This window comes from Saccostrea echinata, unplaced genomic scaffold (genome assembly GCF_033153115.1).
Source record: "Saccostrea echinata isolate AGI-Se365-2 ecotype Australia unplaced genomic scaffold, CSIRO_AGI_Sech_v1 ptg000036l, whole genome shotgun sequence".
NCBI classification, from domain to species: Eukaryota; Metazoa; Mollusca; class Bivalvia; order Ostreida; family Ostreidae; genus Saccostrea; species Saccostrea echinata.
This window is the reverse complement of record NW_026889785.1, coordinates 2,979,400-3,049,889: the sequence shown is the minus strand read 5'-3', so window position 1 is coordinate 3,049,889 and position 70,490 is coordinate 2,979,400. Positions and strand designations below refer to the sequence as shown.

Sequence of the window (70,490 nt, the reverse complement as noted above, 5' to 3'; positions counted from 1 at the left end):
CCTTTCACAATTTCCACATTCATATTTCGACTGACTTTAATCTGGAAACTTAAGCAATGATTGATTTATATTTATTGAAATCGTTAAACTTCAGACGATTTTTAAAATTAAGTTACACGTGGATGTATAATCAAGTTACGTCTCTTTAATTAAGCAAAGGTGTTTCGTGAATGTATATTAGAGTTATGTCTTTTTCAGCAGTTTTTTTAACAGTTTAATATTTTCATCTGATCTCTTTAAATACATATATATTTTTTCTTTTCACTATAAAAACTTATAAATGTATAATGATTAATTGTGAAAACTGCAATTAATCTGTTTTTAATTGATTTCAAAGTGTTTTTCAAATTAACTTTTTTACTACTGTAAACCTTGGTTGCGTATGAAATATTTTAAAATATTTACATTTCCAATAAATTTCCCCTATAATTCTTTACAAATAAGAATACAGTTCATTTTCTCATGAACTACCATGCATGAGCATGAATATCTCCATTGTTACGTCATAATACCTTACTTGACGTCAAAACTATAGTGCAAACTGTTTTGCTTTAAAAATGACAGTTGAGTGGCGTTATTTGTGGCAAATCATCAGAAAAATAATGTAAATAACGCGCTTCATGATAAATATGCCGGCGTGAAGCGTTGTAGTTCATGTCCTCATGAATCTTCAAAAATTAAATTCATTTCTAAAATAAACGACAACTTAAGCAGGTTATATTATCCAATAAATAAATAAATATAATAAACTTTCCAACTAGCCCATAATTGAAAATCCAAAAGTCCCAAAGTAAATAGCTTTCAAAGCACAACCTGCTGGTACAACAGCACGGAACAAAACTGACCAACACCCCTAGAGAAATTTAAAAACCTGTTTATAGTCACCAGTCACATGATTGGTCTACACCAATCGCTCAACAGTGTTTTGGCCGGAAAATAATTAATTCAACAAAATTGTAAAAAAAAATTAACATAGACACTTTTAATAACTTTGTAATTTAATGTATTTGTAAAACTTTTATTTACCTACATGTAGCTTATAGTTATAAGTGCATAAAAATAAAAACACAATTTTAAAGTATATATGAAAAATTCTGATATGCTACACTACTTTACTATGTAAATAAAATAACATTGACAAATCAGAAATGGGACAGGGGGATCAGAACCCCATGACAAAATTTCCTAGATAGATCTGCTCATGATGGCATTATTAAAACTAAAATTAGAAAATGTATGATAAAAACTCCGTGAAAAATGAAAGAAATTTAACAATGATAAAGAAATTATCTCACAAATGAAATAATTCATTTCATGTGAATTATATAAGTTTGATATTAGACAAATAAAAAAAGATTAGAAATTATGGGTTAACATTTTAAATTACTCATCTGTTTTATATGATTTTACTTGCAACAATATTAAGTGTACTAAATTTTTCATGGCACTATTAAAGCGAATACGTGTTACTAAGTGTTCAAGCAATTTTTCAAACAAATTCAGGTATTATATCGATATTTAGGTAAACAGATAAGCATGTAAATATATGGAATAGTAATATGTTTAATTTTTTTTTTTAGAACATCAAGATATTGGTCCTTGAAAGTGGAGATAATCGACAAAATAAGTCGAAATTTTCCTCATCAGGAAAAACAATTAAGTATTTTTTCTCCGTCCTTGCGGACGGAGAAATAAAGACACTGTCAACCTTCAAGCAGAACTTGGCAGTAAAACTAGACAATGGAAAGAAGTACAAAATCATAAAATCATCTTACTCCGAAGAGTATGGTTACGAACTAAAGAATGACGCCATAGTATGTAATTTATTTATAAATGTATTTGACCGTATCTATGCATGTCTTAAGTAATAAACACAAACAAACATAAACAGCTGATATGAATTATAAATTTGCTATATCACTACATGATTCAATTAATATAGATCATGGAAACATCCTTTAATCTTGAGGACAACGACAAGAAAAAAAGTAGAGGGATTCTACAACCCTCCGTTAAAATCCATGAATGCTGCCTTCAGTTTGGCAAACAACATAAGATTTTCTTTGGGACCGGTGGATGTTTTAAAGGTATATATATATATATATATATATATATATATATATATATATATATATATATATTTATATATATATATATATATATATATATATATAAATAACACAATTCAAATATAGTTTATGAACATCACCCCATACCTTGTGTAAATGTCAAAGGAGAGACAATGAACTTAAGGAGGCTGGGGGGTCAACAAATTAACCACAAATTAACCACCAGATTTAACCTAATTTTTTAGATATGATATCTTAAGCTGTCAACTATCACTTGGCAAAGAAAAATTTCAAAAATTTTAGTTTTAAAATTTGATCATTTTCTATATCTTCATATGGAGCTCTTCTTCTAAAGGAGATCAATATAGTCTAAAAATGGCCACAACCCCCCAGCCTCTTTAAATGGTGCAGGCAATTGGAATTTTTTTTTGCAAAATTTATTCGTTAAATCAAACATTGTTTTCATTGTCAATAAAATCTGTAAAAGTACGATCATTTAAATATGGCAAAAATAATATTCAATAATGGCTGGATTTCATGCGGTAATCCCCCCCCCCCCCCACTTTCCAGTCACCAAACTTGACATTTCCACCACCCGCGTAAAACGTAATTCTTGCCATTAAAGACCGCCTCCTAAAATTTAACATCCTTGATCCCCGCCTGTAATAACATATTTTTTTAATTATTGCAGATTGGAGAGATGTCCTCAACATCAGTTAACAAAAGACGAGAAATCCAACTGGGATTTGGTGGCCGCACTGCCCTTCTAACCCTTTGGGGCGTAATTGCAGAGCGGCCTCAAATCTCAGTTGGGGGGACCTACAAGGTCACGTGTATAAAGGCCTCCAACGACTTTAACTTCCAAAGAAACTACAATTCTACATTATCAACAAAATTTGAGGTAATTCAAAATTATATTGGTTCTTAATTCAAGTACATGTACTTTTACTAATTGTTTTAACTTAATTTTATGATCATCATATAATTAAAAGTAAATATAATATTTCCACAGTGTATGGTTCTAGAATGTAAACTACAAATACATAACGTGCAAAATAATTTTAGATTGGTATGTACATTGTTGTTTATATAACTGCAGGCCGTGAGTGTAGAAGAATCCCTGGCAACCTTTGAAGGGGTCATAAACTCAGTTTCTTTTGAAAGGTATCAGTGTTTGATATTACTAATTGAAGATAGGGGTGCCTATTGTTTTTGGACTGTCTGTCTGTCGTTTCTCTCTGTCTTTTTGTATGTCTGCAATTTAACCTTGTGCATCATTTTGAGGTAAACAACATGAAGAATTCATTCATGGCATAAAATATAGGACATTCTTTTCGAAACGCTTAGTTTTAGATATATATTTTACCCTCTAGTGTAACATTATTTCCACAACACGTAATATAATTTTCCTCTGGGTTTAGGGCCCCCTCAGATAACTTGCTGGCGTATTTGATTGCTGAATATAAACTTATGTGTAAATACAATATACATATATATTGGGTTTATCTCTAGCATGCACGATAACAAAATTATATAAAACAACTGCCTCTTGATCAACGGGACTTCTAGTAATATTGTTTTGAAGTGCCTTTTCGAAGCGTCCACAGAAGCAAACAAAGCCGTCACGTCACTTGTACTGAAGTGTCCCCTTATTTCTAAATTAACGAAGACTGCCTGCATGCTCATGCTCATGCTACGCTAATGTAGACAAAGTTATAATGATGAAATCGAAAAGCAATATTGACCGATGAACAGACTTACCAATGTTTGCCTGCTACCCTCTCTTCTTCTTGCACTACTGACTTGATCAAGCCTGTGGACTTAAATATATATATATATATATATATATATATATATATATATATATATATATATATATATATATATATATATATAATGGGTATGTCACGTGATGAGACGTTCGGGATACCTGGGAACTCCGGGATTTTACGGTGTATTATCCGTTCGATAAGAGAGATAGTACTAACTTTCCAAGGAAATAATTCCAATTAATTCCTCCAGAGTTTAATAATGTGAACCATTACATAGTCACCTCATACTAATGTAAGATAATTTACGAATATTAAATTTTATTTTCTATTGCCAATTTTTTTTTTTTTTATTAATCACTGATAATAGTTTACCTAAACATTTATACTCAGTCCTTTAAACTTTAAAAATTGAGATATTTCTATCTCTTAGCATAAAATTCTTTTAATTGTTACAGAAATTTCAGATGAAGAACTTTTATAATCAACTAATTAATATTTTTTCTTTAAAGAACATTTTGAAAAACGATAACTCCTGTAGATGGATGCATTTTTATTTGACAAGCACAGAAAACAATATGATACATTCTGTTAAAAAAGCAAAGGCGTCGGGACCGGGGAGGTGGGCTGAGCCCCCCCCCCCTTTTTTTTTTGCAGAGATAGACAAAATATAGGCATTGAACATTGGGGTGTAGGTTTAGCCCCCCCCCCCCCACTTTTCAACAGGCACGTTGCAATGTACATGTAATGAAAGGATGGTAAGTGGAAGCGTTTGACAAAAAAAGGTACTGAAAGAAGTTCAATCAAACCCTCACCCCAACACCCACGAAATATGATTTCCTGGTTTGAACAATGTTCAATTATCTTTCTTCTTCTTTTTTTATTATTATTATTTTTTATTTATTTATTTATTTTTTTGCTTGTCAAGTTTTTTTTCAGGTTTTGTTGTTTTTTCTTTCAATAAACCAGCCCACTTTCAATTTGCTTCCAACGCCTATGAAAAGCAACGCTTTATTATGTTTTCTAATATGCTAATTTTAAATCTTATTAAAATTTCAATATGTATCAACTGTGTACTACACATAGAAGTGATAACTAACTTGCATTACCAGACATGTATGAAGAAAATAACAATTGATTTTAAACAAACTTGAAAATTAAAGCATTATTTTTCCAGCAACCTTATAGAAGTTGGAGAAGAATTGTATTCAATATCAAACCATCAACTGGAGGGGATATTTCCTCAAAAAACTTTTACATCAGGACTGTGCATTCAGGGTCGGAAGAGAAGAAATGAAGTAGTAGAAATGTAAGCATTTTTATATCGGTTGTATATGAAATTAAACAATTCATTCAACAATGTACATGTAATACGTAACGTAAAATTTCATTTTATATTATAATTTTAACACTTATTTTTTTTTTTATCTGAGGTTGATAAATGAATTTATTTAATTCATAAAAAATGCAATTAGTACAATTTATCTTAATTTCTATATTTTTTTCTTTTATTTCAGAGCAATAACAAAGAAATAAATTCTAGAAATAAAAGAATAAAATAACCGTCAAACATGGTTTTTGTTTTTATTTTATTCTCCAAATATACTGATTTTACTCGGTTTCAGGTTCATTTGTTAAGTGCTGCGATTAAGTCAATAAATAAAGTAACCAAGTAACATATTCTTACTAAGAGTCACTAAGAACATATCTTAAAAGAAAATTATCACTTTTGTACTGGATGTATTCAGACTCTGTTTTTTTAAATACATAGGTTTTTAATCCATATTCCCATTCATTTAGAATGCAGACTTATCCTCTGTTTTCGAATGGATATAATATAAAAAACAATTGCAATGTGAATATATGTTCAATGTCGAAGATTATGGTCGTTTCAATTTTTTTTTAATTTTCCTTTTTTACGTCTTCCAAGCATTTTCTGGTTTCTTTTTCATTTTTCATGGATAAGCAAGAATAGCTTGTTATCGCTACTCCTCTGAAACCATAAGCCGTAGAGGTACAGAACCTTCACCAACGCTTTCGACTAATTGAGAGGGCTTTTAAGTCTATTATTGCGAAAAGATTCGTCAAAACCTTTTACAAGTTAACGCCCCTGAAGTTTCTTGCTGTTTATACTTGCAAAAACAAAATTTAACGCATTCACGTAGAGACATGGGACCAACTGAAATGGATTCTTGCATTTTTGTTTTTGATATTTAGGTCAAGTTCAAAGGTCAAGGTCATCCAAAATACGAGAAATACAGAATATATGAAAAGGGGGGTTAAGCCAATATAAATGTATGAAATAAACTATTCCACGCTTTCATTATCTTGTTTTCTTCTTAAAATGCATATAGAACATTTATTTATTATAGCTGCATTAAATTTAAGCCACATGGAGGCTTGTTTCAATCAGGAATCTTCTTTCTGAACCTGCAACTATCTAATTTAATTTCTTTTTTTCATTTTCTTCTTTTTTTACAACCCAAATAACATGGAAACGCTTAAAAAGGTGGAAAGACCTCTAATTTTTCTGTGAACAATTAGTTTACTAGTAATATAGTGAAAATGCATTAATTCTTTGAAATTTTCTTCTCTGCTCCTGGATATTAAATAAACTAACTAAGTACATAGTTATGATGAGCAGGAGTGCCTCTTCCGAAATTGTGAATTTCATGGCCCCAGGGTCAGGGGTTCTGGTGTTAGGGCGGGGCTTTATTGATTATATAGTGGAAAGAAAATGCATTAATTCTTTGAAAATCTTCTTCTCTGCTCCTGGATATTAAATAAACTAAATAAGAACATAAGATATTATGAGCATGGCTGCCTTATCAGAAATTGTGAATTTCATCGCCCCTGGGTCAGGGGTTCTGGTGTTAGGGTGAGGCTCAATTGATATATATAGTGAAAATACATCATTTCTTTGAAAATCTTCTTCTCTCCTGAATATTAATTAATCTAAGTACATAGCTATGATGAGCATGGCTGCCTCCTCAGAAATTGTGAACTTTGTGGCCCCTGGGTGAAGGGTTCTGGTGTTAGGGCGGGGCTCTATTGATTATATAGGGAAAATGCATAAATTCTTTCAAAATCGTCTTCTCTGCTCTTTGGTATTATTCAAACAAAGAGAGTGCATGGTTATGATAAGGAAGAACGCCTCTCTCAAAATTGTGAAATTCATGGCCCCTGAGTCGGGTTCTGGTGAAAGGGGGGGGGGGGGCTCTTGATTATATAGTGAAAATGCATTTCTTTCAAAATATTTTTTCTACTACTGGTAATAAAGCAAAGAAACAAGTGTATAGTTATGATGAGCAAGGTGCTTCTTTCAGAATTGTGTGTTCATGGCCCCTGGGTAAGATGTACTGGTGTAAAGGGGGGAGGGCTTTATTTATTTAATTATATAGTGAAAATGCATTTCTTTTGAAAATCTTCTATGCTTCTGGGCATATTCGAGGCAAACAGAGTAAAAGTTTTAAGAGTCATTCTCCGTAAAAACCAAAGAATCCAAGGACGCCGTTCAAACAAATGACCCCGATATACGTAATTTTTTGTATTAAGAGTATACTCAGGTGTCTTACTGAGAAAACCACCTTAGTTTATGTTTTGGGGTGTCCGTTGCCATGGCAACCAGAACTGACAGAATTATGGTCATTTTGACAGTTTCTATTTCATGAAATAGAGCATTTTTAACCCCCATATTTCCTTTAAACACAAAAAATATGAACGCTTTCAATTATATAATTTGTTTTAAGCATTCCTATTTGATTAAAATAATTAGGATTTAAATCTATGGCCTGAAGTGTTTCAAGCTGATAGAAGGCTAAAAATATCAAATTTTGTGCTTTTTTTAAAATGCAGAAAAACCCATTTTACCCACTATTTAAATTATATTTATCTTTTAATTCCAAGATAGGTTTTCAAAACTTCTTATTTATTCTTAATATCTACACTATAGTCTGTCATTTCATATAGATTTCCAAAGTGTGTATTTTAGATAACTGGAGAAATATCAGAATGAAAATGTCCCCAAATCCCGAATTTCCTCAGATACAGATTAGAAAACTCTATTATACTTTTATGGTGGTATATTTTGTAGAGATTATTTTTCTCTTTTAAGAACATTTTTAATGTAAAATAACCTTAAGGTAGGATTAAATGATAAAAATGAATAAAAATGTATTATTTTAGGGGAGGATAACAACATACAAGTGGTTACCATAGCAACCATTCTTGGGAATATTCTCATTTCATGTTTTTTAACATAACAATTTATGGTTTTTTAAATTAATTTTAACAACACTAAAGCACATGCAACTCATGCTACTTACCAATTTTAAATATGAATTGTAGATAGACTTAGTGTAGATATAAAAGTAAAACACAGAATTTTCAAATTAACCTCCCCCCCCCCTTTTTTTTTTTTGTTTTAAATGAGAAAAAGACTGGGGATTGATGACTCAAATTTTATCTACTTAAGGTATCAAACTTATTTGTTACAAATTTAACTAAAATAGAGTGGATGAACAGTTAATTTATTGATTCATCAAGCCGTAAAGTTAAGGTCAAGAATGCAAAGTAAGCTGAAGAATAGTATTGCTTTTTCACATTTTCAGAAAGAATCTGGGGGGATAAGACGAGCCAAGTACTCATGTCCATTTTGCAGCTAAGCAAGTACATTTATTGGAAATATCCCAATTGTTTGAATTTACCTAGGGATTTCAATGTTTACAGTAGTTGTATAGTATGGCTTGGCTTATCCCCCAGTTTCTTTAAGCCCTAATAATGATAATACGAGACAAAGTCACTTTTGACATCAATTTCTTTCATTTTTTCTGTCAATTTTATGAAAATTCAACATGCAACTGATAATGCGTGATATAGGATAAAACTGTACATTCAATGAGATGAATGTTTTATACACCAATTATATTCCAGTATTTAAGAATGTACGTTATTGAAAGCTTTAAAAAAACATAGGTAATCAAAGATTACAAAGCTCACCTCGACGAATGTTATCTATAAGTAAGGCAAATTTCACATCATATTTCTTTTCTGGTTAGGGTACATCCCAAGATCAATATCCATGCAAGTTTGGTTTAAGTAGGACTTATAGTTACTTGGAAATAGACCTACGCAAAAAACTTTTAACCTGTTTACTAATCAAGAAAATTTTGGTCAGTTCCAACATCCAAAGCAAGTGTGGTAGTGTCCATCCCTAGATGCATCATCCATGCAAGTTTAATAATAACAGGCCATAATTTTATATAGCTAATTCAAAAAAAAAATTACCCTGGTCACTCATCTAGAAAACGTAAGTCAGATTCAGAATCCAAAGAAAGTCTGGAAGCGTTCATCCCTAGATACATCATCCATGCTAATTTAGTTAAAATATTGCTAAAATTCACTCATGTGGAAAATCTAGGCCTGATCCAGCATCCGAAGCAGGTTTGTTAGTGTACATCCCTAGATGCATCATATATGAAAGTTTGGTCCAGGTAGGGCTTATAGTCACTTGGGAATAAGACTGCTCCAAAATCTAAATCTGGTCTCACATGTGGAAAATCTAAATCAGATCCAGCATCTGAATTTAGTGTGGTAATGTCCATTCCTAGATGCATCATCCATGCAAGTTTGGTCCAGGTAGGGCTTATAGTTACTTGGGAATGGACCTGCTCAAAAACTTTAACCTGGTCACTCATCTGGAAAATCTAGGTCAGATCCAGCATCCGAAGCAGGTGTGGTAGTGTCCATCCCTAGATGCATCATCCATTCAAGTTTGGTCAAGGTAGGGCTTATAGTTACCTGGAAATGGACCTGCTCAAAAACTTTAACTGGGTCACTCATCTGGAAAATCTAGGTCAGATCCAGCATCCGAAGCAAGTGTGGTAGTGTCTATCCCTAGATGCATCATCCATGCAAGTTTGGTCCAGGTAGGGCTTATAGTTACTTGGGAATGGGACTTGCTCCTAAAACTTTAACTGGGACGCCGACGCTAACGCCGACGCCGGGGGTATAGCATAAGCTCATCTCGACTTCGTCGAGGTGAGCTAAAAATGGTTTGAAGCAAATTGAAAGCAGTGCATTATACGAAAATCAAATATGTATTAGCTTCTTCAAAATGTGGTCCATTACATACATGTACATTTTTGACACCTAGGAATGATTTTTAAACAAAATGAATGCAACAATTGCATAATATTAAAGTCAAGTGTTCAAAATACATGTATGAACCATTACATAGTTAACAAATATAATTCATCAAATGGTTTCAATCTGCATTTTCTATGAATACAGCATACCGCTTCAGTTACCAGGATGAAAACAATAAAACTTATTTTGTTCGATGAATTATTCATCAATGATCTTCACCCTAATTTTACTTATTTCTGTTTCTTTCTTGGCTTCCCAGTCATCATTTTCAGCCATCTTGTTTTTCTTGCTCATTCTAGAGAAGAAGGAGGTTATTTGCTGCACAGACAGAATCTCTTCATACGAAAAACGCCTTGTACCATCTGCCCTTCTTTCATACATCATAGATTCAGAAAGTAGAAAGGGGTCCTCCTTTTTTCCAGTTTGTAGTCCAGCATTGAATTTTTCGACCAAATATTCTCTCTGATTTTCATTAAATCTCTTTGAACATCTCTCTTCTTTCAGAGCCCATCCTATAGTTAAATCACTCTCTGTGGCTCGTATTTCTGTGTCTGCAGTCAAAGATAGTTTCAAATTTAGATGTTCAGAACTGGATATTTTCTTGACATATTTTGTTTTGGTAATATCAGATGTGGAGCTGGAACTCAGTTCAAATTCAAGGTTACATTTTTCAATTAGGAGGTGGTTGGACAAATCCTCAGTTGAACCAAAAGCTTTGACACATCCCTCATTTGTACATTGAAAGGTCTTTTCTGCTTCTGGAGTTGTGTTGGCTTTTGTAACAATATGAAAACCTATGTCTTCTGGTTTCTCTAAAATTGTTAGTGGCTGGAATTTAATTCTTGGAATGACAGCATTTGGGACTAATAAACCTACAATTAAAGTAGAATACATATATAATCTCAAAAAATAAACAAATGTGGAGGTTCATTGTATAAGGTCATCATTAAAATGGATTGTCTGCTTGTCTTCTCCTGACCAACTACCTAAAAATGGCCTGACTAAAAACTTCTTTTACACCTCCAGGAAACGATTTTCTTCTTATTCTTATCCCACCATCAACTATTTTTATTTTATCAATACCTTCAATTTTAAGATCAATATAGGAAACTCAGCACTGTGCTGATGTAAAAAAATTTTGGGGAAAAATAACGATATATGGGACAACAATAAATTCAAATCCAAGTCAATTGTTGCCACCTTTTAATCATGTGGGAGTTATTAGTGTGTTAATCATACAGAAACTTCATGGGATGCTAATAACAAGTCTATGTGATTTAAACAACAAGAGGCCCATGGGCCACATTGGTCACCTGAGCACTGTGGCTATGAGAAAAACAGATATCAGTTAAGTATTGAAAAGTTTAAATGCATAAGTGTTCCCGAACAAATCTGAATCTACACTACCTGAGGATGCTTCCATATAAATATGACCTATCATGGCTTTGCTGTTCTTGAGAAAAAGATTTTTCCAATATGTATTCCTATGTAAAACTTGAATCATCCACTGTGGCCCCGCCCTATCCCCGGGGGTCATGATTTGAAAAAACTTGAATCTACACTACCTGAGGATGTTTCCATGTAAGTTTCACCTTTCTTGGCCCAGTGGTTCTTGAGAAGAAGATTTTTAAAAAAAATGCCTTAAATTTTTCACTAATGTTTAATTAACATAGAGGGCCTGGTCCTTCATTTGAACAAAATTAAATTCCCTTCACCCAAGGATACTTTGTGGCAAGTTTGATTGAAATTGGCCCAGTGGTTCTTAAGAAGAAGTCGAAAATGTAAAAAGTTAACAGACAGACGGACGCCGGACAAAATGTGATCAGAAAAGCTAACTTAAGCTTTCAGCTCAGGTGAGCTAAAAAAATGTTCGAATTACAGTTTTGCAACATGTCTACACCACTGAGAGGTATAGTAATTTTTATTGAATGTTCATGAAATTTCAAATACATGTATCATTTAAAACATTTACTGTTAGTTGGTTTATAAGCAGCTTATTTACAATGTTTACCTGAGCCAATACCATATGCTTTCCAAACGCGTATGCCCCTTTCCTCAAATGCAAAGTTGGAATAAGAGCTGATGGCAGGTATGGGCTTGAAGGAAGTCTTCTGTGAAGCAATTTCTGAAACACTAACCCTGTACTTCACATTCTTTGCTGTTTTCTCAATTGCCTAAAACACATTTATTATTTTATTTTTTTTCCTTCTCTTTTTGAGGAATCTGGTATTTGCATGTTCCCTCTTATGGACTCTAATACTTCCTTGTAGTGTACAGACATATAAGTATAATGATTTTCAGTAAACAAATTATCTAATTAGAAAATCACTGCAATTACAAACCTCTTTCATTGAATGTGCTGTGAGCACATCATGTCCCTGATTCACAAAGCGGCGGATAGCTGCCTTTAAAGTTGCTCCAGTCCTATCACACGTCCCTTTCCCATTCTGTGCCTCACAGAAATTGAAGGAACTGACCTTTCCATATGACTTAAGGAGGGCCATCATCTCTGTTGACTTATAGCAGCCTGCGTTGTCTGATCAGACATGAAAAGAGGAAATCGATGCATCAATAGACTGAATATTTTCCATTACATCAATGATGATGGCTGCAGTAGTCATGCTGTCCTGTGATATTTGACTCTGGAAGATGTGCACAAAGCCTAAGCTCTCAACACTAGTCTCCATCTTGTGGAAAGCCACAGTAATATGCCATGGTAAACCACGCTTCCCGAACCAATCACTCTGATCTTCTCTATACTTTCTTGGTAAATATTTCATTGACCAGTCACATATCAAAAGCACTTCATTGGATTGCATTGTGTTAAACAGATCAGATTTTGCTGCATCCTGGTTTCTGCACCGAATAAGACGGCGTTTCAGGTTTGTGATACTTCGAGTGGCATTTTGGAGTTTGAAGTGTAAATCACTAAGAAAATCAGTCAGGCCATGGTTGCTGGAGCACTGGATAGTCTTCATCAAAGAAGAAATTGCATCCTTCATTTGCTCACAGGTCACACAAACCAGATCATGTGGATGTTGGCAGGCGGCAGCAAATTCAGGATGAAGTGGATCACTGAGGGCATAGGTCTGGCAATGATCTGCTACTTTGCTGTCTGGGGAGATGTGTGTCTAAGGTGAAATGAAAATCTTTAAGAAACAGCTCAAGTCTTAAAAAGTCAAAGACATATTACTCTGTATCACTACACAAAGATGTTTTATGTCTGTCTCAAGGTTCTATAAATAACTGAGCTTAAAACATGTGGTCTACTATAACAGACCAACATTTGCACACCAGCAGGGTTCGAAATTCACTATATACAACTCGCAACCCGCGAGTTAGAATTCCCAAATTGCGAGTTAAAAATTAGGTAACTTGCAAAAACTTGCGAGTTGATTTTTTTGCATTAAAACTGTAGCAAAATTATATAATATAACAGAACACAATGCTTTTGATTTAAATCAGTAATTTAAATAAAAGTCACACTGTAGTTGTATTTTGTGTATTGTACAGTAGTTACTTTTTCCTTAAGTTATGTGTATTTAATTTATATAAATTTAACTATATATGAAAATTGCGAGTAGTCTTATAAAATTGCGAGTTCACTTTATCGGTACTCGCAATTATTCGCGAGTTGTAATTTTAGGGAGTTTCTAACCCTGACTACATGTAATCATTAATGATCCCCTATCCATTTTTTTAAAATTACTTACATAATACCTTGAAATCTGCATGTAGATACTGTTTACATTGGAGAAATAGGGTATAGAAGTCTTTTTTCTCCTGTTGGTTTAAAAACTGAAACTTAAGGAGTTCCTCCAAAGTGTCCAAAATGGTATGGAATGCACGACCTCCCTCAGCAATAAAGTAGTCAACACCCTCAAGACTGGTTCTTATTTGTGCTCCACACTCAGATAGTATTCTATACATTGTGCTGTCACCTAGTAATATGTCAAAATATTACATGTATAAATAAAATTTGGGGGAAGATCATATTTCACACATCTATTTTTTTTATATATAATATATACATGTACTAGGTCACAAAATATAATAATTTTTGAAAAAGCAAATATAGCAATTACCTTCATATAAAATAAAAGTACAACACTTTCACAAAAAACAGTACATGAATATGAAGATGTAGAGTCTATATATGTATCTTTACTAACCAAGAGGTGAAATGTTATTCTCAGAGCAGTATGCTTTATACTGTTGAATAACATCACTGGATCCCATGCACCGAATCACATTTGGCATTTCATAAGTTGTTCCATCCGACAATTTGATTTTTCTTTCTCCATATGGTAGATCACGAATAACATGAGGGGAAGTGATAAAATCAAGGAAATTGTCCAACTTCACTGGATCCATTCTTTTTCTTGTAGAAGTGGTATTTACAGGAAGACCAGGGCCAACATTCTTTGCATGATTCTTTGCAGCATAATACATCGATTCTGTCATATTCGGTAAAAGGGATTTGGCCTCTTTGAATGATAGTGTTTGCGTAAAAAAAGAAAGAATTTGCCGTCTGTGGCGCCATGTTTCTGAAGTTTGATATGCATGAATAAGTGGTCCAAAACTTCCCTCATGTATAATACTGGACGAGACTTTTGGATTTTCTTCAGATACTGTAAGACTCTTCACTATTTCCTCAATGTTCTTTGGGAAAATAACAGCGATCAACTTTGACATTATATTTCTAAATCGCTTGATGTAGTATGATTTAGCTGACTTAGTGTAGGAGTCCCACTGGTATTTCCTATCCTCTGAAAACTCTCTTTCACCAATTTTCTTCAGATACTCATTCAGGTGCTGAATGTCATGACTTAATGTAAAACTCTGGCTTGAGTTCTGTAATAGACAATATAGGTATTTAGATTTAAATAATACTTCAGTTAACAACGACTTAAAGAAGTTTAATGGAACCATGCAAAAAAAATGGGGTCTCCACACAATTTTTTTCTATAGAAAATGTACTTTGAAAGGCTGGTTGCCCCCCCCCCCATTTTTTGTTCAGTATAGGTAAATATGGGTAATGTAGTACTGTATGGAAAAAAAAATTGGTACTGAAAAAAGTTTCTTTTTCAGGTATACTAAGTTGAAATTTTTTTCTTTGACAAGTACATTCAGAGACCTTTCACAGTTAATGCATATGTGAAAATACAGTGAAATATAAAAGCCATTTCTTCACTCAATCAAAAGTTGTGTTTCTGTGACTGACTGACAGGCAAATGAGATTTTGTGAAAATGGTGGACAACAAAGAAGCCCCATATGTGCTGGTTTCAATTTTTTTTTCTGGCCCAGTGGGTCCTAAGATTTTTAAAGGATCTTTCCAAATTTTTATGAATTCTTGTATATTATCTCCCCCTTGAAAAGGAATGTGACATATCATGTGAAGAATCTTAATTTCTCTTCAACCAGGATGATTTGAGGCAAGTTTGGTTGAAAATGGTCAGGTGGTACTTGAGCGGAAGTTAATAAAAAATGTGAAAAGTTTACTGACAAGACATGGCAGATTGACAAATGCCAGATATTTTTTAATTAGAAAAGCTAATGTGAGCCTTTGGCTCAGGTGAGCTAAAAAAAATATGTATATACTCTATTTTACTAGCCTGAGAAAGCCATTCCATGCTACTTTCAACACTTTCACAGGAACTCTGAGTCATGCTACTTTTGCAGGAAGTCTGAGTAAGGATATCTTCAATCACCTGAGTTTGTACAAATATATAATTGTTGATATGTGTTTATCTTTTGCATACATGTATGTATGAGGGTTGATACAATAGAATTATAAATATCATTTTCTAGAATTTATATACACCAGTGAAACTTGGCTAATACAGATGTTGTGCATTCCAAAATCTTGCCTACTTGTCTAATACAGATTGATGTTGTGTATTCCAAACTCTTTTCTAATACAATGTAAACCTACAGGCAAGGTATATGTCCTTTTCAAAAAATGCAATTACTTAAAATTTTGCTAAATCCTAAATGTTGTTTATCTGGCCACTTTCTACAGAACCAGCTCTCTGGACTAGACAAGTTTTATTGAAGTACATAATGAAAACTTAATTACCGGTAATACAATGTACATTATATTACATATGTATACCAATTATAAACAATACAATTCTTAAGCTTTATTTTATGTTGCCATTTCAATTTGAAAATTTTTGTCAATCAAATAGTTATGTAAAATAGTTAGTGTAAAATTGGCACTTTCACAGGCAAGTAAAAAATTGATACTTTGTACTACTGATAGTAGTGTGAAATTGTAAATGATAAAGGAAATTTCCAAATAAATACTACATAAAATTAGTGGAAACCAGTTCAAAATCACTTAATATTTTTATTTATAGTGCCATTTGCTACACAAATAAATATTTCTCAAATTCATTCATGAAATGAACTGATACTTTTTGTTCTAAAACAACATCTCTCTTAAATACTTAGTCCATTGCTCACAATTGTCAAATGCAATATACATGTATACTTACTGTTTCGGATGTCTCTTTACTTCCTGAATGGAATAAGGGATCCTATAAATACATTAACAGTGTACATATAAGCAACAAACAAAAAATACATTCTAGCCTTAGGCTCTATTAAGGATTTTTTTTTTCCTATCTAAGGTTTACATATTTTTATCTTTCCTCTGCTTGAAAAATCAGAAAGGTACAATTTCAATTACATTTACATGTATCTTGTGACATAAAATTTAGGATACAAATTTAGGTTTTCTTTAAAATTCTTGCTGGATTACTTTACAGATTTATCAATGCTGTTTTATAAGTTTAAAAGTTACCTTTCCCCTTAAAAAATGTATAAATGTACATGTATATGAAAATGAATGAATGAAAGTTATGAATAATTCGTTAATTAACACACAAGTAACATTTAAAATATATTGATTTATACTGGTAATAGTTCTAAAAATAACCCCAAACTAAGCTCTCAAGATGCAGATTTTTGCAGCATTTATCTGAAAATTTCCAGAGGGGCCTGCTCCTGGACTTCCATAGTATATTCACACCTCCATCACTAAATGCATTGCAACTATACTCATTTTCCTCCTTTCATGAAAAGCCTTAAGTTTGTCAAATAAAATAGCTAGATAAATCCCTGTAGTTACCTTGTCACTTGGTTGTTCCCTTGTTTCTGAACACTCTTCCATTTTAATGGCCTCAGCTTCTGTCTGTACATGTACAGGTATTTGAATCTGTAGATTCATAAACAGGAACAAAACTTTAACAGCTAGGACAGTTAAAATATGATACATAAATGAAAATAAATACAAATATTTGATAATTAATATTGTTTCCTGTTTAAAAATTTGTTGATAACTTAGCACGGTAAATAGGTATAGTGCACTAAGTATACAACATATAGCCTATATAAATACAAATTATACCAAAACCTGGAAAAATAGTCTGAATTATCTCAAACAAAATCAATGAAATTTACAGAATTTGCATGGGATATATGGAGAACTAAAAAAATTCAGATTTATGTAATTGAACCAACTTAAACCAGACACATCTTAAAGGGATTTGATATCATGTTATACTATTATTTTATGTCTTTTTGGTTTACCATGGTCTTCGTATTAAAAACTGATTATATAACTCAGTTATCCTATTTTCCCAAAGACTCTAACTTGGGGCTTTATATACACAAAAGGCACAAGGATTGTTAATAGTCTGCATAGCCTAGTGGTGTATGCTGAACTGTTTTTGTGTTTGAGGTCTCTGGTTCAAACCCCTCAAATTTCAATTTTTTTTTCATTGATGATAGTTACTTGTACAAATATATTTTATTTTTTACTTCAGCTAATAATTTTTAATCGTCATATTTTCCAAAAATCATATACATGATTGGTACATCAGAAATATATAGATCTATACATTATTGTTCAAGCCTGTCTACATACTATATTCCTTACCTGGCTTAATTAATTAAATATAACATGGAATTTTTTACTATTTTGGAAAGAAGAGACATAGAAGATTTGTTGATGATGTATACATAGATGCAGCAAAATTAAGTTTCTGAAACAAATAGTGATGTAGACCTTTCATGGTAACAAGATGTTTAAAAACATGCAATCAAGAAATAAACTTGTGATATAATTCTGAACAAGTAAAATGTCGAACAAATAAAAAATATTAAAATATTTTTTTTGATTGGATTATATGTGCAGAGAGGCTGGTTTTGAAGCACGAAATTACGAGAAATACCTCGTATATACATACCTATATATGTAGTTTTAAAAAAATGTTTCATGTGAATGTATATAATAGCACGAATCAGAGCATACATGTATTAGTTTATGGGTAAATCTTTTAAAATAAAATGATATAAATGTAGAATTTGATCAACAAGTTGGTTTCCTAAACATATGCGCCTAGAAAATCTATTTATAGTTACAGGTACTTTCTATTATACATGATAAGTGGGCGAAATATTGGGTAAAGTTGCTATGCCTCTTTATAATTTTGTTTTGTAATGATCGAACCTTGTCCTTGTCTGATGCTGAACACTCCATGTTGAACAAATGATCTTCCCCTTCTTCATGTTCTCTTATTTTCTTTAAACACATGGTACAGCATGCTACAATAAATCATATATTTTTATTTAACAATTCAATTCTTTACTGGCACTAAAGCACATTATACAAGAATGTGTTGTTATAGCCATTGATTCAACAGTACAATTTAACAGTACATTAGTTTTGTATGTTGACAAGGTCTAAATAACAATAATTAATTGGATAAACTCTTTAAAGATATCTGATTATCATGCATGTTTGATTTTAGTATTTAACCAACCAAAATTGGGCTATTTATATACATGTACACGCTACTTACATTAATATGGTACATGTAATCTATTGATTTTTTTTTAATTAATTTAATAGTTGATTTTTTTTCAGCATGTAAATTTTAACTCTGGGCAACATATATCTTATAAAGTCTTTATCATTAGGGTAGTGTGTTCAATATAAAATCTTTATCATTAGTGTGTTCAATATACTTCTCATGCACAATGAAATTTACATTCACTTTGATTTAATCCTTTTTCATCTGTTAATCTACTCTAAGAACAAATATTGTACAAGTTAGAACTTTAGTTACTTACGTGTATTAACAGGTAGTGTTATACCAGCTTGTCCAATCAAATGAAGGATGTCACTATCCTTCAAACCCCTGCTAGCACATTTCATATGTGTTCTACTTGGAAGGGATCTAAGTCCATCTTCACTGGTGTTGTCAATATGTGGGTGGGAGCTAAGAAGACTCGGAATTTGACATAGCTTCCTTCTTGACCTCTTTGTATTTAATTTTAAATAAAAGTTAAAATGACTCATGCATATTCGGTAGTCATTGTATTTAGCAAGTGCAATGCACGGCTTAAGACCCACTTCAGACAAAATAATATGAACATGGTCAATGCTGAAATTTACAAGTTGTTGAATGTCTTCAGAACAATCAATTTCACATCTTCCAAGAAAGCTGCACTGCATAATCTTAGCACTTTTGTATAGAAATATATATAAAGTTATCAATATAAAATCATAAAAATACTGTATACTGCTATAAAACACATGGTTTGTAAAAAGGAACTCCAGACGACATGCTTACAAATAGTATTGTTTTTACCTCCTTTCACTGTTGCTACTAGAGAGTCTTACAAAGGGCAATAACTCCTTTGTTAAATACCCTTTTTATTAATTTTTCAAATGCATTTTATTTTTTTGAATCACAAAACACATACTCAAAATAATTATAAATGAATAATCAAGTATGTTTCCTTTCAAAATATTGTTAATATTTTATAAACCTATCTTGGGATATTTCATAAAATGGCACTGAAATTTTGGTTATTTAGCCTATTGGTTAGGGGTTAAAAAGGAGAGGAAATAAAATTTCTTTATCATAAAAATGAATATTAATAATAGTGCAAAATAATTTTTTATTTATACCTCACATATTGTTCTCACTATTTAATGCATTTATTTCAACCATAGGGCATTATTTATTGTGATTGTTTGATGTCAAATTTTGAGAAAACTGGCTATGTCAATCATGGGGGATGGCCACAAAATGTGTTAGGGGGCCATAACTTGGAGGATATGTCACAACCAAAATTTCTTTTTACATATAATTAATTTAATGCACATTCATAATTTTTTCATACATGTTTTATTAAAATTTATGATATTCATTTGAACTGCATCCGAGGTCCTTACAGAGAATGACTCTTAATATGCAAGGGTATTTTAACCAGAATTTTGAGCACCTGGACCATTTAGTCAAGTGTTCTGGTCCTGGCCAGGGCTCTATGAACTTGTATTCTGCTGAGCAAAGTTATTCCCCTTTGCCATTCACCTTTGATAATTAATCATACTATTTTTCTTGCTTTTGGGTTTATGGATCCTCGAAATTATTGTAATGTACTGAGGTCACCGTTAAGGCTCTTTGGCCATGTTTTCTATCGTAGTATGTCTTCTGTTTCTTCTGTTCAACGCTGATGTTGTCTTTAGCTGCATCATGGGCCTTTAGAAGTTCAACAAATGAAGTTATCCTGTCACTGTAGATTTCATCAAACTCTTCTTCTGTTTGCTGTCTCTGCAAATTAGGCACTGTTGTGGGAATATCTAATTGAATTGGCAGGACTGCTTTTCTCCCATAGATTAAGTAGAAGGGGGATTCTTTTGTGTACTTCTGCTCAAGTGCGCGCAGCAAATGCAACTTGTTGTAGGTACTGGTCCCAGTCATCCTGCTTTTCACTTACATATTTTATGAGTGCAATGCAAAGAGTTTGATTAAATCTCTGTCAGTCCATTGGTTTGTGGATGGTAGGGGACTGAAACTCTGGGCTGGATCCCTATTGATTGGCACAACTTGTCATTAAGAGAATATCAGAACTCACTGCCAAGTCAAGTAATCAGTGAGGACAGCAATATATTTGTTTCCACTGGTAGTCTCCTGAAGGGGCCCAACCAAATCTAGTCCAACCATCGAAAAGGGACTTTCATGGACTGGAATAGGATGAAGAACTGATGGTGTGTTTCTAAGCTGGTTCTGTCGTTGACACTTGTCACATATTCAACAATGTCCTGCTGCATGCCTGCCCACCAGTCGCTTTCTCTTATTTTTGTGGCAGTTCTGTTCACTCCCTGATGTCCAGCAGTCGCAGTGGTATGACATGCTTTAAGGATGGCAGCCTTTTCTTCAAATCTCACAACTCTCACTAAAGAATGCTTCTTGTGAAGGTAATACAGTGTTCCATCTAGGAGTTGAAATACTTTTGCCTTTCTTCTAAAGTTACTCTTCTGGGATTTGGTCTGAAATATTAATGTTGTTCATATACCTTTTTGTAATTCACAGAATTACCTTTAAACTAATATAGCATCTCCATATGTGTAATTTGTAAACAATTTGATTATCAGGTCTTTTCCCTTTGGTAAAACTTTTGGGAAGTATCTTGTTTTATGTCATTTTATTTCATATGATAATAAAGTAGGAATAATTTGAACTTGTTTTAATAGTAACATCGCCCGCGTGGCGCAGTGGTTAGAGCGTTCGCTTTAGAGTCGCGGAGTAAGGAGTTGATCCTTACGTCGCGGGTTCGAATCCCACTGTGGGACATGGAGACCGGTCCTTCGGATGAGACTGTATAAACCGAGTTCCCGTGTCGCATTAGGTACTGGCACGAAAAAGATCCCTCACTGCTCAATGGCCCTAAGTGCCGAGTATAGGACAAAATTTGCAGCTCTCAACCGACAAGTGGTGGCGTCTCCATATGAGTGAAAAATTCTCGAGAGGGACGTTAAACAATAAACAAACAAACAAACAAATAGTAGTAACATCCTGTGTCAATTGTTCCCAAAATGTCGCCATACCCCCTTTATGTGCCTCATATACTATATGTATCAATAAATAGGAAAAAGTTTTTGTATTGTAAACTTCAAATTAATCTTGTAAAGTATTTTTAGGTCACCTGAGTTATTGCTATCTGTTTTCATCCGTCGTTGTGCGTCGTCAGTCATGTGTCGATTGTAAACATTTGAACATTTTCAGCTACTCTGAAAACGCTGAACCAATTTATATATAGAGTAATATGATACAGGGCAGTAACTACCATTGAGGCAAGTGAGGGAAATGCCTCTCTAAAATATTATAGCATTCTGAAGAGTAAAAAAAGGTTTACTTGAACTTTGAATCATTTAATGTGTGTTTTAGCACTAAATTAATGCATTATACTTTTGTTTCAATTTCTGTAAATTGATCATTTCATCAGGTGCTTCATTATCGTTTAGAATGCATGGAAAAAAAAAATTCAAAACTTGTTTTTTTTTAAACGTCCCTTTCGAGAATTTTTCATACATATTGAAACGCCACTACTTGGGCTGTAAATTTTAGAGCTGCTCTCAGCACTCAGGGTTATTGAGTAATGAGGTTTTTTTTCGTGCCAGCAGACCTTTTATACTACACGAGACGTACCCCAAATTTTATAGTCTCATCCGAAGAACCGGTCTCCACATCCCGCAGTGGGATTCGAACCTGCGATATAAGAATTAACTCCTTACTCTGCAGCAAATGTTCTGCGCCATGCAGGCGACAATTCAAAACATAAAAACCTTATGAGATTGTCTCAATTTACTAATGCGCAGATCTTGGGAACTCCCCCTCTCCCTAAGAACATTGCCTCACTAAAAAATTGAGTCTAGTTACGGCCTTGTGATATTTTTAAAACGTGCTAATTTCAGCGTTTTTTTTTTTTTAATTTTTATTTAATGAGTGTATTCAGACACATCTAGAAAAACAAATGTTAGATAACATTTTGAAACCAATTAAGCGCCTATCACTGCCTATGATTTTGCGTATATGGAAATCACACCATTCCATAAGAAGTCCAAACAAAGAGCAAATCTAAATCACAAGGTATTTGATAATGAACAATTACTGATCCAAGAAGCATCCAAATAAACCTTGTGAAAGAGTGCATTCAATCTATCACATTCTTCATACCTTTATGTACTGTACGTAGTGTCTATACACATATATGCACATTAATCGCTACATAGAATCATCAGAATGGGTACATCATATTAGATCTAAGACTTTTATGTCCAATATCAAAATTTATCGTATCTTGATAGTTGATGATTTCAGGTACTTGTTGGTGGTGCGCACTTGCCGATGACGTTAATATACGCAAAGCAATAATTCGCATGCCTTCAAGTAGTTGATAATATCGCATTATTAGTCTAACACATTTAATACCATCAATATATCATAAGTTTATTTCCATAACAAAAATAAATCTAGTTTCTTTATTTGCAAATTGAATAAACAACTCTTAGACCTTTCGGGGAATAGAGGCGTACAAATTCCGGATTTACGCATTCTAGAGAGCCTTCGTATGAAGTCAAGCTAACACTGGTTGAACGTGACCTGTGTGTTAGTTATCTCGATTATTATTCTTTTAATCTTTACAGAAGTAAAATAAGGACTTATTGGTAATTTTTTTTTTTCATCTCATCTTCGTTATTCTGGTTCTCTGACAATTTAAATGGATCTTTTCTTGGAATCAAGGGACAGGGAACCAACTTCGTTATCCTAGGGAGACATTTAGAACTCGGGGACATAATTCGACAAGCTTAGTCTGCAAAATGTTTGAATTCACGAAAAACACTGCTTCAATTTCAAGCGTTTTTAGACCGCATCGAACTTTTTCCGTTACTTATCATTGTAAACACAATGGCTGAAATGGAAAAGAAAACAATGGGCGATCCAGAAAAAAAAAACAGTGCGAGATTATGTGCACAGTGTGTCTCCTTCGAAAACATCCTCGAGGTCAAATGTAACTTACTTCAACTGTGTTCTACAAACAGACAGTAATACGTTTGGAGACGTTGTGAACTATTCACCAGAGAAAAGAACACGCTTTCTCCAAGCACAAGACCCCAAGAAAGCCGTGCTTGTGAAAAACGTGTCTAGAGCGCTCAGTAAGTTTATATCGTTTTCTTTTTAAACACCACAATATCCTTTCAATTTTTAACTTCCTCATTTCAATCCAGTTCCAAAGGATCATTAAAATCTTAAACTCTGCATTACATTCGTGTTTGTGGTTACTGGTTATATTTTTTCCAATTATTCCTATAATCATTACGATTGAATCTTAATTATTGATAAGTTGAAGTGAGATTGAAATTATAAAGTTAAACTATTCGTGAAACATAGCCATTTACTTATACCATAAAACTTGCTCATTATGATTTTAGTGTCATTAAAACTACAACATTTAAACTAGATCTCTGAAATTGTACAAGTCAATTTTATAAATTAATTCATCAGGTTTCACTTCTCAAAGTGGATACAGTGTAAAATGTAACAAGCATAACATACAGTGTACAGTGTACATAAATGTGAAATGTAAAGTATTGGAGATCGATGATCACCAGAAAAGCAGGGAATTCTTGCTAATGCAGGTGTTGGGACGCAACAGACACGTGTAGACTTTCTGTGGGAGAGTCACATTCTGTTGGAAATGGTCAATCTTACTTGTTCAAAAATGTGGCTGTGAAAGTATTTGATGGCGTGAAGTATCTCTCAACTACTCCCAAAACAGCTTTATCCAGGTCAAGAAACCTCAAAGTCAGGAAATCGTTCACGTCGGCAACCCATCTTCGGTCCTTATTCAAATTAACAAGACTTGCCAAAACTGCAAGGTAAAAATTCCAGATGACTTGCAAACAGGCACGTCATTCAAATGTCCCAACTGCCAGATGAGGCAACGCACTACAACTACACCAGGATTTTACACAATGAAACTAGAACTAGAAAACAACCCCACCATGTTAATTGTGGTCAACGATGTGGCGAAACATTTCTTTGTCTCCATTGGAAAAGAAAATGAATGTAACACAGATCTGCTAGAAGAACTAATGTTCTCACTAACTCTTGAAGTGAGGCTGCCGTCAAGGTTCTCAACTACCCCATCCAAATTGTACGTGGTAGCCAACAGTAATGCAAGCTGTTCACAGGAACCCACGCTCACATAACCCAGCTCACAACAGCCAACAGATCAATCAAAAAGACGAACAAGAGATTAATGAAAGATTGATTGATTGATTGATTGATTATTGTTGTTTTAGCCGAGTCGGCAATATTTCAGCCATATTTCGGCGATATGAATTTAAATACTGTATAAACGGTTTTGAAAGTTTCTGGGTTTCTCTGGCGGCCCCCAATGAGCCTACTCTTTTTCGAAAACCAGAGAAACGATCTTTAGCGTGCCAAGGGGGTTGTAATCCTTGACACAGGGCACCGTTTTACGTCCCATCCGACGGACTTTAAATTTAAAAATAAAAACAGTTAAATTGAAAATTACAAATATGCCAATAAAAATATATACATTTATCTCTTATTGTAAAAATCAGTTTCTTGCAAGTATTGTAAAATTGTACTAGGACTTACATTTGTAAAAAGACCATGCATTGTTTGAACACCATTAAGAAGTTTATTTCGAACAGGCGTAAAATCAGAACATTCTAACAGTATATGGTGTATAGTTATTGCACAGTCACAATATATGCATTCAGGTTGTTGTTCCCCGCTCAGTAAATATGAATGGGTAAACCTGGAATGCCCAATTCTTATTCTTGAAATAATGACTTCGTCCAGACGTTTCAGGCCAAAGTCAGATGATTGATTAACTTTGTTTTGTATGGTATACAGTTTATTATTATCACAAAAATCCCAAAATATTTGCCAAAGAGAATTTATGTAAAGTTTCACTAAGTACTTTAAGGTGCTTGGACACAGATTTGAAGTTAATATTTTCTCAAATTTTCTGTATAATTTCATGACTTATATGTTGCTATAGCATTTCATACTAAAATATAATAAAAATCTTATTTCATCGCAAAGTTATTGAAACAACAAAATCGCTTCTTTTCTTAAATATTAAGGATAAAGATAAAATTTGTGAAAGTGCAAGAATGTGTTAATCAAACGCGTCCAGGAATTCGTAGTTCCAATAATTTCCAGATAAAATAAGTTTTTAATTATATTTTCGTGTGAAATACTATTGCAATATATAAGTCGTGATATTATACAGAAATTTTGAGAAAATATTAACTTCAAATCTATGTCTAAGCACCTTTAAGATCAGTGTAAGGAATTTTAAAGGTACAATTTCATATTAAAGAGCAGTTTTTGCAGAACTATATTTTTACCTTGTTTAGTGAGATGTTAGAACTTATTTAATATATCCAATATGTATGGATGATCAGTGTTCATATTGTGTATGGACTGTAAACATTAAAGCGAGTCTGAAAATATTGTAAAAGAATTTTTACTTGAAGTTTTTAGGTCACCTGAGTCACTCAGGTGTCCTATTGCTATCCGTTTTTGTCCGTCGTCGTGCGTCGTGCGTTAACTTTTGAACATTTTCATCTTCTTCTCTAGAACCGCTCAACCAATTTCAACCAATTTTGACATACAGCTTCCTTGGGTGAAGGGGAACACAAATTGTGAATTTCATTGTCCCTGCCCCCCTTGGGCCCCAGGAGTGGGGCTAAAACCACCAAAATTGATGCAATCTTTAAAAATCTTCTTCTTTACTCCTGGACATCAAGCAGTCAAACTGTTGGCATGATTGTAATGAGCATTGGGCCCTCTACCTGAATTGTGAAATTCATGGCCCCAGGGTCAGGGGTTCTGGTGCTAGGGCGGGGCTCTATTGATTATATAGTGAAAATGCATTAATTCTTTGAAAATCTTCTCTGCTCCTGGGTATTATTTAAACAAACTAAGTGCATGGTTATGACAAGCATTGATGCCTTTTCCAAAATTGTGAAATTCATGGCCCCTGGGTCAGGGGTTCTGGTGTTGGGGGGCTCTATTAATTATATAGTGAAAATGCATTCATTCTTTGAAAATCTTCTTCACTTCTCCTGGATATTATTTAAACAAACTAAGTGCATGGTTATGACAAGCATTGATGCCTTTTCCAAAATTGTGAAATAATTCATGGCCCCTGGGTCAGGGGTTCTGGCTTGAGTTTTACTAAACTTCTTAAGTTAAGATTTGATCGTAACCGTAAGTTACGATGAATTTCCGTCTAACTAAACTTCTTATCTTAAGTTACGACAAATAAAGTCATCGTAACTTACGAGAGGTAATGGGCTCTCTTAAGTTAAGAAATTATCGTAAATTGCATCATTTCTAAATAAACATGGCTGCCCTGATAGTATTTCATGACATTCTAAATGAAGAAAATGACAAACAGGCTCGTCGGGAGAGGGTTTTCCGAGACATAACGCAGGTCCTCGATACGATGACCGATGTGGAGCTTATCGAGCGATATAGATTCCCGCGGGTTACCATACTAGACCTTGTAAACGATCTCAAGGATCTTATCCAGCCTAAAACTAATAGATCACACTCAATTCCCGCACACATTCAGGTAAGATAGCTACAGTTCACTGATTAAATATACAGCAGAGGAAATTCTAATGAACAACTAAAACATTAAGATAAAAATATTTCTCTTACACATAAAGAATCACCCGTACACAAACTTCTAAAGGTGTAAGACACAATTAGTTTGATTGAAGTACACAATTAGAATCTTATGAAGGAAATTGTCCGACCTGAATCCTTTTGGAACCCAATTTCCTTCCATGTGCAAGTGTCCAAAAGATCGTTGAAAGGGGAAACAACTGTTTTGGTACCAAAAAGAATTGCTTCCCTTGAATGTAGTGGGGGGGGGGGTATATCTAAGTTAATTTAAAGATATATATATATATTTTTTTTTTAAAGTCTGCTATAATAATAAAATATATAATAATTTATTTTAAATCACCTCATTTATCCAGGCTTATCTTCAGTGATTTAAGGCAAGCAATGCATAAACGAAAATTTTAAATAGGTTATATTTTCTTTTCATGTAAAATAAAATTAAAATTATTTACACTCATGTAATAATTTTGAACCAATTGAAATAATGTGTCAATGCTTTGAATTACCTGACTGAATTATAATACACTGACTGAATTATAATACAATGTATGTCAATTTTTTAGTATTGTCATGTTCAGAAAAAATAACTTGGGCAAATGAAAAAAGAATAACGCAGGGCATGTACATAGTTTTGTAGCCAGACGAAACGTACACAACCTCATTTGGCCTGCCTTCTTTCCCTGTTTTGGAATTACAAATAACTTGTTCTCTCTTTAGCATTATTTTTAATATTTACCCTTTAATGAATCTCTACCTTCTCCTGTTGTTAAGATTTTTTTTCGATTTGACAGCCCCCCCCCCCTTCCCTGACACAAACATATCAGGTATACGTACATTCAGAATGTGTACAGTGTGTTATCATAGAGTATAACTGGGGCAACATTACACTTTATTTCAGGTTCTAACGTGTCTCAGATTCCTAGCGAAAGGTGATGACCTCTCAGAAGTAGCAGACCTTCACGGCATTTCTAAAGCGTCGGCATGTATGATCATTCATAGAGTAGTAGATGCTATATGCAACACTTTGAAGAACATAAATTTTACTACCTCCACCGATGAACTGAGAAAGATCAAATCCCAGTTTTACAAGATTGCAGGCTTCCTCAGTGTGGTTGGAGCAATAGATGGCACGCAGATTCCAATTCAGGGAATGAGTTTGGAAGATGAGCCGGTGTATATATGTAGAAAAGGGTACCATTCAATCAATGTGCAGGCTGTTGTTAATCCCGATTTAAGGTAAATCATTTTTAATATGCCATGATAGTAATCTTCATTAAAATTACGGCTTTATAAATGTAATGACTGATTATCGTTAATAGGGTACTTAATTAAGACAGGAAAAAAAAGGGGGGGGGTAGGAGTTGCACACGCGTAGGTTCCAAATTTCTCTATGCAACAAAACATTATCGAATACATTAACCCACATTCTGGTCATACTGCAACAAAAAAGAAGGGGAGGTCTGTCGTTGACAATTAATTTCCATACCCCCCCCCCCTCAATACTATACGTACCTGAAGTATGTATTATAATGATGAGAATAATAAGATACATACATGTAACTATATTCAACGTATGGTATAAAAAATATCTGAAAACAAGAGGCCTATGGGCTACATCGCTCATCTGAGTCACTTTAGGCCTACTGTTCTGCATCAGATTTCCCCTCAATATACATGTATTTCTTACGTTAAAGTTTAATCGACTTTTTTGGCCCCACCCCATACAGAGGGGTCCTGATTTAACAAAAATCAATCTACACTACCAGAGGATGTTACCACATTAAAATGTTTCATCATAGCCTTGCTGTTGTTGAGTACAAGAATTTTGAAGATTTTTTTCCCACGTCCAATCCCTATTGTGGCCTCACCCTACCCCATGGGACCATGATCTGAACAATGAACAATTTACATTACCTCAAAAAAGCTTCCATTTGAGTTTCAGCTTTTCTGGACCCAGATTTTTCCTATGTATTTCAATGCTATTGACCCCACCCTATCCCCGGAGGCGATGATTTGAACAATTTAGAATCTATACTACCTCAGAAATGTATTTAATACGTTTCAGCTTTTATAGCCCAGTGGTTCTTGGAAGATTTTTTATGACCCTACCCTATTTTTTTCTTTATTATCTCCCCTTTGAAGGGGGTTTGGCAATTCATTTCAATGATTTAGAATCCCCATTACTCAGGGATGCTTTGTACCAAATTAGGTTAATATTGGTCCAGTGGTTCTTCATCAGAAGTTGAAAATGTGAAAAGTTTACAGACGGATGACAGACACGGGTGATCAGAAAAGCTCACTCGAGGTTTCGGCTCAGGTGAGCTAAAATGTGATTGTGAAACACTATGCCCCCATCAGCATAGTAATTTAGGTCAGTCATGTCAATTATCACACTTGACATACACTTAACTGGCCCATAGGAAGCAATTTCACTTTGAGGGGGCACAAACATACATTTTCAGCTGGGGGCACTATCAACTACCAAGATTTCTTGACAAGCAAAAAAAAGGGTGGGGGGGGGTCATCAGACGTTATCATTGAGGAGGCACAAGCATATAGTAGCTATGTTTTCTATAGTATTCTATATATCGGCAAAATTAGGGGGGGAACCCTCCCCCCCCCCGTTCCTACTGCCTATAATCTTGCGTATAATCTTGACGGGATCTACAAGTAAAAAGTTACTTTTTTATGTTCAGGTTTACAAATGCCGTTTGCAAGTTCCCAGGGGCCACCCACGATGCTTACATTTTACAGAGCAGCTCGCTACCAAACCTTGTTTCCAGTCTTGAGGATGGAGGATGGCTTGTAGGGGATTCTGGCTACCCTCTGAAAGAGTGGTTGATGACCCCCCTAAGTAACCCCAGAACTGGACAGGAGGAGAAATATAATAATGCTCATTGCAAGACCAGAAACGTGATTGAGAGAGCATTCGGTGTATTGAAAGCACGCTTCAGGTAAGTGCCAAAATTATAAAATATATTTCATTGTTTAGTAATTTAATTCTTTGAACATTATAATTTCGTGCCTTGACAGGTGTTTGCACAAGACTGGAGGAGCATTGCCATATAGACCATCAAAGTGTACCAGAATTATTGAATGCACAATGAGACTTCATAATCTTGCAATTGAAACTGGTATTCCGTTATTGGAAGCAGTTGATCAAGAAGATGCAGATGGATTCCAGTTTGAAGATCGTGATAATGCAAATAGGACTGCTTCAGAAGTGCGCACAAGACTCATTCAAAGATTTTAAATGGCAACAGATGTAAATTATTACCTGCTTCCTATATTTTCTGAGTCACTCTTGTGAGCTATATTGGTCATATATTGAAAGTGCAGCATTTCATAATTTATCAAGAACATATTTAGACACCTGTCAAATTGAAAACAGGCTCCAATGTTTTACACTAGCTGCTGTTATTACTACAAGTACACATTTATTTTCAGTAACAAGATTAACTACATGTATTAACAGTAAAACTTTAATTTGTATCTGAGTGTATAATGCAAAAATTAAAATTTTAAAAGCAAAGACAAGTACATATTTTTATTCTTTATGTACAATTGAACCATGCAAAAGAAAGAGAGAGGTCAAGTCCATGGATTAAATATGATATTTGGAGCTTGGAACTTGCAGTGAAATACTATAGTTTACTATAGCTTGCTTTATTTTACTATAGTTTACAATAGTTAACTATAGTTTACTACAGTTAACTATAGTTAACTAAAGTAAATACTCTGATACTTTGATTTACTATAAAACTTTATTCAAGAACTTTTTTTTAAGCTTTCTAGGCATACGATATCTTAGATTCAATAACAGTGATGTAAAATGTGGAAATAATATACAAGTAATATTGTTCCATTTACTATAAAACTCACATGTAACAATTGGAGATCATAAAATATAACAATCTGACTTCCATAGAAACTAGAAATATGTCCATAGGACATGAATGCTCTGCCCAGGATTCATTAGTTATGCATATTTATTAGTGTATAAAGTTGATGAAAATATCTTGAACAGTTTCTATAAAACAGAGTTTTATAGACAATTAAAACCATAAACTTAAGTCAATGGAATGGTCAGGTTAATTAAGGAATGTTTTTTGTTTTTAAGTTTTGTGTGAGTTATTGGTATGTAAATCACACAGACTTGTCACGTAGGCATATTTCATGAAGAGCGCTAGCGCTTGCACATAGGCATATTTTTCATGAAGTGCGCTAAATGAAGCGCTTAAGTGCGCTTCAAGAAATACGCCTACGTGCAAGTCTGTGTGATTTACACACCAATAATTCACACTAAACTTAAAAAGCATGCCTTATATTTTCATTTTACAAGTTTAAAAGCACCAATAATATACTCAATATTTGATTTTCTTGCTGCCCTATATCGTTACATTTTTATTTACGTCTCTGTAGCCTCATTGTGACGTCACTATAGCACGGGTTTCACCGTGTATATTTCTGCGCGCGAGTATACACAAAAATGACTTTCAAATCATTGGATAGTTGGCTTAGTAGAAAAACACAGCAAATGTAAATACAAAAAACAAATATAAATGAAAAAATTCTCACCAAATTATATATCAGTTTATACGGTTACTTAAAAATACTTGAATAGGTTCTTTGAAACAGAGCAAAGTGCAAATTTAAGAAAAATGAGGTCAAGGTCACAAGAAAGTTCAAGATCAAAGTTTTTGATGCAGTTGAATAGTTTTCATTAATATAAATAAGCATTGAAAGTTTGATATAAATATCTTAAATTGTTTCTTTGAAACTGAGCTAAATGCAAAGAGTGACGGAAGGACAGATGGATGGAAGACGGACATGACCAACACTATATGCCATAAATGATATTCATGGCTGGGCATAAAAATACATTGATATACTATAGGAGAAACTTTGATACCATAGTAAGCTATAATTAACAAGAAGTCTGTGAGCCAATGCTCACTAATAATACCCTCGCTCTAATGTGAATACATGCTCTCATGTGAATATACACAAGTTAATTCAGTTTACGTATTGGTACAGACAGAAGCACTGATAAACAGAAAGTTGACACTGTATTGGTACAAAATCCCTCCATATGGCATCCCGAACGATAGAGTGTGCTTAAACTTCAAGCATGCGATGAGGAGTTGCTGAAAATTTTGTACAGACAGACACACACCCAGAAAGACAGACACACAAGGGTAAAACAGTATACTCCCTCTCCTTCGGAGTGGGATTATAACCAATCTAATTAAAATTAGATGTTCCGATCCGCTACCGCTTCTCAAACAGAAGCGGCAGCGGATCGGAACATCTAATTTTAATTAGGTTGGATTATAACTAGATTAAACTTTGTTAGGGATATACTGACTAATCTTGTTAAAATTTTATAACAGGTGACAAGGAAAATTCTTTAGGCTGTTCTGTTAGTGCCTCTGCAATTTTCTCCAGAGCAAGACAGCTCTTCTGTTGGAACACTTTCATTTCCTCTAAAAGTTCTAATTTTCTTTTTCTGTAGTTTTCCAGTTTTTTCATTTTTTCCTCCTCCAGTTTAAAATATCTCTCATTTGCACCATTCTCATCATCTACAAGTAATAAATAAAAATTGTTTTTCTTACCGTAGTTTGATTTTGAAACAAATTTAACAAGAGGCCAAAGGGCCTTAACAGTCACCTGAGTATAAAACAACAATCCATAAAGTACTATAAATTGAAAGCTGCAAAAACAAACCCATGTTATACAAAATAAATTATTTTTTATCCAATCAAATGATGCGTTACAACCAAAATTAAATTATATTAAAATGACTTATCATGGTTTTGTTGTTTTTGAGAAGATTTTTAAATGATATTTCCTATATATTACTAACTAAAACTTTGATCACCTGTTGTGCCCCCTTCCTACCCCAGGGGGTCAACATTTGAACAAATTTGAATTAACATTATCCAAAGATGCTTCCATATAAATAAGACAAATTATGGCTTTGCTATTCTTGAGAAGAAGATTGTTAAAAATTTCTTATATGTATTCATGTGTAAATCTTTGATTGTCCATTGTGGCCCCACTCTATTCCCAGAGTCATGATTTGAACAAACTAGAATCTATACTATATCCAAGGATGCTAAATATAACCAATCATGGCTTTGCTGTTTTTGAGAAAAGATTTTTTAAAAGATTTTTCCTGCGTATTCGAATGTAAAATCTTCATTGTTCTTGGATAAAACACATAGTCTTTACATAACTGGTAGAGCTTTGAAGGTCATTTGCTTGACGTACTGCTGTTTGGAAATCTCTGATAATGAATCATAATGAATCGAACTTATATTCAGTGGCATTGCTGGCTGATTAGATATGTAGCGGTAATGAACTATAATTCGACATGTAGCGGGAATGACCTATAATCAGCAATAGCCTCTTTGATAAAATGTAGCAGTAATGGTCACCCGAAATTTCGAAGAAATGTAGCGGTAATGAGTTCAAATTTTTCGCAATGTAGCGGTTATGTTGACCTCCAAGATAGCAATAGGTCACCTGAGTGACTCAGATGACCTAATTAAAGTATAATTAGCTCAACTGAGACAAAGTTTTTTTTTCATTAAACAGTGTGAGAGTAGTATTAGTCTTTTCTGAGAGTAAATGTACATGTCTGTACTATTTATCAACATGGAAGTCAGTCTAGTAGTGTTACATAAATGAAGAAAAAGGAATAAAGTTGGAAATTGAATCTTTGATATGTTTTCTTGTTGTGTGAGAATCCAAAAGAAGCGAGCAAACTCAACAAATTCTCAAAGCTTGGCAAACAAGAAACAAGAGGCCCATGGGCCACATCGCTCACCTGAGTAACTTTGGCCATGCTGTTCTTTACCAGATTTCCCCCTTGTAATACTTACTGTGGCCCCGCCCTACCTCCGGGGGTCATAATTTTAACAATTTAAAATCTCCACTACCTCAGGATGCTTCCACTTAAGTTTCAGCTTTTCTGGCCCAGTGGTTCTTGAGAAGAAGATTTTTTAATGACCCCACCCTATTTTTGTCTTTTCTTGATTATCTCCCCTTGTAAGGAGACTTGGCCCTTTATTTTAACAATTTAAACTCCCCTTCACCTAAGGATACTTTGTACCAAGTTTGGTTAAAATTGGCCCAGTGGTTCTTGAGAAGAAGTTGAAAATGTGAAAAGTTTACAGACGGATGGACGGACGGACGGACGACGGACAACGGGTGATCAGAAAAGCTCACTTGAGCTTTCAGCTCAGGTGAGCTAAAAAATTATTTGTTTGAAGTGCTCTGATCGACCCATCTTAATCATCTCTATTATATCACACTTATTCAGTTCTTTATTTATTTATTTTATTTTTTTTTTGAGAAAATACAGACAACTGTATGCTGACACTCTTTGCTTAAAATTTTACCTCTTTTATGTGTCTTTTGTTGTGCTTCAGAGTTCAGAGTCTTCTTCTTTTCAGCCTCTAAAATAGTAAGCTTGTGGTATTAAGAAACACAAGTATTTTTATGCCATATGTCTGTTTGTCTGCTAATTTGTTCATCCAATTGTCCTAAAAAAAATTATCCTTACCCACAACTTTTAAATGTTTGGTGCTAGGGCTTTCTTATTTCACATGTTTATTCATTGGACAATATCTTTCTTTGGGTACCAACATTTTGACCTCTTGACCTTGGAGTTTGACCTACTTTTCAAAAAGTTTTCCAAACATTCTTTTGATACCGGTAAGTTAAAACTTGGGATTTCATATTTCATGTGTATTCCATGTGTCCAGACCTTTCTTTGGGTACTGACATTTTTTTCTTTTTGACCTTGATCTTTGAGATGACCCAATTTTGAAATACCTTTGCCATAGTTTTTGAATATTTTATATGTGTACATGTTTTCCATTTGACAGTACCTTTTTGTGTAACAGCCTTATTTGACAGGATATAGTGACACATAAAGTTTGCTGGAACAAAAAAATAATAATATGTGTAAGGAATTATTTTTTTCGATCATGCTTTTAACACAAGAATGAATTGTTTAGCAAGCTCTGGGTAAATTTCTGTATACCCAGTTTGAGCTGGGGGTAAATAACGTGACATCACAATGTATAGTTTCTCTATCACACAAAGCAAATAACATGATGTCACAGGATTTACCAGTGGGTTGTGCTTCGGCCTCAGGGTGTATGGAATAAAAGCCGGGGTAAATCTCTGTACACCCTTGATTGAACCTGTATAACTAATAATATACCATAAGTTGTTTTTTTTTTAATTTCTTTTTTGGGAAGGGGGTTTACCTTGTTTGGAAGTTCCAGGTCTATCAGCCTCTGTGACTGGAACCACAGCTCCCTGGCTAAGGGTTGATGTGTCTTTGACTATAGAAATAATAATAATAATGATGATTAAACTTTGAAAACAATTTGTTTAATAACATTTTTACATACACAAAATGACTATGAATGAAACTGTTAAATACACATAATATAGAATGATATTATTTTTACTGTGTATTTCAATAAATCTAATTGGTTTGCTTGCTATCACGTGCAAAATCATATTTTTCGATATTGACTTGAGTTACTAAAAATAACTTAGGGAAAAACCAAAGATGTGTTTATAATGGAGAAAAGTTTTAAAACCTACAAATTCTTACATAATTTTTTGTTTGTCTCTTTCTTTTCTAAAGCGGTCCTTCGGATGAGACCATATAAACCAAGGTTCCATGTCGCAGTAGGCATTGGCACGAAAAAGATCCCTCACTGCTCAATGGCTCTGAGTGCCGAGTATAGGTCAAAATTTGTAGCCCTCCACTGGCAAGTGGTGGTGTCTCCATATGAGTGAAAAATTCTCAAGAGGGATGTTAAACATCATACAATCAATCAATCTTTTCCAAAGAAAATAATAAAACATATATAGCCCTTTGATTCAGTCATATCATAGATATATTAACTTCACAGAAAAGCATATCGACTTCGCACTTCGGGCTCAGTTGATATGCTTTTCTGTGAAGTCAAGGGCTATATTTCTATAATATTATAAATATCATTCATCTGTCTTTTTAAAAAAAATAATTTCCTTTTACAAACAGATGAAACTTCATCTGACATGTACATCACACTAAGCAATGAGCTCCATAATATAGTATTAATTTATGTTTGAATTACCAGGTTCTGCTGTGTCCACTCCCCCAGAGATGCCCTCAATGGCCACATCTGATAAAGACTCCAGCACCTTAAAAAAATTCATTATATATTTATTTTCATGCATTTTTTGAGACTATGCATGACACATGCAAATTCTTCAAAAAAAAAAAAATATATATATATATATATATATAATTATGATCTGTTGAAAAAAAAGAATTGTTTCACAAATTAAAAATAAAACAATGGAGAGTAGCATATGACAGCTTAATTAGTGAGTTTAAATTTCAGAAAATATAATTTTAAATGTTTACCAGTTTCTCCCAACTTTTAAAATAAATATCAGAGTGGGGGCCTCCACCAGTTTCCTTCATCAACCTTCTTCTCTCCGATTCTTTTTTCTTGGTCAGACTTTGTATATCTGCCCACTTCTTTTTAATTTCTTCTACTGAACGATTGACATATGATACAGCATTGACTCTAAAAGGAAGAAAATTTATACATGTATTTATTGTTTTATACTTGTATTTTTTTCCAGATCAGTCTTCATCTGTTAATTGCATTGTAAAACACTTAAACTTTGTTATATCATATTAATATATTTTTTGGTAAGTTTCACTGTATATACACTGTACATACACTGTGTGAATGCATGTTCCTTTAATCTTTTTTGTTTTCTTGTAGTAAATACATTTCTATACATGCCAAGCTAGCATATTCATACATATATATTATATAGATATAACATATTCATGTTCCATGCTTAAATCCAGAATAATTAATGACATTAAGAAGAATCTCGTGTTATGAATAGAACGTACAGTTTTATTATTAAAATGACAGTGTATTTAAGGCTAATTTTAAGGTTCTTACTCATCCTCAATCTCTTTCCAGAGTTCCTGCTTTCTATCCGTGGTAACAAAATTGGAAAACTTCGCTTTTAGTAACTTATTTCTTGGAAGCACCGACTCCGCTAGAATATCCAACTCTCTCTCACTCCAGTTTGGTTTTCTTTTCTTTGCATTCATACTTTCATCCATTATGCCCTCCGCAGACGATAACAATGACGTTTGCCGCGAAAGTGAAAGCGAACCTTGTGTTTGCGCTTGCGCCGCGTTCGTATCTAAGTAGGTTTGTACCTTTTTCAATAAAGAGTTCCTTTGTCGTAATTTACGATATTTTCTTATCTTAAGAAAAAAGCCAATACTTACGAACAGCTTAGTAAAACAAATACATCGTATCTTAAGTTTGAACTTACGAAATTCTTAAGTGAACAAAATTTTGCGTAACTTAAGAAGTTTAGTAAAACTCAAGCTTGGTGTTAGGGCGGGGTCTATTGATTATATAGTGAAAATGCATTAATTCTTTGAAGATTTTCTTCTCTGCTCCTGGATATTATTTAAACAAACTAAGTGCATGGTTATGACAAGCATTGATGCCTTTTCCAAAATTGTGAAATAATTCATGGCCCCTGGGTCAGGGGTTCTGGTGTTAGGGCGGAGTCTATTGATTATATAGTGAAAATGCATTAATTCTTTGAAGATCTTCTTCTCTGCTCCTGGATATTATTTAAACAAACTAAGTGCATGGTTATGACAAGCAATGATGCCTTTTCCAAAATTGTGAAATTCATGGCCCCTGCCTCAGGGGTTCTGGTGTTAGGGCGGGGCTATATTGATTATATAGTGAAAATGCATTCATTCTTTGAAGATCTTCTCTGCTCCTGGATATTATTTAAACAAACTAAGTGCATGGTTATGACAAGCATTGATGCCTTTTCCAAAATTGTGAAATTCATGGCCCCTGGGTCAGGGGTTCTGGTGTTAGGGCGGGGCTCTATTGATTATATAGTGAAAATGCATTAATTCTTTGAAAATCTTCTTCTCTGCTCCTGGATTCTATATAAACAAACTAAGTGCATGGTTATGACAAGCAATGATGCCTTTTCCAAAATCGTGAAATTTTGATAATGTAGTGAAAATGCATTAATTCTGTTAAATAATCCTCTCTGCTCCTTAGTGTTGAGCAGATAAATAAAGTGCATAGTTATGATGAACAATTGTGCTTCTTACAAAATTTTAAAACTTGTAGTCTTCAGGTTTTGTTGTTTCTCAGTGGGGGGGGGGGGGGGGGGGTGTATATTTATTAATAAAATGAAAATCTGTAAATTCTTTGAAAATTTTCAACTAAGTGCATAGTTATGATGATGAGGGTACCTCTACCAAATTTATGAATTTCATGACCCTGGGACATGGGTTTTAGTGTTAGGGTAGGGGTGTGTTGAATCTGTAATGAAAATGCTATTTCTTTGAAAATCTTCTCTGCTCCTTGGCATATTGAAGGCAAATAGAATTAAAGTTTTAATAAGCAAGGATATTTTTACCAGATTTTTGAACATCAGGACCATTTGGTCAAGTTTTCTGGTCCTAGTCAGGGCTCTATTATTTTGTATTCAACTGAGAGAAGTTATTCCCTTGGCCATTTACTTTTGATAATTAATCACTGTAAATAATGTATTTGAAAGTTAAAAGAATGAGAGAATTATGCAAAAAAAAAAAATTATTGAATAATACAAAAAGTACTTTCATAGTTTTAATGATCAGATAGACTTGTAAATAATAAATAGATAAAAATGAGACAGAAATAACGTATTAAATGTTCTTCAAAGACCAAGAGAGGCCAATGTGAGAGGTCACAATGTGGGGTTAAAAGTGCTACAGAGGAACTATTAGTTTGTTAATAGTCTGCATGGTGATAGTGCTAAATGGGGGATAAATTAGAATTTAATGTATGAGTTGTTACTGAATACTAGACTAATTATTTCATTGATTCTGATCATCCTATTTCTCTTGCTTTTGGGCAACAAAGCTTCATCTCTCAGTTTATTTTATACTCTATGGATCTTCTAAATTGTTGTATTATACTCAGGTGACCGTTAAGGCCCTTGGGCCTCTTGTTATATATTCAAAAGCTAGTTGTAAAGCTTTTGCGTCAGCTGTAAAAATCGTTGCTTCGTTTGGAAGTCGTATTGGAAAAACATTATTATTGACCACTGCAGCAGCAGCAACCCTGCTTCTGCCCTTTGAACCATCTGTGTTAATTTGTATTGTAGGATGTTTAGATTGTTTTATTTCGGCTAATTCTTGTTCAAAAAAACAAGAGGATTTGTTTCTGATTTCTTTAGTTCGGATAGGGATTTATTAACTACTGGTTTAATTAATTTCCACGGTGGTATTTCAGAAAGAGTAGTAGTTTTCACTATATCTAATGGTAGTTCAGAATCTCTAATATAATTTTTAAATCGTAAACAAATTGGTTTTATGCATTTCTTGTTTTTATCATATAAATGTGCATTTTGTGAATAAAAAACGCAGACATAAGCAGGATTGTCAGTGTTTGCCTTTAATTTAATTATGTATTGTAAAGCAAGTTTAATTCTTCTTAAGTCCAGAGGTGGCTCATTTACTTCTACATATAAACTATCTTTCGGAGAAGTTCTAAAAGCCCCCAAGCACAATCTAAGACCTTGATGATGGATTGCGTCAAGAGCCTTTATATAGGAAGTCCTAGCTGATCCATATACAATACATCTATAGTCCAATTTAGATCTGACAAGAGAGCGATAAAGTTTAAGTAGAGTTCTTTTATCAGCTCCCCATTTTGTGTTTGCTATTACTTTGATAATATCTAGTGCTTTTGAGCATTTCTCTTTTAGCCTCTTTATGTGTGGAATAAAGGAAAGTTTATTGTCAAAGATGACACCTAAAAACTGAATTTCTTTAACTACTTTAATTGGATTCCCATTTAATTGCAAACGTGGACCATCATGGGTTTTCCGATTAAACAAAAATGTACACAGGCGGATTTACTCTGAGAAAAATTTAAAACCATTACTATCGGCCCAATTTTGAATTTTGTTTAAACATGATTGTAACCGCCGCTCAATGAAATTCATATTTTTAGACTTAAAACACAGAACAAAGTCATCAACATATAAGCTACCATGCATATCATTTTTAAGTACTTCAGCTAAACTATTTACTTTTTATACTGAATAAAGTAACTGAAAGGATACTTCCTTGTGATACACCCATTTATTGATTAATGAAAGAGCCTCTGTTATTAGAATTAAGGTCAGACAAGACGTTCCTTGATATTGTTTAAATTCAGTAAGATTTTGCTACTTTAATAATTTTCTTCACACACACATACACACACATACTCGTATTCGCCTGAAACTCACTACATATGACTTAACACCTGAAAACCACTACACCATGTTCTAGGTATGATAGAGAATAACAAATATCATATTTACATAATATCACTTTTTCTTTTTGTACTCCGGGGTTTGAAATTCCGAAAATCAACTTCTATAAGATTTTGACATTACACCTGAATTCAACTACATATTACCACGTGATCATTAATAAAAGTACACATCAATCTCACTACATGACAGTTTATCGAGATACACACAGGAAACTGACTACGTATTTTTAATAGTCTTTTGTTCAGTGGTAATTTGTATATTTAATGAGTGTAGAGTATTTTACACTTTCACCCTATCCCAAATTTTTGGATTTTTTGTTTAAAAATCCGTGAAATGCAACAACACCAAACCTTCACAGACGCACACACGATTCTCACTACATGTCATAGTAATGTAACACACATGTTTCTCACTACATGTCATAGTATTGTAATTGCTTAAATTTTTACAGTTTTCTCCCTTGCGGCGGAAGTTGGTGGCGCTGTTGTAGATGCGGTCCTGACATCCATTTTGAATATTGAATAATTATAGATTTGGCTGAATTTATTATATTTTAACATTTTTCAATGCCTTCATCGGGCTGTTGTGTGCCAGGTTGCGTTAATAGGGGTGGACACCGATTTCCAAAGAATGAAAATTTACGGAAATAATGGCTAATTGCTATAAAAAGGGACCAAAAACCCGGAAAGTTGTGGCAACCGAGTTCCACAAGTGTTGTGTGTGGGAAACACTTCCAAGAAGGTGACTACATTCAAGTAACTAGTTATGGTATGTTTATACAATCGATTTATCGTAAAAAAATTTTACTAACTGTTTGTTATGTTAATCTTTGGATTTTTTAAATTATCAGCGTCTAACACTACAGAAGTTCGTAATTAAATCAATGAAGTCAATGGAAGTCACTCGTTTCACTAAGCCATGAGGAATGCGGGTGGTTACGTTCCGATGACTTTTTCGACCCGCGTGGTTTCGACACAAATCCATGTTCGACCCGAGTGGTTTCGTTCCAAATCAATTAATTAACAATTAATTGCTTCGGAACGAAATTAATTAACACTTTCAAAAGTTTTACATTGTATTTTTTCGTCTACAATTTTTTTTAATATTGACCACGTATATTTGTGTTAATTATCGTATGTAATTAAATTTGGAGAAACTTGGCATTGTTCAGACAGTGCATATGTGATCACGGTACATTTGAAGAAGTATTTGATTAATTTTTATGGAAAACTGTTCAAATATAATTCATTACTAAATCAAATTTATCAATATTCATGCTCCGCGATAGTAGAAAAAAATGTTAGGAAACCTGCATGTTGACTACACATACGGAAACTACTACCTATTGACACGCACATCTCTGAAGCCATACAATATACAGCTACCGGATATCCATTTTTTACCGCACAGTGTATACCCCTGTACTCAGGTATTAACATGTAGGGATATATATTAGAGTAGGTCGAAACCACTTGGGTCGTAACCACGCGGGTCGAACACGGAATCGGAACGTAACCACCCGACACCAGCCATGAGCTATGCGGTAGCATAGCGAACATGGTAACGCATAGCTAGCTCAAGGCTTGGTCAATCGAGTGATTTCCATTGACTTTATTGATAAAATTGCTAACTCCTTTGGTTGCATACAGTACATCATTGGGCAATCCATCATTGGGTTTTGTGAGATGCCTGGGCCAAGGAGGTCTGATCTGAGGTTTTTAAGTCTGCGATATATTGTTAAAAATTATACAATTGATAATAAATGAAATAATTTCTTGAAGAATTTGTCACAAAATAAAATACATTTGTAAATTTTTACTAAGATGTTACTTTTGATATTTAATAGTACTAAAATTAAATTTTATTTAAAGCCATTTTTATTCCTGTAATTTACTAGGCTGAATGATGAAAGAATCCCTGTTTATATTTGATAGTATGTTATTTTGCATTTGACATGTTTTTTGATAGTAAAGACTTTCATTTATGGTACAATGAAGGCCTGACTGAAGTGCTCAAGAATACTTACCATACCGATGCTTTGTCCATGGACCTGAGCTGAACAAGGATTACAAGGGAGTCTTTTTTTTCCGATAGCTTTCTTATCTTAGATTAGATTGCTCTTATCAAAAGTCTTTTATACAATGTCCATACCTTAAGTTGACATTCATTATACTGACCCATGATACTGACCTACTGTACAAAAAAATGTTGCTGTAAGTGTGATACATCAAGAATAGAATCAGAATAATTGAAAATCATTCCTCAGATACTTTGGTTTGTGGGTTCGACTCCCACCCAGGGCTTATATTAAGTACAAAGTTCATGACCTCATCATATGCAATTTTGAATTTCTTTTTGTCTTTGATTGAATTTTGTTTTTAAAATTAACAAAATTTGTTTTTGGTTTAATTTGTATATTTCTTTTTGATTTTTAAAACATGTACCATTAAAGTCATGCACTTTGTCATTCTTGGTGAGGAGGAAACTGCCCTGTGCCTCCACCAAAGTGTTTATCAATTTACACTGTACTATAATTTACAGTTTTAAAAGAGGACTTGACAAAATTTATAACAGCTGTATTTTTAAATTATTGTATATATATATATATATTACAAGATCTTTTCCAGTTAATCCTGATCTATCAGAGAATACTCAGATTGACCGACATTTCTAATAAAAGATTTTCTCTTTACATTTTGACAATTATCCTTTACAGAATACTTTAATAAATCTCGCCTTTATAGAAAACAACATAACAAATATAGCCCTTAGATTTGGTCAATCCTTAGATATATGGACTTCACAGAAAAACAGAAAAATTTATTGACCGAGCAAGAAGTGTGAGGATGATAAACTTTTCTGTGATGTCAATATATCTTCTATGGATCGACCTCATGGAAGAGCTTTATTTGTAATATCTATCTATCTATCTATCATCTATCTATCTATCTATCTATCTCTATATATATTTATAAATATATTTATAATTAAATATATATATATATATATATATGTGAGAATGGTGTGTTTATTATTGCATGCAGGTACAACACCTTTGAAAAAACAACTGAAGGAAAGTGCTGTTCCAAGTTTGTTTTATTGGACCGAGGGCCTCAAAGAACCTTCATCTTCAGAACCTGGAACCTTAAGATCCGGGAGGGAATACATATCACATCAGGCAGAAAGGACAAGTTGTAGTTTTGAGGCATTTGAAATTCCTACTGACTTGGTTTCCCAAGAGGAGGTTATTGAGACTGATGATTCACCTACTCTACTCTCTTCAGATGAGCCATCACAGCCTATCCATCTGTCGGTGAATTCAGCATCCCAAACACCATCAAGACCAATGTTCAGCATTGAGAATTTCATTACTGATAATGCTGGTATTATGTTCTACACTGGGCTTTCATCATATCAAGATTTTACTTTTGTTTTGCAAACTTTAGGTGAAAGTATATATCATTTGAATTATTTGTACTCGCAGGTTGAAAATATGAACATAGAGGATCAGTTTTTCCTCACTCTTATCAAGCTTCGACAGTATAAAACCAACTTTGAACTTAGCCGATTGTTTAGTATTTCAGAATTTTCAGTTTGCAATATATGGATCACGTGGGTGAACCTCATGTCCTGCCAATGGAGGGAGATTGATTTATGGCCAGACAGGGATATTGTAAGATTTTTTTGTCCTACAGATTTTTTTCATAAATTTCCAACAACGAGAGTCATAGCTGCAATAATGTAGCCCTCTCCGATTTTTTTTAATCTGATATTTTCAGGAGAGGGCTACAATTCCACTGCATCTCCGTAATGGTGCAAATATATTTTTTAGATACGGGCGACTGCAGGCAAAATAAATTGTTTTTGCATTCAACTTACTTCCAATGAGACGGAATTTTTATTCACATTCAACATCATAGCCCTTTATACGCGAAAACCAAGTAAAATAAATCTGCGTGTTTACCAGTCGTTCTCCTCAGCAGCCATGACAGTTCTCGCGTGATGCACTGAGACTTGCGCTTGAAATTTAGAATCACTTGATAAAGTAAATGTCGGTGTTGATAAATGTTTGTGTTGTATGATATCACTAAACATCGATAAATAATAGCATTCCATGGGATATTTTTTCATAAACAGTGATATTTATGCTTAAAATAAGGGAAATCCTCAACTATCCGCTCCCCTAGATCCCGTATTCTCATTGGTTGTCCCAAAATAAAATCGATCAAGGTCAGTAAACATGGCGGATAAATTCAAGTTGTGATGTTGACATACACGAAAAATAACCGATATACGGATTGTTCTGTATATTTTTGGATCAGTTCATGTCTTGCATAACTACATTTTATGAGTTCAGGTAAGATATGTTAATAAAATACCCACTTACTGATAATTTGAGCCGAAATCTGTGCGGTAGTGAATCACTCCCGCACTTGCACCATTACGGAGATCCTAAGGAGTTGTAGCCCTCTCCCAAAAAAAAAAAAAAAAAAAAAAAATCGGAGAGGGCTACATTATTGCAGCTACGAGAGTCATTGTTGATGGCACAGAGTGTCCTGTGAAAAAGCCAAAACCTCCGATTGCTCAGCAGAGTACGTTTTCAACATACAAAAACAGGAACACGATCAAAGTGTTAGCTGGGGCCACACCAGGTGGGTTGATTTCATATTTGTCCCCTGCATATGGGGGATCTACATCAGACCGCCAGATTGTAGAAAGATCCAGTTTGATGAATTTATGTGACAAAGGTGACAGTATTATGGCGGACAAAGGATTTAATGTACAAGATCTCTTTGCGCCACATGATGTCATTATAAACATCCCTACTTTCTTCAAAAACAGAAACCAAATGTCAAATAAAACTGTTCAAAGAGACAGGAAAATATCAAGCAAGAGAGTCCATATTGAACGTTTAATTGGTTTAGCCAAAACATACAAAATTTTAACTCAAGCATTGAATACAACTGAAACAAAACTTGCATCAGAAATAACCTTCTGCTGTTTCATGCTGTGCAATTTCCGTAGATGCATTATTCCAAAACATGCTTAAGAAAAATAAAGAAAAAATTTAAACACACAAATATTTGTGTTTCTTGGTTACATTAGCACAAAATCACTTACCGGTGATTTTAATTTGAAATTACTTTAGTGATTATTATCTAATCACATACACTGTAAGTTCTACAGAGTTGAGCATATAATGAAAAAAATCTATCAAAACCAGATGTCTGTGATGAGACCGTAGCTGTACTGGTGTGTCCTTTATAAAGAAAGATATATCTTAGTATAGTCTACTTATGTAAAAAAAAAAAAGCTAAGCAGACCAAAAACTGTGTAAGTAGTAGTGTTTTAAAAGAAGTTGAAGAATTTCTATTTTAGTGACCATAGCTACACCATTTGTTGTAATCAAAAGCTGATTAGAAATATGTATCTTAGTATAGGCTACTTCTGTATCAATTTTTTTGACTGGACTAAAACTGTAGGAGTAGTGATTTGAATAATTTTTTACAGTTGGACAGACATAAAGATGCACAATATCAGATGATGCACACCTTACCAATGCATAAGCTCTTCTAGTCTCTGATCATGACAAGTAGAGCTAAAAACTTGAATTGCAGTGATATCAGGACTGAAATACATATATACTAGATGTTCAGAATGAAAAATTGTAATAGTGCCTGAAGTAAAACTTTTCCAAAACTGCATTTTTGAAGTAAGATTGATAGAAATCATCAAGTTTCTTTACCATTGCTTGAATGAATTGCTCATCTCTCTCAATACAAACAATTTTCATGTCTTTAAATGTATAGACCACAAAGTCACATGCATTTTTCTTGCAACAAAATAACTGTCCTTGTACTTGGTAAAAATAATCATGGGAAGTGTCCAATGTAAGTCTTCCATCTATTTGTTTTAGATAAGGCACAGTCTGAGGTGAAATAATTTGATTCTTAACTGAAAAGGGGCATTTTATTTCTACAAGTTTGTCTACCTCTTTGACATAGGCATCAGGAGATGCCGCTATATAGGGGTGTGATTCACTGACATATATTCCACAGTCTGTGGTAACATTGCCAGTGACCTCTGAATACTTCTGTAAGGCTACGGTTTCATATTGCTGCCCATGAAGTATAGGTGCAGCATAAATGGGATGTGATGCAGTCAAAGACTGTGCCAGTTTTACGTGGTCAGTTTTATCTGTTGCCTTACAGATTCTACCAAACCGTGAAGAGTGAAGTCGTTTGCACCTCTCTGTTAACCAAAGTTTGTTCTTAGACTGACCTTTTGTTTGTTTTTCAATTAGATCTATTTTATCTGAAGAAATGTTAGAAATGTTCTGTTGTCTTAGCCATATTTCTGAGAGTTTTTCTGAAGAGTAATCATGATCTAAATCTACTCCATAAGTGTTTGCTGGTGGAAATAGTTGTGAAATTGGTAGATTATTAACTGCTGAATGATTTATGCACCTGTTTCTGAAGAAATCGTTGTAACCTTTTGTTTTCCTGAATTTATTTGGACGAGGGTCAAAATTCACGTCGATATCTGACCTTGCTAAAGGAAGGTCTGCAGCTTTTATTGGACTTCCAGAAATTTTTTTGCAATGATGAAATGTCTGAATTTGTTGTGTACATGTTTCTTCTGTTAAAATTTCTTTAGAGGAAGAGAATTTGGTAAGTGCAAACAAAAGTGTGCACACATGCTTGCAATGGGCTGTTGGACCCATGCCTGCAGCACACTCACATTGACTTTCAAGCAAACAACCATCTTCATCCACACACACATCAATTTTGTAAGACACACTCTTTTTCATTTGTGCACGACACTCACTACGAAAATAATGCAGGTTCTGAAAATACGCCAAACGAATGTACTTCAAGAATCTGTTTTCATATAAATTTTCAGCATTTTTGTCAATACTTTTGTTCATCTGATTCAGAAAGAACTCTACTGCTGACATTTTTATGTTCACACACACAGTGTCTTGATTAATATCTTTGTATAAGGAATGTTCTGGCACACTCATTACAAACTCCTCTCTCTCTACATTCTCAATATCTTTTCCAAAATTTTGGTTTCTATCATAAGCTTCTAACCTACAAAGCAAAATTATACTTAAGACAGGTACACATTAAACTCTGGCGGAGGCACAGGGCAATTTCCTCCTTTACCACGACAAAGTACATGATTCAATATTTAAAAATTAAAAAAAGCTTACTAATATGCATAATTACTGATATATTATGAGAAAAGACACAAGATGAAACATAAATTTCATATTTATTAAAAAAGAGTCATGTACTTTGTTAATATGTAAGCCCTGGGTGGGATTCGAACCCACAAACCAGAGTATATATAAAATCAAAAATGTCTAGTACAATCAGTGTATTTAGCTATGTAGCTTGAATTATCTACTATTGCTTTATTAAGCAACTTAAAGTAGCTTTATTTAGCTATTTTTATGTAACTTTTCACATTAACCTACTTCAGGTAGGTGTATAAAGCTATGTAGGTAATTCAGGCAATGTAACTAAGTATAGTGATTGTACCAGACCTGTATATAACATGTTTCTTATTTACCAACAAACTTACCTTCAACTAACCCGAAAAATAAACCTATAAAAACCTATACACTAAAGTATATAGCTGCTATACTTTGATATTTTCAGAGAGACCTGTAAAAATAATCATGATAATGGTGGAACAGTTAATCTCAGCAAGATTTGTCGAGACTAAAAATTTTGAACAGACAACCCAATCTCAGACCAGTGCCACACAAAGTGACTTGGGAAATTTTGCCCAAAATTTTTAGTCTTGACGAATCTCGCTGAGATTAGCAGGTGCAGAACAATCTCTTCATTTAGCTATATAGCTTTATTAAGCTTTTCAAAATAGCTTGACAAAGCTATTTATATGCCGTTTTTTATAAATATGTTTTTTGTAAGAAATAGACAAGAAGTCGCAAGTATTTGACTATTCATATATCTACTATGGGTTATCAAATAAGCATAGTTCCAACATTGCAGCTGATGAATACTTTTAAGAAAAAGATGAATTTCATTGTTTGAAGGATAACTGTACACTACCTTGTGTGCGGTGAGGCATGGATAAGTATGATTGCTTCTTATTGTGCTGAATTATCTTGTTGACCATAACTGTCTTTATATTAAATTTCATTCAAGAAGAAACTATGTAGTCACAGATCAATTGCTTTGTATAGCCCCAAAACTTTTATGGACCTTTGAGTGCAAAGTCTCTCAAGGAGACACAATTTGGTGAGTGATTTTTATATGCATTGTTTTCAGAAGGGTTCAAGGTTGAATATTATCACTGCACCAAGGTGCAACTTTTTGTACATGCTGAAAAAATAACACATTTAAGATAACAGTGTGATAAAATAGCTAAATCAAGCTATTTTGAATAGCTTAATGAAGCTATATAGCAAAATCAAGCTATATAGCTAAATCAAGAGATTGTGCCGGACCTGATTAGTGGAACAGGTCAGAGGAATCTCGGATTAACTATCACACTGAATATGCTGACTGATCGTAATACTTACACGTTTCCAATAAAAAGGAGGCTTTATATTCTTTCTATATGCCATATATCAATTATGTTTGTTTATTTTATCGTAAAACATATAATATATACAGTAATACTTCTATAGAATATGTCGAATACAATGACTTCGAAAGTTCGTTTTCAAGGACAACAATAATGATGCTTGAATAAGGCATAGAAGTTATGATTCACCTATCTATGAGCTCTGCCCTTCTCCCCGAGACCCTAGCTCCTCTTTTTCTTAATTCATCTCTCAGTCTGGGAAGATCCCATGACCCATATCCACGATATCGCATACTTGGAACACTGTTTATCATCCGTGTCGCCATTGTTCTAGGACCGCAACGTTTGCTGCGCCACCTGTATTCAGGTGAAGACAACTCGGACGGTACGATGAAAAATGTAAGCCATACACTCACGAATCCAACGACTTTCGAAATTTATTTGATACATGTTATATAAATAAATATATATATATATTAAAACAAACATTTTAACTGTAAAGTATTGAAACTACAAATTTCGGAACGCGTTTGATTGACACATTCTTGCACTTTCACAAAGTAAACTCTATCCTTGATACTTAAGAAAAGTAGAAAACTTTAACAGACTTTAACAAATTGAACACACCCGTGAAACGTAAACTGTTTCTGTAAACAGGGCACGAGCTCTGTTATTTATAATGTTTATGTTTCATCGCATGTGTTCAATTTGTAAAGTGCAAATATCACTGAGCACAGAATGACAATACTGGAAAGTTGGATTTGCTTTCTCACATTTCTACTCTGAATTTTCTGGATTATATAGTTTTAATATTTTTCATTAATACATAACAAATTTTCTGCATTGCAGATTATGTTTATTAATTTTTAACCGATTATTTTTTTTGTAACTATCTCAAAACTAAACCAAGTAATTTGACATACGAAAATAATTTGGTACATGACTTGAAAGAATTTAAGCAGAATACACGCATTTCTCAGGCACAGGCACCTGATGTTATTTACAAGTATTTTACCCTTAAGTAATTGACCTGACTACTTATCTGTAAGTTCGTTGACAACGGACATTTCTCTCAAATCTTATTTTGCCAATTATTTTACCGCCCCACTCTGCCCACAGAAATATATACACTTTGGGCAATGTGGCTGTTTTATATGCATGTACGGGAAGCATACATGTATACAATGTATCTAAACAGCTTTATATTTATTGTACATGAATGCATGATATATGCAAATACCGCGTATCATTTATTTACTTCTAAGTAGTTTTGGTTTGATTTTTTTTTTATATTCAAAACATGGCCTTGTACGGGTATTTGGTCATTTCATGTGTGCCCAAAAACTATGCTATCGGAGATGTGTAAAGCCAGGCCAGAAAATCACTCAAGTGAAAAAAATGCATAAGAGTTTATATAACGGGTACAGGTACCTTAATGAATATGGCGGAATCAAAGAAATATGGAGGAAAAAGACGATCAGGAATGAAATAAGTCGTACAAGGATGGAAAAAAATGCCTATTTAAGAGTTTATTCAGGGTTAACCTGGCACTTTCTTCCACAATGTCTATCACCGGTGATGACTCTTACTTTGTGATCTGTATATTTAAGCATTATAACACGTATTGTGCACTAATTATTAATGTATATGTAACGATAGTGGTGATCTTCTGTTTTTTCAGCGCTTGCAGTAAAAAAAAAACAAAGAAGATAAAAACGGGAATACACTTATTCCAATATTTATTATAATTTCTTATCTGGCATTTTAAATAATTTCCTGTAAATGGGTTATCAAATGCATATTTTTCTATTTTCAGTGGAAAATGTTTAATTCCTATGGAAGCATTTCAACTACCCTCGCCCTCCTAAAAAAAAAAATGAAAACATAAGAGCCTGATTCGAACACTGTCCTAAATAAATGTCCCTTTAAACAGCTCCTAGCTGAACACTACGTACACCACGCAGTCAAATAGATATGGTAATTTAAACAGCAAACAGTTCTCTGTATTTAGGGAGTCTATTAAGGTCCTTCTTTAAAAAAAAAATGTTTGCCCTCTCCCGACGGACTGGCAAAAAATGGCCCGACTCGAACTTGTTTAATCTGCAAGAAATGATTATTTAAAAAAAATACCTTTTTTCCCCAGAAATTTCTCATCTCGTCAACAAGTATGTGATAATTTACCCCTGAAAAAAAAATCCCAACTTACCACCGACTTATTTTTTTTTTACCCTGAGTCGGGAGAGGGCAAACAAACATTCTTTTAGAGATGGCCTGGACTTAAAATATTTTCAAACCACGTTGAAATTTTTAATACATGTAACTACACTTAAGCTTCATTTTTTATGCAGAGAGGGTCTTACTTCCAGATTTCTGCAAGTCTTAAATGAAATATCTTTCAATGGTCTTTCATTATCCCTTCTCAAAATATGGAGCAATGGTCAACTCTATTAAAAAAATGTAGTTATATGATCCAATGTCAGATTTTTATGCGTCGTTTTGTAGAAAGATGACTTAGCTTATCCCCCCCCCCCCTTCCACCCGTTTCTTTACAAAAAATACTTTCGAGATTTTGAACAGCAAATCATCTTCAAGTAAAAACTGGAGGATGGTATGCTTGACACTTTGTTCAAAAGCTAAAATTCCTGATGATTTTCACTTTTTAAGAAAGAAAGAATGGAAGAAAGAAAAGATAGATATAGATAGATAGATAATCTTTTTTAAAAAGATATATCTGAATGTTATCAAAATGATATATCTGAATGTTATTAAAATGGAATGAAAACCTATATATATCAGGAAAAAAGAACTTTTGTGATGTTGTCTGTTCTCCTTGATTTTTTGCCTCATTTTTAATACATTTTTTGTCATGTTTTTGTCTTGCACCTCTGACTAGTTTGTATAAAATGTATTCATTATTAGTAATATTGTACCCCATGTACCAATATTTTGGTTTTAACCAATAAATTGAACTGAACATCATTGTCCTTTTTTTATACTGAATATCTAGCCATATTTCAAGGCATCCTTGAACAAATTAAGGCACATTTCCATTTCCTATTTCAAAGAAACCTGACATATAAAAAGAATGCTAAAATGTTTAGTGACAGATCAATGAGATTTTCATATTTCAACTGTGCCCAGATTCTGCAGGATCCCAATCAAATGTGCCTTCATTTATTTAAAGTGCACCATTAATTGTTGCACATTATAAATCAGTTGTTGCATGCAGTAATTCAAATGAAGAACTCGTTAAATAATGGAATGTCTTTGAAAATATGCAGCCAAATTTTTGGGGATGAGATGAAAGGAGAGGTCACGGATTTGACAAAATTAAATTTTCCCTCCTTATTCCATTTCATCGGAATATGTAAAATATCACCATTACCATTTAATAACTTATCTCCAGTTTAGGTTAGTCAGATGTACTTGCCATTTGAAAACTCAAATACTCATACTAAAAGCTTTATTGTACCAAGCATTCAAATTAGAAAAAAGTTACAATGTATTGGTATATTACCTGTTTGAAGTAATTGATTCTTAAAATTTGCTGTAAACAATTCCACATTTAATCAAGATTGTGAAAGTCAATTCTTGTACAATTTAATAACTTTGATATCATCTTACTAACATAACTACAGATTAGAAATTAACTGTTCTTAAACTGCAAAATATATTTTTGTTTTAGAAAATAAGGAATGTAAAAGACATATATCGAAGTTACATCGCCCACATTATCTCACCGAGTTATAACTGTAACATAATCAGCTAATAAAAGTATATATCTGAGTTCACCTCTAACATCATCTTTCCAATTCAATTTTTTTTTAAACTTCAAAGTTTAATATCTTACAACATCTATATATATAACATCTCTTTCAAAATCTAAGTTACATTTCTTTACCAGTTATCCAAGTTAAATCTCTTGCATCATCTATTTAAGTTACACCTTTTATATCAGTTCTCCAAATTACATGCATATCTTTTAACTCTATCCAAGTTACATCTCCTACATCATTCATCAAAAAAAAAAAAATCTTATGTTTTCCAAGTTACATCTGTTATATCATTTAGGTAACACCTCTTATATCTGATCTTCAAAATCATCTACAGAATAAAGTTACATCTCTTACATCATCTACAGTGTATCCAAGATACATCTTTTACATTCAAATATCTAACTTAACCTTACATCATTTAAGATAAGTACATGTAACATCTCTATCGAATTTACATCTCTTACATCATATTTCCAAATTTACATTTTACATCATATTTCTAAGTTTCATTTCTTAAAGCTTCAAAGTTAAATCTCTTACAACATTTAACTAAATACCATCTCTTTCAGCATCTATGCAAGTTACATCTCTTTTATCATTTATCCAAAATAATTCTCTTGCATCATCTATTCAATTATCATCTCTCGTATCAGTTCTCCAAGTTACATCTTTACATCTATCCAAATTACATCTGACATCATTTATCAAAAAATACCTCTTACATTTTCCAAGATACATTTCTTACATTATTTAGGTAAAACCTCATACATCATATCTTACATGTATCTTTAAAATCATCTAATCAAGTTACATCTCGTTCATCAGCTCTACAACATACATCTCTTACATAATCTATCCTTAAGTTTAATCTCTTACATCATTACATACAAGTAACATCTCTTGCATTATCTGTTACATCTCTTACGTCATCTATCCAAACTACATCTCATATATTATCTGTTTTGGTTATATCTTTTACATCATTAAAGAAAGTTACATATCTGACATCATCTTTCTTAGTAACTTTTTCTACATCATCTATTGAAGTTACATCTCTTACATCATCAATATCAGTTACATCTCTCAAATTATCTATCCAAGTATCTCTAGTTAAATTTCTCACATCATCTATCCAAGTTATACTTCTCAATAGATTTTTAGGCATCTCAGCTATGTTAAGGAAGGCAATGCTCAAGGTCAAAAAATGTTGATGAACTTGAATAGCTTAAACCTGGTCACTCATCTGGAAAATGTATGTCAGATCTAGAATCCAAAGCAAGTGTGGTAGTGTCATCCCTTGATGCATAATCCATGCAAGTTTGGTCCACATAAGGCTTATAGTTACTTAGATGGGCGTGCTCCAAAAACTTTAACCTGGTCAATCATCTGGTCATCATAACAAACACTGTATGCCCCAGCCATATTCATAGTGGGGCATAACAAATGCATGCAAACTTTTATTTTATACATCATTATGGGATGTAATATATTGTTACTTATTAAAGTTCAAATGCATTACAATGATACTTTCTACACGGTGCCTCACAAATATGAAATGATCAGGCCTCCTCAACATAGCTGAGATGCACCCTTTACAATGAAATCTACACTTGTTTAGTCATTTTCTTTAATTGTCTTTTTTCGATGTTATGAGATTCTTTACAGCAAATTTTACCTGCTTCCAATTAAATGTAGCTAAGCATGGTTCTTTTCTTATGGCGTTTAAACAATCCAGCTGACCAGGCGTTTTTTGTAAGGAAATAGCCTGTTTGAAATTGCGCAAAAGGGCAGCTTTCTCGTCCTTTGTCCACTGATGGCGTGGACATATATTTGGTACTGTACAAAAGAAAATTGTTTTTAGTTGACCATGCAAACAATTTTATTTATTGTTGCTGGATTACTACCCTGCTATTAGAGTAATATTGAAAATATTTGCAAGGTATACACATACATTTGAACCTTGTTAACTCCAACTTAAACAATAATTAAACTTCCAGCTATCCAAGGATTTGAGATTTCCAGATAAAGCAAGGATAAAAATTATATAGATCAAGTTGATGGGATTGCAATATCTCTTTGACATATCCCTTTTACAAGAGCTAGGGTGTTTGAGATAACAAAGTTCTACTGAATATAAAATTGTGTTTATATGTGTCTGTGTAGAAACCGTTTAAAAATAAATGCAAACCTCTTTCAGGTTTCCTTGTCATGTATTCTTCTGTTGTTTGTTTCTTTGAAGAGCCTTTCAAAGAGCAAAAGATCAATTTATATACTTATCAACAAGTCATTTCATTTCTCAAAACAGGAGATACAAGCATTCTAAAAAGATTTTTATGAAGTGTGGTCTAATTCTGGAATAACTGGCTGAAACAAAATATCTTTCCAATGAACCTAAGAAAATTTAATTGTCTTGTGAAATACTGTGCTAGGTTTCTGCAAATTGTAAAAATTGAATACTAATGTTCTTAAATAATTTCAATATTGCAGTCTTGGAGTCAAGCTGGTGATATGCCACTGCTTGAAATAGCAGACTTTTGAGTTTTTTTTTCCCATGGAGATGTATTCAATTAATCAATCAATGAGCCATCTGTTGTGAGAGAATATCATTTTGGTATCCTTTCATACTGTGAGAGAATATCACTTTTATGCAATAAATAAATCACAATATTTCACTATTGAAATGTAATAAATATATATATAATATACAACTATTTACTGGCTATGAGGTCAATAGCAAGTTTATCGTTCCCCAAGACAGCAACTATTTCCCGAGGCGCAGTCGAGGGAAACAGTTGCTGTTGAGGGGGACGATAAACTTGCTATTGTCCGAATAGTCAGTAAATAGGTGTTTTATTATACCGAAGCAGTCTTTACTTGTGTTACGTCACAATCTCGATAAAACCAGAAGAGTTCCAAGATGAAAAGCAAGGGAAACAGAATGCTGCCAGTGAATAGTTTAATGACTATTTCACCATGGGCAAATAGCACAAAAACAGGCTTCGATACCCTCATCGTCACATCTTTGTACACCAATATTCCGCACGATGAGGGTATCGAAGCCTGTAGAGAAGTCTGGGATAGTAGATCCATACAAATTCCTTCTACCGAGTCCCTTGCCAAGCTCCTTGAACATGTTCTCAAGTATAACAACTTCATGTTTAATGGAGAACATTACCTGCAGGTTAATGGCACTGCTATGGGTACGAAAATGGCACCATCTTATGCCAATATTTTCATGGGCAGACTGGAACGCAACTTGCTCTTTCAAGCACCATTTAGGCCCCTTAGCTGGTTGCGTTTCATTGACGATATAGAGATGAAGTGGGTGGAATGTCGCGAGAGCCTCGAGGCATTCATTTCGTTCGCCAACACCTTTCATCAGTCTATCAAATTTACAGTAGACGTATCTAATTCGAAAAACATATTCCTAGATACTACATCTACCCTGACTGATGGTGAAATCGAGTTCAGTCTCCACACGAAACCCACAGATTCCCATCTGTATCTTATGCCAACTAGCTGTCATCCCCCACACACATTTAAGGGTGTGCCTAAGGGTCTAGCCACCAGAATTCGGCGCATCTGTTCATCCCCTGCCTTATATCAAGAACAAAGCGGTCTCCTTAAGTCCCACTTATGCAAGAGAGGCTACAATGCCCGCACCGTACAAACTGCTATTGATGAGATGGCGGGACATGACAGGCAAAACCTATTACGCTACAAGGAAAAAGACAATAGCGGCAGGGTCCCTCTGGTAACCACATACCATCCCGTCCTTAAGAACCTCAGCGGTATCCTTCAAAAGAATCTGCCAATTCTCCACTCAAATAAACGAATGGCAGAGGTCTTTAAGGAGCCCCCATTGGCTGCATACAGGCGCCCGAGGAACCTGAAGGACATGGTAGTAAGAACCAGATTGGACAATCCATTACCTAACGGGGGCTTTAAAACTTGCTCTGACAGAAGATGTCTTCTCTGTAAGTACAGCACTGACACAGACAGTTTTAACAGCCCCGTTACAGGCCGCAGCTACAAAATACTAGGGAATTTGTCCTGTCAAACAGACAACTGCATTTATCTCATCAGCTGCAAAGTTTGCTCCAAACAGTATGTTGGTGAAACAGGAGATCTCCGCAGGAGAGTCAATAATCACCGTTCTACCATTAGGACCAAAAAACTCAATGAACCCGTTGGGGAACATTTCAACCTTGAAGGTCACAAATGGGAGGACATGACAGTAGTGGTTATTGACCATAATCCAAGATGGACAGACGCGCAGAGAAAAGGCAAGGAAAAGTTCTGGATGCACAGGCTGAAGTCATTCCGCCCTAATGGTATTAACAAACTTAATGACTTCACCAGGATGAACGTGAACTAGACCCAATCCCGAATTGTAACAAACAAGTTCATTCTCTCTATATAGCGTAAACTTTACCGTTAATTCGTATTAATAATCCTGGAACAACCTACCCAAATATTTACAGCTCACATTTTTGTTTATTTTTTTTTTCCGATTTCCAAATTTATAATATATCCAAATTCATATTTCAAAATTGTCCTTCCATATTATCTTTCTTTAATTTCTTTTTATCATGTAGAGTTACGCTATTTTGAGAGAATAAGACAATGTACGATTTACTGTTGGCCGTAATTAATTAGCGATAATTAATTCGTTCAATTATGTAAATCACACTTCACCGAGTACACCCGATAGACCGGACGCAATTCATAGCACTCCGGATTTCTTTCTTCACAACTGTTTATAAACTCCAAATTAAACATGTAACCTTGTAAATATTTAGTGTTTGGTAGTTTAGTAGTAGTGCTAGTTGTTTTTGCTTCTCTATTTCCTTTGTTTTTATGACTTCTTAACTTTTTTCTTTGTCCTGAGGAAGGGACAGGTTGTCCCGAAAATTTGACAATTATTATTGTTCGTGTCGTTGGTCATTTTTAGTGCTTTATATAAATTTCCATCCGTGACCTTGTATCTACTTAGTAGATCCGACACTTCGGATATACAGTGTTGTTGGTTTTTAGTGCTTTTTATATATATATATATATATATATATATATATATATATATATATATATATATATATATATATGTGTGTGTGTGTGTGTGGGTGTGTGTGTGGGTGTGTGTGTGTGTGTGCAATAGACAGACAAATGGACAATGGCCACTTTAGTAAGCCCTTCTTGTCTCTGACCATGAGTATAGAGTTAAAAATATCAGCCAACCTGATCATTTAGGATTTTTCGGCTTTCAAACAATTTTCAATTTATAGAATACCTATAATGATGACAAGTATATATCCAGATATCAGTCGTTGTTTGATTGTACACGGTGAAAATTAACTATGAATCATAAAAATCTAATATTTACCTATTTTTATATCTTTTCCCTCTTCCCTCTCCTCCTCAGCAATGCCATACACACTCTCATTGAGCTCTGCCTCACTGTCACTTTCACTCTCTACAGCTTCTAATAATATTAATAGAATGAAAATTTTTATATTAAAAGTTAAAACTTACCAAATTGTGCAAAAATTACTATTAATTATTCAATTACTATTAATTTTCAAAATTAAATATTGAAAGTAACAAACATGAGGTAAAAAAATCCAAAATACTGTATACATGTACAAAGCTGGGTTAGCAAAATGTTTGTGGACTAGCTGGTACCATAAAATAATCAAAGTACTCAGGAGTACAGAGAGCCGGGCTTATTTATAAACTAGTGACCTGTACAGGTTTAGAAATAACTGCGACGTAAGAAGTTCAGTAATATCATTTTGTGATAAATTATTAAATGCATTTAAAAAGGTTTTTTTTAACACAGGAAAAGCATTTTTTTAATCATCTCTTTAACAATGTAACAATGTATAACCTCAGGGTCAGGATATCGCATTACATTACTCACATTTGATTTAACTGGAACAACATTCTCCAGATTATTTTGTTCTGATATTTTCCATTTGCAGTTCGCAATACTACTGTCATCTGTGATTATTTTTCCTTTTATTCTTTTTTTTAAATTTTAATTTAATATGCTAAGTATCGCAACATCCACCTAGTACAAGGATGCAAGTGCGCATATACTTTAATATGCACGCGTGGCAAGGTGGTGAAGTTTTCCCTCATTCTTTAAACAGAGGCTGTCTTATCAGGCTAAAAATATTTTGATTGTGTGTCGCATGTTGCCTGTGTGTACATATGGCAGCATAGGTTACTTTCACTCTCACACAGGTATTAATTTCTTTAAAAGCTTGCCTGACATCAGAAAACTATATGTTTCTGATATATGAACATTTGAGAAGTTTAACAAAGCGTCATCATCATGAATTATTTGAAAACGGGAACTGATCTAATTTGAAAAGCGTAAATGGTAGAGACAGGTAATGTTAATAATGGCAGTTGTTGGGCTACCATCTGGATTAATACGCTCTGATAGGCGATCCCATAAGCCGGGCCATAGCTTACACTATGGAGCCCGGCTAAAAACAGCTCAAGGTATTAAATCAATGAATTTTAATGCATTCATTCAACACCATCTCTTCTGTCTACAGAATAAACTACAAGACATATGGATTATCTATGAATTAATTGTCTGTGTTTTGATATGTATTTGTATGACTATGCAGCACAACCTCTAAATAAGGCATATTTCTACCATAAGATAAATCTTGATGTGAGCATTTGTTATCCAATTTTCAGGTTGACAGGTAATTAATTCACTTGCATTATCATGATTATGTGACACACTTGTTATGTTAAATTTATTATCTTTACCTCATTTAATCAATTTAATAAGACCTAATTGTAAATTCATTAGAAAGTACTGAAAAAATAGTGTTGAAATGAGGTTGAAAAGGGGTTTGTGTATTTATCTTTAAGACACAATTTTATACGTAGTTTCTCTTTGGAAAAAAAAAAACTAGCATATATAGACTTTGGAAATGTTTGAAAAGACAGGACAGAGACAAAATAAATCCAGATTACCTGTTCTTAAATGGAACAAAAGATTTAGAGAGGAGACATGCATTTAACACTGATTCACAGTCCAGGAGGTGTACAAAGTCAAAAAGTACCATTGCTCATATGCAGTAAGAATATAAATACTTCAACGAATGGGATTTAATAGCTACGGGTACGTAAATCAAGTGAGGATCTTTTGTTCTTTTGTACATATCCATTTTCAATATTGGATTTTGAAATCAGCTGTTCATGAAATGTTTAATCATATAAATAAGATGAGTTTTAGTCAGTATTTAACATTCAGTGTATCTATTCAATGAAAGGTTATTGAAAAACTATGACGTTGTGAAACGTCATGAAACTCAACCGTAACAGCGCCAGTTTATCACATAATATTTACATTTCCGAATATATTTCCTTAAGATTCTTTGCAAATTAGAAAAAGTTCATGTTCTCATGAACTACCATGGGATGATCGAGTAAGAATATTTCGTTTGTGACCTAATTGAAATGCAAACTTTTTCCCAAAAATGATCGTTGAATGACTTCATGAAATACGCCGTCGTGAAGCATCGTTGTTTATGTCCTCATGAATTCTCAAAAATTAAATTTATTTCTCAAATGTCTTTTGTATTTGATTATAAATTGGCAAATTATCAACATTTCAAGATAAAATGTTCAGTACTTCTTAAACTTTTGTTGTTTTATGTTCTGTATTAATTTTATATGCACATCCAATAAAATAATTCAGTCACAAACTTTTTGATAACCCAATGTATATTCACATATTTTTAAGAAATCATTGTACTTGGCTTTCTTTTCTAGTGTCAGAAAAGTTTTTCAAGAAACAACATATCCTTCTAGCAGTTGCAGAATTTGTAGGATTGACATTTTTTTCTAATTTGGAATATCACTAGTGTATGTGTTCACATTAAAATATATCATTATACTTCCATTATTGGTAATACTTTGAACAATTTGCTTTGAATTTAACTGCATATTTATGTCATCATTATTAAAAATATATAGATATACAGCTAAACTTTGGTATCTCAAACATCAATATCTTGAATCATTGAAGTGATTTGGAAATCCCAACCACATTTTCTTTTACCATGATTAAGTATATCTTGAATCCTTGGATAGTTTTAATGGCCTGGTTGTCATCTGCAATTAACATTTTCTACATATGCACTGATAAAGTTACTTGAATCAATATGAGCCCCCAAAAGGGTTTTGACATAATTGGCCATAACTTATTCTTAATTTTAATCAAAAGTCACATTGACCTTAAGGTAGGATGTAACATACCTTCTACCAAAGATGCATATATATACTAGCTGACCAAGTTTGATGATTTTAAGTCAAATAATTTTTCAGTTACGAGTCTGACAGAGTTTTACCATGACAATTGTCAACCAAGGTGTGTCAATTGACAATGTTTTTAGGCCCTGTAGTATTAAAATACAAAAAATGACCAAGTAAAAAATAAAATACTGTGAAATGCTGAGAACTTGTCCAATCAAAATAAAAATACCAGGTGCACATCTTTACATCTTTTTATGGTAAATAATAAGTTTACAGATTTTCAGGCAAAGCCATGTAGTTCTCTCTAGGAACATGTGCAGACAAAATCATGTCTTCAGTCAAATTGACAGACACACAGATGCATGGACATTTTAATAGCCATTACCTAAGCGCTACAAAAAAGTGAACATTACTGCTACATTTATAAGTATACATTACTGCTACATGCCTCTTCCATTAGCCAGTACTTTTTTGCATGTTTTTTTTTTCTACACAACATTTTTAGTTTGGGAATTATGCATTAATTTTTTGGGTGAAAAATCAATCTTCAATTTAAAGGGGTCCTTTTACTGGACCTACATGCAATGAATATTAAGCTCTGTATAATCATACTAGTTCAATTGATTATTAATAATTAAATTAAAAGTTGTGGATATACATGATATATATCTACCTTTGGCTTCCAACTGGATTTCATCGAAGTCTTTTCCCTGGTATTTTGCAATTGTACCATTATTCAAGCTATGTAGGATTTTTGAAACTTTGGCAAGTTGCATTGTATCATCAGGTAGTCTATAAAACTGCCTATGAACTCGAATATCATGTCCTTGAAATGTCGCTAGGATGTCTTGTGATGATTCACTGAGGTTCAGAATTTGGGCCAAAGTTGCTAGTTGTTTTCTAAGTTTGGTGGATGTAAGTGCCTGGGGGTTTTCAACACCAGCTTCCAAGGAAAATTTTCTGAGACAATCACTTCCTCGGTATGGGAATTTTGTGTCCCCAGGTTTAGAGAACAGCAAATCTTTAAAAACATTTGCTCTTTTCCTTTGTTCTATGAGGATCTTGATGTTTTCTTTCATTTCATTTGTTAACAAAACTGCCACTTTTCTTCCCCTTTTCCCCTTTATTTCAACCCGCGTGTGTGAACAACACAGTTTCTTCTCAAACTCATTTAGTGTTGATAACACAACGGGGTCTGGTTTACCACTTCCACATTCTGCATCTGCGAATCCTTTCACAGTCATTCGTTCAGCTTCTCCACTGCGCCGCCTATTGAACAAAATAATTTGGGCCAAACACAACTGGGCTAATCTGGTGTATAGACATGGTTCAAAATGTTTCTCAATATTCTCACGTACAACTGCCACTTCTCTGGCCAAAAAAAGGTTAAGTTTAACGACATCCTTCACTATTGGAAGGAGAAGTGGTTTTGTTATATCTATTGTCAACCAATGAACTAAGAGCATGCCCTGAAATGTCATTATTCCAGTCAGTTTTATATAGGGTCAAAAAGTTCTCCGCTCTGTCTATTTTCTGTTTGTCTTCATCTTTGATTCCTTCGGACTTCAAATATCTTGCACATTTTTGCAGGCTGTGTCCAATTTTGAGGGCTAATGATGGTGTACCATACGAATGAGTTTCTTCATTATAAGAGGCCACTATTTTAACACATTTAATGATAAGATCCCAGTTTTTGCTCTTTAAAACATCATCTATGGACTTCACATCCTTACATTCAACTTGACAAGCCAAAAGTAAGCGACCCAGTTCCCTTAATTTCTGAGAAATGTATGGAAACTTATGAGGCTCATGGCCATGTTTCTCAAAAAGCCTTCTTCCAAAATCCAGAATTCTTGAATCAGATTCCACTGCCAACCTGATATCATCATCCCTCATGGTGACCAGGACTTTTTTGAATAATCCATCATGACAGTTTTTTTACTGGTAGCAACAGACGACCATTCTTCACTGGATTTTTGCTGCTCTCTTTTGTTTCCTTCAAAATACAATATTTGCTGTGTTTCCAAATATCTTTTTTCTTATACAATGCTTTACAGTTTTCACAGGGAACAAAGTTGCTCACATCACATTTTTCTGATCTTTTTTTTTGGAATAATCATTCCATCTCCTTTTTCCATTACAGATATGTTGTGAGAAAAATCACCCTTGTTCACAAGCTCTTCCCATAGTTTTCTTCTCTCTTTGCTTTTCTTTGGATGCTACAAGTTCAATGTGTCTGCCAATGTTTGCCATGAGCTTTCCGCAATACAGACAAGCATGGATTTTGTTTTGTATACTTCCTTTTGAGTTCTTCTGTATGCTTTGAAAAGATATTTTCTTCTTTTCTCCAGCCAACATTGGAAAAGTTTCACTTCCTTCACTATCACAAGGTTCTTCTTCACTATCAGACACTTTTTCAACATCTTCATCATTACTGAGATAATTCTGGCTGGAAAGTAAAATAGAAAGATTAGCAATAGGAAAATCCAGTACCTTTCATTTACAAAAGATCCCCTTTACACAGAGGTTTTGACAGAGGTTTTGACTACTGAAAGATTGCCAAATACTGCAAAACTGACAAGAACATTCAACAATCTTTCAACAGTAGCCCAATCAGTGGCAGGATCATTGTCTCTTCAAAGTTTGAAATCTACCTAAAACAGTCTCTCAAAAATTGCAAAGGAATGCATTCTCTAAAATAATATCCATGGGACTGATTGCAGAAACAAAATTTTGCCAACAATGTCTTTGATCTTTAAATTATCTCTCTGGGGCATTTCAAAGAATAAAAAATGTTTTGAATGCATTATATTAGAAAAGTCTGTGAGATGATTATGAGATCTAAGATATCATTATCAAGATAGGAAAAAATTATGCAACATAAAATTAAGGAGGCATGCTGGTTAACTTTCATGAGACCAGCTAAACTTACTGGACACTGCATCAGAGATCTATGGGAAATTAGAGTCTGGTTGAGAGATCTTAAAAGACTTGTGTGAGATCTACTATCTTGGCAATATCATCACACAATAAGGGCACTGTGATCTGATTCATCAAATGTAAGGAAGACAATTCTTCACAATATCATTTTGTGACTTTCTACGTGCAGAAAAATATAAAACACTATGTAAAAGAGCCCCAGTAAGTTCTCTTCTAGAAAAGAAATAATGAAATTGTTCAAATTTTTTACATCCATCTGCTAGTTCATAGAAAGATGCATACAGTATCTTAGAAAAATTACCTTCCTCCATGGAATCCGATTCAGTCTCAGAACTGTCCTCATGAGGATGATAATCAGGATCCCTCGCTGAAAACAACGATTTTATATCATCACTTACACAATTACATAGAGGATGACAACTTACAATATAAAAGAGGGTCATGGGCCACAAAGCTCCCCTGAATTACTTTAACCCTGCTGTTTTATTTTTCAGATCTTTCACATGAAAAATTCTGACCCTATATTGTGGAAAAATCTTAGCCCAGACATAACTAAACTTGCATTTATATATCCTAAGATTGCTTCATATGGCCTTGCTATTGTAGAGAAGGACACTGTACAAGACGTTGAATCTGCACTACCCAAGGAAGCTTGCATGTCAATTCAATTTCTCCTCCCCTACATTTGCATTTCATACTTTGATGTGAAAAAAAATTATATGCTGTTTCCTGATTTTCCTCCCTTGTAAGAAAATAAACCCTTTATTTGAAAAAAAATTAATCTACTTAAGCCAACACATTGGTTCTGGTGAAAATGAAATTGTAAAAAATATTTGCGACCATAATGAAACAACAACAGACAACAGATACATTCAGATCAGTAAAGCTTACTTCATCTTTTGGCACAAGTGAGTCAACAAGACTTAAGAGAAGCTAATAACATGCGTTTTCAGATGTAGAAGAATGTTCCATAACATACAGTCAAACCTCGTTATCTCGAATTCAATGGGACCAAAAAAAAATCTTCAAGATATCTGAGGATTCAAGATATCTAGGGTAAAAATCTTAAAGAATAAGGGATTGGGACTTCCAAACCCTAAATAATTTGGCAAATTCCCCCATTTCTAAAATAAATTCAGCTCTCTATGAACAGCCAATTATGTGTATTAGACTTGAGGTTATGTTACCATATTTAGTAAAGTCATGTCTGATATGAATGGTGGTATTTACCTGTCTAAAAACATAGGTAATCAGAGATTACAGAGCCCATCTCAACGAATGTTGTCTTTAAGTAAGACAAAGTCCCACACTAAACTAATAATCTAAGAGTGTGCATCCCTAGATGCAACATAAATGCAATTTTGGTCCGAGAGGGCTTGCAATTACTTGGGAAGAGACTTATCTCAAAAATTAAAACTAGTCACTCATCCAGAAATTATAAGTCAAATCCAGCATCCGAAGCAAGTTTGAGAGTGTTTTTCCCTTGATGCATCATCCATGCAAGTTTGGTTCAGATAGGCCTTATAGTTACTTTGAAATGATATCTGCTCCAAAATCTTTAACCTGGTCACTCTTCCGGAAAATGTAGGTCAGATCCAGCATCCGAAGCAAGTCCAGTAATGTGCATCCTTATATGTATCATTCATGCAGGTTTGGTCAATATAGGCCTTATAGTTACTAGGAAATGAGATCTGCTCCAAAAAATTTTACCTGGTCACTCATCCAGAAAATATAGGTCAGATCCAGCATCCGAAGCAAGTCCAGTAGTGTGCATCCTTAGACGTATCATACATGCAGGTTTGGTCAATATAGGGCTTATAGTTACTTGGAAATGAGATCTGCTCCAAAAACTTTAACCTAGTCACTCATCTAGAAAATGTAGGTCAGATCCAGCATCCGAAGCAAGTTCAGTAGTGTGCATCCTTAGATGTATCATCCATGCAAGTTTGGTCAATATAGGGCCTATAGTTACTTGGAAATGAGACCTGCTCCAAAAACTTTAACCTGCTCCAAAAACATTAACCTGGTCATTCTTTAGGTGAAATTGCAGCATCTGAAACCTTGACTGGTACAATGAAACACACTAGGAGCATCCTCCATGCATCTCTGATTAATATAGGCCATAGAAGAACTTGAAAAGAAAACTGCTCCAAAAACCTTAACCTGGGACGCCGACGCCGAGGGTATTAATAAGCTCCCCCAACTTTGTTGAGGTGAGCTAAAAAATAGCATCCTGTCCTGTTTACATAAAATATTGAACCATGTCAGAAGTTTAGTTCAGTCTTGATGACATTTTATGAAACATTTCTTAGGTTTAATCAGCATTCACAATATTTACATCACTGATGCAGATAATTTACCTATCTATACTCAACTATCATATAACAATCAAAAACTAATGAACCTTTTTTAAATGATATCATGGTATTATTATATTAATACAGGTATACACGTATTTCAAAAAAAAAAAACAAAACCAGCTGTGAAAAATTTATTATTCCCAGTTTCACCTATATTGTTTATTGCAGATTTATAATTTGTGCAATATTTTATTACAATGTTAAAGTTTATACAATGGATTGGGCCATGGATATCAGTCTGGGTAGCTCAGTTGGTGGAGCATCTGACTAGTGAAGCAGGGATCCCAGGTTTGATTCCTGGTCTAGCCATACATTTCCTCATTTCCTGTTACAGATATATTATATGTGATGCTTTGGTGATATTTAAGCACTTTATTAACATGTTTTAAATGTAATAGTCAATTCAAGTCAGTCAAAATGGCTTCTGGGGGCAGCCAGCCGAACACTCTAAGGAAGTGGCAAATGGTGGCAACATGGAGATGGGGTTAAAAAAAGATTTGGAAGACATTGAATGACCTCAAAATTAAAAGATATGTATCTAGTATGGAGAAAAACAAAGTTCTTGAATACTTGTCAATCAAAATTTGATGTGGGTTCAACAGGAAACCCTATGACCTTTGACTTGAAGATGAATAGCATTGTATGAAGTGTTAAAGGCCATGAAGTAAAATGGTTCTCTAGAAATTGAACATTGTCAATGGTTAAACGGAAAACTTGTGACTTTTGGCTAATTGGTCTACTAACCATTTTGAACTTAAGCTTCAAATCAATAACAAGATGTGTTTGAGAAACCCTGACGCCCCTGTACGGCAGTTTATAACAAGGTTAAATTTAGTGAAAGTAAGTGTCAAGGAATTAAAAATTGTTAGTACCCGAGGAACGGTCTTAGCTCAAAGAATACAAGTAAAATAGGAGAGCTTTAGCAGCAACCATTCAAAAGTTTTGACTAAGGTTAAAGCTGTTGACAATCCAACAAAAAAATACATCCTCCTGAATCAATTCAATTATGGGCCATTAACACTATTTTATAATCTAGTATCTACTGCAGGCATACCATCAGAAGTATCAAAGTCAGTGTCGGTGTCTACAACCACATCCTCTGCCTCTGTGACAGATGTAGGAACTTTTTCTATAATCCTGGTCATCTTCACTGAAATTAAATATAAAAATTTTGAAAACATTCCCTTAAACATGTTAAAACGAACTAGGAACATAGGTAATTAGAAAACATTTGTCACCAATCAGTCAACAAAGATTGATTTCTTCACCAATTCAATTATGGGTCATTAACACTATTTTATAATCTAGTATCTACTGCAGGCATACCATCAGAAGTATCCATGTCTGTGTCTACAACCACATCCTCTGCCTCTGTGACAGATGTAGGAGCTTTTTCTATAACCCTGGTCATCTTCACTGAAATTATATATAAAAATTTTAAAAACATCCTGTTAAACATGTTATAATGAACTAGGAACAGAGGTAATTAGAAAACATATGTCACCAATAAGTCATCAAAGATTGATTTCTTCACCAATTCAATTATGGGTCATTAACACTATTTTATAATCTAGTATCTACTGCAGGCATACCATCAGAAGTATCAAAGTCAGTGTCGGTGTCTACAACCACATCCTCTGCCTCTGTGACAGATGTAGGAACTTTTTCTATAATCCTGGTCATCTTCACTGAAATTAAATATAAAAATTTTGAAAACATTCCCTTAAACATGTTAAAACGAACTAGGAACATAGGTAATTAGAAAACATTTGTCACCGATCAGTCAACAAAGATTGATTTCTTCACCAATTCAATTATGGGTCATTAACACTATTTTATAATCTAGTATCTACTGCAGGCATACCATCAGAAGTATCCATGTCTGTGTCTACAACCACATCCTCTGCCTCTGTGACAGATGTAGGAGCTTTTTCTATAACCCTGGTCATCTTCACTGAAATTATATATAAAAATTTTAAAAACATCCTGTTAAACATGTTATAATGAACTAGGAACAGAGGTAATTAGAAAACATATGTCACCAATAAGTCATCAAAGATTGATTTCTTCACCAATTCAATTATGGGTCATTAACACTATTTTATAATCTAGTATCTACTGCAGGCATACCATCAGAAGTATCAAAGTCAGTGTCGGTGTCTACAACCACATCCTCTGCCTCTGTGACAGATGTAGGAGCTTTTTCTATAATCCTGGTCATCTTCACTGAAATTAAATATAAAAATTTTGAAAACATTCCCTTAAACATGTTAAAGGGGTAGTTAGAAAACATATGTCACCAAAGAGTCAACAAAGATTGATTTCTTCACTAAAATCAAATAAATTATGGGCCACAAACACTACAGTTGAACTTCGGTATCTCGAACACGGATATCTTGAATACCATGGATATGTAGAAGTGATTTTGAAGTCCCAAGCACTTATTTCTTAATTATTTTACCCTGGATATCTCGAATCTTCGGATTTTCTTGGTCCCTTGAAGTTTGGGATAATGGGATTTCCCTTTAACATGTTAAAACAAACTAGGAACAGGGGTTATTAGAAAACATATGTCACCAATGAGTCAACAAACATTGATTTCTTCACCAATTCAATTATGGGTCATTAACACTATTTTATAATCTAGTATCTACTGCAGGCATATCATCAGAAGTATCCATGTCTGTGTCTACAACCACATCCTCTGCCTCTGTGACAGATGTAGGAGCTTTTTCTATAATCCTGGTCATCTTCACTGAAATTATATATAAAAATTTTGAAAACATTCCCTTAAACATGTTAAAGAGGTAATTAGAAAACATATGTCATCAATGAGTCAACAAACATTGATTTCTTCACCAATTCAATTATGGGCCATTAACACTATTTTATAATCTAGTATCTACTGCAGGCATACCATCAGAAGTATCCACGTCTGTGTCTACAACCACATCCTCTGCCTCTGTGACAGATGTAGGAGCTTTTTCTATAACCCTGGTCATCTTCACTGAAATTATATATAAAAATTTTGAAAACATTCTGTTAAACATGTTAAAACGAACTAGGAACAGAGGTAATTAGAAAACATATGTCATCAATGAGTCAACAAACATTGATTTCTTCACCAATTCAATTATGGGCCATTAACACTATTTTATAATCTAGTATCTACTGCAGGCATACCATCAGAAGTATCCACGTCTGTGTCTACAACCACATCCTCTGCCTCTGTGACAGATGTAGGAGCTTTTTCTATAACCCTGGTCATCTTCACTGAAATAATATATAAAAATTTTGAAAACATTCCCTTAAACATGTTAAAACGAACTAGGAACAGAGGTAATTAGAAAACATATGTCATCAATGAGTCAACAAACATTGATTTCTTCACCAATTCAATTATGGGTCATTAACACTATTTTATAATCTAGTATCTACTGCAGGCATACCATCAGAAGTATCCATGTCTGTGTCTACAACCACATCCTCTGCCTCTGTGATGGATGTGGGAGCTTTTTCTATAATCCTGGTCATCTTCACTGAAATTATATATAAAAATTTTGAAAACATTCCCTCAATCATGTTAAAACGAACTAGGAACAGGGGTTATTAGAAAACATGTCACCAATGAGTCAAGAAAGATTG

General features: G+C 33.8%; 5 protein-coding genes across 5 annotated transcripts; 1 reads left to right on the top strand and 4 right to left on the bottom strand.

Moving 5' to 3' along the window:
- Window positions 1-10,139: 10,139 nt before the first annotated feature.
- LOC133200037 (uncharacterized) lies at window positions 10,140-12,598 on the bottom strand. The gene is made up of 3 exons (XM_061335798.1): window positions 12,328-12,598; window positions 11,997-12,159; window positions 10,140-10,857 (listed from the first exon to the last, which is right to left on the bottom strand). Exons 1-3 carry the CDS (start codon window positions 12,490-12,492, stop codon window positions 10,184-10,186), a joined length of 1,002 nt encoding a protein of 333 aa, XP_061191782.1. The 5' UTR covers window positions 12,493-12,598; the 3' UTR covers window positions 10,140-10,183.
- Window positions 12,526-19,505, bottom strand: LOC133199785 (uncharacterized). Its single transcript, XM_061335624.1, has 7 exons — window positions 19,128-19,505; window positions 18,505-18,599; window positions 17,122-17,184; window positions 16,487-16,528; window positions 14,158-14,839; window positions 13,706-13,926; window positions 12,526-13,116 (listed from the first exon to the last, which is right to left on the bottom strand). Exons 1-7 carry the CDS (start codon window positions 19,354-19,356, stop codon window positions 12,526-12,528), a joined length of 1,923 nt encoding a protein of 640 aa, XP_061191608.1. The 5' UTR covers window positions 19,357-19,505.
- A 7,731-nt stretch (window positions 19,506-27,236) lies between these two features.
- On the top strand, window positions 27,237-30,776 carry LOC133199784 (putative nuclease HARBI1). Its single transcript, XM_061335623.1, has 4 exons — window positions 27,237-27,467; window positions 28,404-28,759; window positions 30,220-30,477; window positions 30,557-30,776. Exons 1-4 carry the CDS (start codon window positions 27,237-27,239, stop codon window positions 30,774-30,776), a joined length of 1,065 nt encoding a protein of 354 aa, XP_061191607.1.
- A 4,742-nt stretch (window positions 30,777-35,518) lies between these two features.
- Window positions 35,519-37,691, bottom strand: LOC133199783 (t-SNARE domain-containing protein 1-like). Its single transcript, XM_061335621.1, has 5 exons — window positions 37,525-37,691; window positions 36,966-37,131; window positions 36,673-36,739; window positions 35,806-35,883; window positions 35,519-35,625 (listed from the first exon to the last, which is right to left on the bottom strand). The coding sequence occupies exons 1-5, from the start codon at window positions 37,689-37,691 to the stop codon at window positions 35,519-35,521; spliced, it is 585 nt and encodes a 194-aa protein (XP_061191605.1).
- A 17,198-nt stretch (window positions 37,692-54,889) lies between these two features.
- Window positions 54,890-62,624, bottom strand: LOC133199782 (uncharacterized). Its single transcript, XM_061335620.1, has 4 exons — window positions 62,219-62,624; window positions 58,646-58,744; window positions 55,451-55,504; window positions 54,890-55,098 (listed from the first exon to the last, which is right to left on the bottom strand). Exons 1-4 carry the CDS (start codon window positions 62,622-62,624, stop codon window positions 54,890-54,892), a joined length of 768 nt encoding a protein of 255 aa, XP_061191604.1.
- Window positions 62,625-70,490: the final 7,866 nt, after the last annotated feature.

Coding starts and splice junctions, on each gene's coding strand:
- LOC133199783 (XM_061335621.1), bottom strand. CDS start 37,691: ATGGATGAAAGTATGAATGCAAAGAAAAGAAAACCAAACTGGAGTGAG. Junction 37,132..37,524: donor TGGAAAGAGATTGAGGATGA/GTAAGAACCTTA, acceptor TCTTCCTTTTAG/AGTCAATGCTGTATCATATG. Junction 35,626..35,805: donor ACCTGGAACTTCCAAACAAG/GTAAACCCCCTT, acceptor TTTGTGTGATAG/AGAAACTATACATTGTGATG.
- LOC133199782 (XM_061335620.1), bottom strand. CDS start 62,624: ATGAAAGAAAACATCAAGATCCTCATAGAACAAAGGAAAAGAGCAAAT. Junction 55,505..58,645: donor GGGAAAAGATATAAAAATAG/GTAAATATTAGA, acceptor GCTCTTTGAAAG/GCTCTTCAAAGAAACAAACA. Junction 55,099..55,450: donor GACAAGGAAACCTGAAAGAG/GTTTGCATTTAT, acceptor TCTTTTGTACAG/TACCAAATATATGTCCACGC.
- LOC133200037 (XM_061335798.1), bottom strand. CDS start 12,492: ATGATGGCCCTCCTTAAGTCATATGGAAAGGTCAGTTCCTTCAATTTC. Junction 12,160..12,327: donor CAGCACATTCAATGAAAGAG/GTTTGTAATTGC, acceptor AATGTGTTTTAG/GCAATTGAGAAAACAGCAAA. Junction 10,858..11,996: donor AGCATATGGTATTGGCTCAG/GTAAACATTGTA, acceptor CTTTAATTGTAG/GTTTATTAGTCCCAAATGCT.
- LOC133199785 (XM_061335624.1), bottom strand. CDS start 19,356: ATGAGTCATTTTAACTTTTATTTAAAATTAAATACAAAGAGGTCAAGA. Junction 17,185..18,504: donor CAGCATCAGACAAGGACAAG/GTTCGATCATTA, acceptor GTACATGTACAG/ACAGAAGCTGAGGCCATTAA. Junction 13,117..13,705: donor ATCTACATGCAGATTTCAAG/GTATTATGTAAG, acceptor ATTTCACCTTAG/ACACACATCTCCCCAGACAG.
- LOC133199784 (XM_061335623.1), top strand. CDS start 27,237: ATGGCTGCCCTGATAGTATTTCATGACATTCTAAATGAAGAAAATGAC. Junction 28,760..30,219: donor GTTGTTAATCCCGATTTAAG/GTAAATCATTTT, acceptor TTTTATGTTCAG/GTTTACAAATGCCGTTTGCA. Junction 30,478..30,556: donor GTATTGAAAGCACGCTTCAG/GTAAGTGCCAAA, acceptor GTGCCTTGACAG/GTGTTTGCACAAGACTGGAG.